Source organism: Zea mays, chromosome 8 (assembly GCF_902167145.1).
Source record: "Zea mays cultivar B73 chromosome 8, Zm-B73-REFERENCE-NAM-5.0, whole genome shotgun sequence".
Classification (NCBI taxonomy): domain Eukaryota; kingdom Viridiplantae; phylum Streptophyta; class Magnoliopsida; order Poales; family Poaceae; genus Zea; species Zea mays.
Genome location: NC_050103.1, coordinates 135,743,121 through 135,815,209, shown reverse-complemented (window position 1 = coordinate 135,815,209; position 72,089 = coordinate 135,743,121). Strand labels below are relative to the sequence as shown.

General features: G+C 45.7%; 2 protein-coding genes, 2 long non-coding RNA genes and 1 pseudogene across 5 annotated transcripts; all 5 read right to left on the bottom strand.

Annotated features, from left to right (window-relative positions):
- Positions 1–28,829: 28,829 nt before the first annotated feature.
- Positions 28,830–29,678, bottom strand: LOC100285698 (50S ribosomal protein L10, chloroplastic-like). The gene has a single exon (NM_001158589.2). It carries the CDS (start codon positions 29,633–29,635, stop codon positions 29,045–29,047), a length of 591 nt encoding a protein of 196 aa, NP_001152061.2. The 5' UTR covers positions 29,636–29,678; the 3' UTR covers positions 28,830–29,044.
- Positions 29,679–31,206: 1,528 nt separating this feature from the next.
- LOC103637302 (signal peptidase complex catalytic subunit SEC11C-like) lies at positions 31,207–32,076 on the bottom strand. Its single transcript, XM_020543124.2, has 6 exons — positions 32,028–32,076; positions 31,861–31,941; positions 31,742–31,782; positions 31,604–31,649; positions 31,434–31,521; positions 31,207–31,308 (listed from the first exon to the last, which is right to left on the bottom strand). The coding sequence occupies exons 1-6, from the start codon at positions 32,074–32,076 to the stop codon at positions 31,245–31,247; spliced, it is 369 nt and encodes a 122-aa protein (XP_020398713.2). The 3' UTR covers positions 31,207–31,244.
- Positions 32,077–33,649: 1,573 nt separating this feature from the next.
- Positions 33,650–34,833, bottom strand: LOC103635947 (uncharacterized). Its single transcript, XR_002264287.2, has 5 exons — positions 34,741–34,833; positions 34,591–34,666; positions 34,092–34,506; positions 33,811–34,009; positions 33,650–33,727 (listed from the first exon to the last, which is right to left on the bottom strand). It is a non-coding gene; the product is annotated as an uncharacterized lncRNA (long non-coding RNA).
- Positions 34,834–63,134: 28,301 nt separating this feature from the next.
- On the bottom strand, positions 63,135–63,554 carry LOC103635946 (uncharacterized). The gene is made up of 3 exons (XR_002264338.1): positions 63,469–63,554; positions 63,307–63,378; positions 63,135–63,207 (listed from the first exon to the last, which is right to left on the bottom strand). It is a non-coding gene; the product is annotated as an uncharacterized lncRNA (long non-coding RNA).
- Positions 63,555–63,726: 172 nt separating this feature from the next.
- On the bottom strand, positions 63,727–64,123 carry LOC109941640 (replication factor a superfamily protein pseudogene; annotated as a pseudogene). Its single transcript, NR_163457.1, has 2 exons — positions 63,848–64,123; positions 63,727–63,759 (listed from the first exon to the last, which is right to left on the bottom strand). The product of NR_163457.1 is annotated as a replication factor a superfamily protein pseudogene (transcript).
- Between the last annotated feature and the right edge of the window lie 7,966 nt (positions 64,124–72,089).

The following is a 72,089-nucleotide window of genomic DNA, read 5'->3' as shown; positions in this document are numbered from 1 at the left end:
GTCCCTAAGGCTATTGTTACTAACCTTGTAGGACCCAACAAGAGTTGGGTACCTAAGACCCAAGCCTAATTTGCCTTGCAGGTTTATGCATCCGGGGGATCAAGCTGGATTATCGACAGCGGATGCACAAACCACATGACGGGGGAGAAGAAGATGTTCACCTCCTACGTCAAGAACAAAGATTCCCAAGATTCAATCATATTCGGTGATGGGAACCAAGGCAAGGTTAAAGGACTAGGAAAAATAGCAATTTCATCCGAGCATTCCATTTCTAATGTGTTTTTAGTAGAATCGCTCGGATATAACTTGTTGTCTGTTAGTCAACTTTGTAATATGGGATATAATTGCTTATTCACAAATGTAGATGTATCGGTCTTTAGAAGAAGTGATGGTTCACTAGCTTTTAAGGGTGTACTAGACGGCAAACTTTATTTAGTTGATTTTGCAAAAGAGGAGGCCGGTCTAGATGCATGCTTAATTGCTAAGACTAGCATGGGCTGGCTGTGGCATCGCCGTTTAGCACATGTGGGGATGAAGAACCTTCACAAACTTCTAAAGGGTGAACATGTGTTAGGTCTAACAAATGTGACTTTCGAAAAAGATAGACCTTGTGCAGCTTGTCAAGCAGGTAAACAAGTGGGAAATGCTCATCACAGCAAGAACGTGATGACCACATCAAGACCCCTGGAGCTGCTACATATGGACCTCTTCGGACCCGTCGCCTACCTTAGCATCGGGGGAAGTAAGTATGATTTAGTAATTGTTGATGATTTTTCCCGCTTCACTTGGGTATTCTTTTTGCAGGATAAATCTGAAACCCAAGGGACCCTCAAGCGCTTCCTAAGGAGAGCTCAAAATGAGTTTGAGCTCAAAGTGAAGAAGATAAGGAGCGACAACAGGTCCGAGTTCAAGAACCTTCAAGTAGAGGAGTATCTTGAGGAGGAAGGAATCAAGCACGAGTTCTCCGCTCCCTATACACCACAGCAAAATGGTGTAGTAGAGAGGAAGAATAGAACTCTCATTGACATGGCGAGGACGATGCTTGGAGAGTTCAAGACCCCCGAGCGATTTTGGTCGGAAGCCGTGAACACGACTTGCCACGCCATAAACCGGGTCTACCTTCATCGCCTCCTCAAGAAGACTTCGTATGAGCTTCTAACCGGTAACAAACCCAATGTTTCATACTTTCATGTATTTGGGAGTAAATGCTACATTCTAGTAAAGAAAGGTAGGAATTCTAAATTTGCTCCCAAAGCTGTAGAAGAGTTTTTGTTAGGTTATGACTCAAATACAAAGGCGTATAGGGTCTTCAACAAATCATCGGGTTTGGTTGAAGTCTCTAGCGACGTTGTATTTGATGAGACTAATGGCTCTCCAAGAGAGCAAGTTGTTGATCTTGATGATGTAGATGAATAAGATGTTCCAATGGCCGCAATTCGCACCATGGCGATTGGAGATGTGCGACCACAGGAACACCAAGAGCAAGATCAACCTTCTTCCTCAACAATGGTGCAACCCCCAACTCAAGACGATGAACAGGTTCATCAAGAATAGGCGTGTGATCAAGGGGGAGCACAAGATGATCATGCTATGGAGGAAGAAGCACCTCAAGCCCCTACGACTCAAGTTCGAGCGACAATTCAAAGGAATCATCCCGTTGATCAGATATTGGGTGATATTAGCAAGGGAGTAACTACTCGCTCTAGACTAGTTAATTTTTGTGAGCATTACTCTTTTGTTTCCTCTATTGAGCCTTTCAGGGTAGAAGAGGTCTTGCTAGATCCGGACTGGGTGTTGGCCATGCAGGAGGAGCTCAACAAATTTCAAGAGAAATGAAGTTTGGACATTGGTGCCACGTCCCAAGCAAAACGTGGTGGGAACCAAGTGGGTGTTCCGCAACAAACAGGACGAGCACAGAGTGGTGACAAGGAACAAGGCTAGACTTGTGGCAAAAGGTTATGCCCAAGTCGCAGGTTTGGACTTTGAGGAGACTTTTGCTCCTGTGGCTAGGCTAGAGTCGATTCGCATATTGTTAGCCTATGCCGCTCACCATTCTTTCAGGTCGTTCCAAATGGACGTGAAGAGCACTTTCCTCAACGGGCCAATCAAGGAGGAGGTGTACGTAGAGCAACCCCCTGGTTTTGAGGATGAACGGTACCCCGACCACGTGTGTAAGCTCTCTAAGGCGCTCTATGGACTTAAGCAAGCCCCAAGAGCATGGTATGAATGCCTTAGAGACTTTCTAATTGCTAATTCTTTCAAGGTTGGGAAAGCCGATCCAACTTTATTCACTAAGACTTGTGACGGTGACTTATTCGTGTGCCAAATTTATGTCGATGACATAATATTTGGCTCTACTAACCAAAAGTCTTGTGAAGAGTTTAGCAGGGTGATGACTCAAAAATTTGAGATGTCGATGATGGGCGAGTTGAACTACTTCCTCGGGTTCCAAGTGAAGCAACTCAAGGACAGCACCTTCATCTCCCAAACGAAGTACACGCAAGACTTGCTAAAGCGGTTTGGGATGAAGGACGCCAAGCCTGCAAAGACTCCAATGGGAACCGACGGACATGTCGACCTCAACAAAGGAGGTAAGTCCGTTGATCAAAAAGCATACCGGTCTATGATAGGGTCTTTACTTTATTTATGTGCTAGTAGACCGAATATAATGCTAAGCGTATGCATGTGTGCTAGATTTCAATCCGATCCAAGGGAGTGCCACTTAGTGGCCGTTAAGCGAATTCTGAGATATTTAGTCGCTACGCCTTGCTTCGGGATCTGGTATCCAAAGGGGTCTACCTTTGACTTGATTGGATATTCAGACTCCGACTATGTTGGATGTAAGGTCGATAGGAAGAGTACATCGGGGACGTGCCAATTCTTAGGAAGGTCCCTGGTGTCGTGGAGTTCTAAGAAACAAACTTCCGTTGCCCTATCCACCACTGAGGCCGAGTATGTTGCCGCAGGACAGTGTTGCGCGCAACTACTTTGGATGAGGCAAACCCTCAGGGACTTTGGCTACAATCTGAGCAAAGTCACACTCCTATGTGATAATGAGAGTGTTATCCGCATGGCGGATAATCCTGTTGAACACAGTCGCACAAAGCACATAGACATCTGGCATCACTTTTTGAGAGATCACCAGCAAAAGGGAGATATCGAAGTGTTTTATGTTAGCACCGAGAACCAGCTAGCCGATATCTTTACCAAGCCTCTAGATGAGAAGACCTTTTGCAGGCTGCGTAGTGAGCTAAATATCTTAGATTCACGGAACTTGGATTGATTTATAGCATACATGTGTTTTATGCCTTTGATCATGTTCCTCTATGCATATTGTTGTTTATGGTGTTCAAGTTGTACAAACACTCCCCGGACCACAAAAGTCCATGTGTGAGTGATGCACATATTTAGGGGGAGATGTGCTACAACTTGACCCTTTGAGACTAACCATGTGCTTGAGTTTTCTTAATTTAGTCTCAAAGGAGGTTTGAAAGGGAAAAGGTGGACTTGGACCATGCAAGACTTCCACTGCACTCCGATGAGAGGGTAACTTATTCCAAGTTCATCTCCATGCTCTTATTGCCTTTTTACTCTTAAGATTTTGGTGAGGCAATGGGGTTCCAGGGCCAAAAATGATCTCGTTTTGGTGCTTGATGCCAAAGGGGGGAAATTGAGGCCAAAGCAATGAATGGATCAGCTACCACTTGAGAATTTTGAAAATAGTAGAATAGAGTTTTTGGTTTGACAAAACTCTCTTATTGTCTCTCTTATCAAAAGTTGGCCTCTTGTGGGGAGAATGGTTGATTATGGGAAAAAGGGAGAGTTTTTGAAATCTTTGATCAATTTCTCTTGGAACAACTCTCTTTATGTCTCAACAAGTGTGTTTGACTTAGAGATAGGAAATTGAGGTTGATTTGCAAAAACAAAACCAAGTGGTGGCAAAGAATGATCCAAATATGCCAAATTTGATTCAAAACAAATATGTGTTCTTATTTGCATTGATGTTGCACATCTTTGTATTGCTTTTGTTGTGTTGGCATAAATCACCAAAAAGGGGGAGATTGAAAGGGAAATGTGCCCTTGGGCCATTTCTAAGTGAAAGCTCTCTTGTGAGTTTTGGTGTTTGGATGACAACTCAATTAAAGGACTAACAAGTGTACTAAGTGTTGAACAGGTGCTTAAGGTAAAGCCTACAGGGTTCAACACAAGTGAACAAGCACTACAGGAAACGCCTAAATTTTCGTGGGCCAAAAACCCACGAAAATAAGCCTAAACCGACGAAAATAGAATATTTTCGTCGGCAGGCCGACGAAAATAGCCGCCGAAAATAAATTCGACGAAATTAGGCAACTATTTTCGTCGGTCCCGACGAAAAATAGCTATTTTCGTCGGCTTTCCCAAGGCCGACGAAAATAGTGAGTGGACCAACTATTTTCGTCGGCCCGATGGTGGCCGACGAAAATAAGTTCCCAGGTTATTTTCGTCGGCCAACACTGAGACCGACGAAAATAGCCTGGGAACTTATTTTCGTCGGCCAGACCGAGGCCGACGAAAATTGATGTTTCCCCCCCAAAAACAGATTTTTCTGCACCTATTAATAATTCACAGCAAAATAAACATTATCACAATTAACATATACACATTCACAAGCAAAATACATAATTAACAAAACACATTCACATAATTCACAAAACACATTCCATAGTCCATTCAAATAAGTCCAGTCCAGAGTCCATAAATAGTCCATAAGTCCATAAACAGTCCATAGTACACACTCACTACTCACTCCTCACTCCGGCGGGCTGTGGGAGTTTTGGCCACTCCCTCCTCCGCCACCAGAAAGGTGGCCACTCCCTCCAGCACCATGGACGAGGAAGTCTTGGACGTTGACACCACCCTCCGATCCATGAGCATGTGACGCTGAACCCTGCAATTCATCAATCATTCAAATAAGGCTGTATACATATACATTGTTGTGTTTGGTCAATATTTGCGTAAAACTAAACATGGAACATCACCTGTGATCCATGGTGAGGAGGAGGTTGTGCATGCATCCATGGGTACTGTTGTGGTGGCCACCCCAGAGGTGGTGGCACCCACCCCGTCGGTGGCGGTGCCATCCACGCTTGATATGGCTGAGAGCCCGCTGGTGGCTGGGAGACCGGTGGCACCCATCCCGGGACTGGCTGCGATCCTTGGGGTGGTGGAGGCGTCCAAGTGCCTGGAGGTGCCTGCGTCCACCCAACACCGGTCCACTGTGGCTGCGACGCTGGAGCTTGTCCTGGCCACTGTCCCCATCCTTGTGCCTGCGAGCCATTTTTGATAATAAAGAAAAAGTTGCTATGGAATTGAAGTGTTCAGAAAGTGTTACCTGGGGAGGGCGAAAAGCGGGCAAGTTCATATCAGGGCCGAGTCGAGTAGTCATTTCCTGCAAATGGATGCAACGTTAGAATCACAACATTATACTTTGAATTCAATGACGACACGTGATGAGATAGACAAATTACCTGAAAATAAGAAGCCATATATTGCGTCAGCTGTCCAACCTGCTCCTGCGCTGCTCGAGCCTGCTCCTGTGCTGCTCGAGCCTGCTCCTGTGCTGCCCGAGTCTCCTCCTCCAGCTGAGCCTCTCGAGCAGACCTGGAGGAGCGAGAACTCCCTCCCGAAGAGGATGCCTTCCCTTGACCTATTGTCCTGTTATATTCCACAACGCCGGTGCCAAAGGCAAACCTGCATGATACACATAGTTGAGCCATTAAGTGGACACATTCTTGTTAATGAAATCGTCGAATCAAACACAAACACCTCACCTGCCATGCTTTCTACCCCCACCACTATGGTACAACGCCGAGGCATCTAAGTCTGAATGCATCCAGTCGAAATCAGGCCCATGGCGTTGAGTCATTTCCTCCCCATATGCATTCTGCAAAGAAAGTTAAAGTTGGAGTTAGACACAAAACATGCAATTTAATTCGTAAATACAAACTTGTTTACCATTTTCTCCCTTGCCGCCTCGCTGCATAGCTCATCAGGGTTCGTCGGATCAGGGCCACGGTGACCACGGACGTAAACCTCCATAAAACTTGGAGCAACTCCACTTTCAGCTTCCTGCATGAAAAAGAAGAGTTAAACCATATAATTTTCATAGATGTAACATACAAGTTTGATTTATATACTGACCATGCGGCGTGCGGTACCAAGGTGTCCATCGGCGCCGTACCTATGCCCCGGTCCTTCAGTGCCACGGTTGACACGGTGCTTGTTGGACTCATTATCGACATGAAGTCGCACTGAAGGCGCAAACACATTGTTGGCTCGAGCGAAATACCTGGTTGAGAATTGAGATATCTCCTTAAGGGCAAAAGCCTCCGCAATACACCCTTCGACTCTAGCCTTGTTCCGAACAGACGCCCTGAGCTTTTTCAACGCCCTTTCTATAGGATACATCCACCTGAATTGCACTGGTCCGCCTACCAAAGCTTCCCAAGGCAAATGCACAATTAGATGTTGCATCACATTGAAGAATCCTGGCGGGAAAACCTTTTCAAATTTACAAATAAGAATTGGAATTTCTTTCTCAAATTTCTGCATCAACCTCTTCGATACCGTCTTTGCGCATACTTCCCTATAGAAGTAACTCAACTCTGCAAATATGCTCCAAAGCTCATCCTTAAAATAGCCTCGAAACATCACGGGCATCAGCCTCTCCATAATAATATGGTAGTCATGGCTTTTCAAACCGATCAATTTACCGGTCTTCAGATTGACTGCCCGTTTCAGATTTGCCGCATACCGATCTGGAAATTTCAGATTCTTCAACCACTTAAATATTTCTTTCCTTTCATCCGGCTTGAGGCAGTAATCAGCTCGCGGCCTACTTTCATGCCCTTTATCGCTTACTTTCAACTCGAGCATCGGCCTCTTACAAATTTCAGCCATGTCTTTTCTTGCCTTCATATTATCTTTCGTTTTATCAGTCACATCGAAACATGTGCTTATGATGCTTTCAGCAACGTTACGCTCTTGGTGCATCAAGTCTATGTTGTGCGGCATGATCAAGGCTTTTGCATACGGAAGCTCCCATATTGATGAAATATGGGTCCAGTTATGGTCCTCCCCGTAGCCTTGGAACCTATCATTTTCTCCTTGCTTCAGACAAGCATGCCATGCCATTATCTGCGGTGCAGTTTGCCTCTTTGGTGGCCCATTTCTGATTTTGGCTCCACCTCTGAATGCAGTAAGCGAATTCCTAAAATCATGCTTGAATGGAGTCCAACGTCGATGAGCATCAAAGAATGACACTTTCCCACCATGCTTCAATCTGAATGCATCCGTATCATTCATACATATGGGACAGCACAACCGACCATGGACGCACCATCCAGACCAATCTCCATACGCCAGCAGATCATGCACTGACCACAAATAAGCAGCGCGCATGGTAAACTCCTTTTCAGTATGGCTGTCATAAGCCTTCACACCTCTCCACAACTGTTTCAGCTCTTCGATTAAAGGGCGAACAAACATATTCAGCTTTGGCCCTGGATGCTCGGGGCCTGGGATGACTAGTGCAAGGAACATGAACTCTTCTTTATTGACCAACTCAGGAGGAAGATTATATGGCACAATGAAGACAGGCCAACACGAGTAAGGGCTTGCACTGGTATTGAAAGGTGTGAATCCGTCCGTCGATAGACCAAGCCATACACTCCTAGGGTCGTTTGCAAATTCGGGATCAAACTCGTCAAATGCCTTCCACGCATCACCGTCCGACGGATGGACCATTATGTCTGGATCAGTGACGAGACGTACACCATTCTTTGGCCACGTCATATGCAGAGCTATTTCCTTGTTGAGGAACAGCCTTGAAAGCCGAGGAATGATAGGCAACCGACGAAGTTGCTTAGCTGCGACCTTCGTAACTACCAATTCACCCTCATCATTTGTCACCTCGACATATCTAGAAGCTTCACAATGCTTACAACGGTCAAGCTTGTCATCATCCTCAAAGAATAGCATGCAACTATTGGGACACACGTCGATCTTCTCATATGTCATCCCAAGACCAGCCAACATCTTCTTTGCGAAGTACATATTCTTTGGCAACTTATGATTCTCCGGGAGAACCTCGCCCATAAGTTGGACGATGTCGTTGTAAGCACTGTTTGAAATGTTGTGCTTCGACTTTATCGCCATTAGTCTTGTGAGAGTCCCAAGAACTGACATCTAAGTGTGCTCGTGCAGTCTCTCTTCTCCCGCGGCGAGTAGCCGGAAGAATTCTTGAGCATCGCGTGGAAGCTGCCCCGGCTCCTCAGCGTTCATTTCAACCTCCCTACCAAGATCATGCAACATATCGTCCATCCTATCATGATCGTCATCAAGCTCCACCTCCGCGTCAACGTGTCTAATAGACTCTCCATGCCGGTACCATACAAGGTAGTTCGGCATAAACCCACTTTTGCAAAGGTGTTTCTCCATTTCTTCCTTCTTCTGAGGCCACTTGTTCTCGCAGCGATTGCAAGGACACTTCACTAGACGACCAGTTGCATCTTTGAAAGCGTGCTCAAGAAAAGCCTTTGTTACACCCATCCATTCATTTGAATGTGCCCCATCCTTTCTCCACCCGTCATACATCACCCTTCGATCACCGTCCATTTTAAAGGCTAAACAAAAGTCAAAGAACATCAACGATCGTCCGTGGCTTAATTAGGTGAACTCCCTATTAGGTAAAGGCCCTAAACCCACCCAAGAGTGTAGGCTGATGCTTGTGATTTATGACGTGTAGCCTACGATTGTCGCTAAATTTCGGCAGCATAACCCCGCTGCTCTCCAAGCACACGCCTGAACATGGTGTGTTGGAGAACAACTGAGTTACACAACCGAAATTCCGCGTAAATCGTAAGACACATATCACAAATCACAAGCATCGGCCTACACTCTCAGGCTGTCCAAAATACGTGGACAATTCCGGAGCGGCAAACCTCACAAGCCAATGTGACGTTCGCCGTTCCCGAACGGGTGACGCATACGGTTCGCTACGGTTAACGATTAAAACTAAACTCTAAACATTAAAACATAACTCGGAGACAAAATATGAATTTGAATTAAAGCAATAAACAGTTAAACTAATCACAACACGACAAGATGACTAATATAAATTAATGACCTCGGAGCCTCGGCAATTATACTTGCCTGATGGCGCAAATGCGGGCGAGTCGAGGCGGGCGACGACGCAGCTGGGAGACCTTCGCGACGGAGCGGGCGGGCGTGTGGGCGGCGGCACGGCGCAGGGAGGCCGTCGCGATGCGGTGCAGCGCGCCTCGGGCGGGACGACGGCGCGGCGAGGGACGGGCGGGGTGCCTCGGACGACGGGCGTGCGGGCAGCGGCGTGGGGCTCGGCGGGGCGGGCGTGGGGCTCGGCAGGCGTGCACGGGCGAGGGGCGCAGCGTGTAGGGGTAGGGGCACGGCGTGCAGGGGCGGGCGTGGGCCTCGGCGGCGTGCAGGGGCGCGGTGAGCGTGGGCTCGGTGGCGCGGGCTCCCTTAGCGCGCGGGGCGGCGGCGTGGCACCGGCGGCGCGGGGTCCGGCGGCGCGGGCACCGGCGGGCGGGCGCGGGCACCGGCGGGCGGGGTGGCACCGGCGGCGCGGGCACCGGCGGGCTCCCTTAGCGCGCGGGGCGGCGGCGTGGCGCGTCGGCGCGGGCACCGGCGGGCGGCGGGCGGTGGCGCGGCGAGGGGAGGGCGAGCGTGGGGCGGCGGCGTTGGGTGAAACGAGTGACGCGCGATTGAAACGAGCGGGGCCGAGGACGACGATGTTGGGCCTCTATTTTCGTCGGCCTCACTAGGCCGACGAAAATAGAGTACGGTTAATGATGTATTTTCGTCGGTTTGGCCATGGCCCACGAAAATAAGCGTTATTTTCGTCGGCCTAGTGACCGACGAAAATACGTTTTTGTATTTTCGTCGGCAGGTCGATGGGCCCACGAAAATACGCATTATTTTCGTCGGCCTAGGGACCGACGAAAATAACGTCAGTATTTTCGTGGGCCGGCCGACGAAAATATCTCGGCCCACGAAAATTTAGGCGTTTCCTGTAGTGAAGTGTGATGGTCCAAGGACTAGATGATGATAGATAATGGGCATCACAAAGATGAACATTGCATAAAGTGAGACTCGGGTGCGTAGCTCGGAGATAACTGATCAAGCCAAGGACGGAGGCAAGAAAAGCATCGAGGTACCAAGTGCACGGGAGAAGGTCAAGGAGGCTGAGGAACCCAAAGCCAAGGGTGAAGAAGAAGGCTTGCAAAGTCAAGGGTGATCGAGTTGAGAACAACTACGGCACATCAAGGATCACTACATAAGGACGTGACTTACAACCAATGAGGTAACAGCTACAGTTGTGTGGTGTAAGTCATAAGGCTCAAGACCAAGCTCTAAGAAGGAGATCAAGGTCACTAGAAGGAGAACAAGTGTCAAAACCAGAACTAGAAGCAGCCCAAAAGAGCTAAGTTCACCTTGATCTTTAGTTTGGGTTGTTCCTATGTTTGGAGATGTTCTATGTGACCTTTGCAGGATGTTGGAGCCAAGAAATGTCAATCTAGATCAAGTCAAGCTGACTTGATGATTTATGAGTCCAACATCAAAGCTCAAGCATGTGAAATGCTATAGATGTAATAATTAAGAGAAGGTATGTTTCTAGACTTAGTACATTGGTTTTTGTGTACTAATATACTTGTCTAAGTGTTAGAAACAGAAAGAAGAAGAAAAGGAAAGAGGTGCAAAAGGCTTGGCTGTGTACAGCCAAGGTTCTGCTCAGTCTGGGTGCACCGGACAGTGTCCGGTGCGCCAGGCTGGCTCGAGCGAGCTGGCTGCTCTCGGGAATTCACCGGCGACGTACGGCTATAATTCACCGGACTATCCGGTGTGCACCGGACTGTCCGGTGAGCCAACGGTCGGCCGGGCCAACGGTCGGCCGCGCGATCTGCGCGGGACACGTGGCCGAGCCAACGGCTAGATGGAGGCACCGGACTGTCCGGTGTGCACCGGACATGTCCGGTGCGCCAACGGCTCCAAGACTGCCAACGGTCGGCTTCGCCATAGAAGGAAAGAAATCGGGCACCGGACAGTGTCCGGTGTGCACCGGACTGTCCTGTGCGCCACCCAACAGAAGGCAAGATTTGCCTTCCTGGATTGCTTTCAACGGCTCCTAGGCCCCTTGTGCCTATAAAAAGGACCCCTAGGCGCCTCAAGCAATATAGAAGCGCAACCAACAAGTGTAGACTTCACTCGAATCAATTCTCACTCTCCCTCTTGTGTGTAACTCTATAGTTTGTGTAGAAGGCACAACTATAAGCCTTAGAGAGAGGAGTAGTGCTGCTAAGAGCTAGAGCAAGGTCTTGAGCGTTTCGTTACTCTACCGAAGTGCTGCTGAGAAGTTTGTAAGCAGCCACGGTGTTGTTGTAACCCATCTCAATAGTGAAAGGCTCTATCTGTCATACTGACAGATCTGAGCAAACGGAGGAAGGAGTTGAAATAGACTCCAAGCCCAGGTGTGGCTAACTCCAACGAGGACTAGGCAAGCATTTCAGGCTTGGCCGAACCTCGGGATAAATCCTTGCGTCTGTGTGCTCCTTTCTGTATTGTATCCTGGCTCTTTGTCTTACTCGTTTTTATATCTGCACTTCAATACTTATCTGTGGTATAAGCTTTATTTGAAGTGCAGGACATTTTGAGACAGGATCTTCTATTCTGCTGCAACCTACTCGAAGAGTCTTATCACTCCACTGCGTACTAAGTCTTCGAGTATAGTAAGAATTTAAGTTTTAAAGAAATAAGTTTTATTCGCCTATTCACCCCCCCCCCTCTAGGCGACATCCAGATCCTGTTCCCGGGTCAAAGGGAACTTTCAATTGGTATCAGAGCTAGGCCTCTCCAGTGTGGGCTTAGCCGTCCGGAGATAACGATGTCGTCACAAGAGGTAACTGTAGAACTTCTTTTAGGCGATGGTTCTAATTACAAATCCTGGTCTCTCTATTTACAAAGCTTTCATGAATGTTGATTCTGATTTGAGACAGATCTTTAGTAGAAGTATTTTTCCCTCTGATTTTAGTAAAAATCCTTCTAATGAAGAACTAAGATGTTTATCTCTCAATCACCATGCTTACAACATCTTAGTTGATTCTCTTTCTAGAGATGCCTATTTTGCCATCATGAGTAGTGATAATGATTTATTTGTTGATGCTCATGATTTATGGAATAAAATTAAGGTAAAATATTTTGTGGCAAATTGTACTGCTCCTACTCCCTATATTGCTTGTGATGCTAACCTTTCAAAGGGAGAAGAACAACAACAATGGCAACCAAACGATGAATCCACCTCGTCGACAGGTTTGTCCTTCACTAGTAATAAATGTTTTGTTGCTAACAATGATAGTGGAGACGAAAGCGATGAGGAGGAGGAATATGAGGATGATAGCGAGGATGAGTCTTCATCACCACAAGGTACATTTTCCTGTATTGCTCCCACTAATAATAATGACAAGGAAAATGAGACCGGTGATGTGGAAGAAGAGGAGATTCGCCGGTTCTACACCAATCTCAACAAAGAAGACAAAGTGCTCTTGGTTAAGTTGTTGAGGAGGAACAAGGAACAAGGCGAGACGCTTCTCAGATTAGAGGAGACTCTCATCAAAACCAACGACAGCCTGGAGAAGATGACCAAAGAACATGAGAAGCTAAAGTGCTCTCATGATAATTTGGTCCAACGGTATGAATCTATTTTATTTGAGCAAAGAAATAATCATGATGTATTATCTGATGTTGCTCAACTTAAAACTGAGAATTCTATGCTTAAGAGTCAAGTAGAAATGATAAATTTAGAAAAACTTGCTCTAAGTGAAAAATATGATATGCTATCTTATTCTCATAATGAATTAGTTGATGACCATATCATGCTTAATGTTGCTCATGAGGTTGTAATTTCAAACTTAAATTCATGTGAACCTCATTCTTGCACATGTGCACATTTAGATAATATATCACCATGTGCTAACCCCTGTTGCTCAAAAGAAAGCAAATTTTTGAATGAGCATCAAGCTGCAGGATCAAAAGGAAGGAACAAGAAAGCAAAGCACCTAAGGAGAAGACGCATTGCTCAACCTCCTCAAGATATCCACGGACGCGTGGTGAAGAAGCTTGAGACGGGAGAAACCGCAGCAAGTGTTAAACTCCATAAGAAGGATGTTCCTAAAGCAATAAATGAAGAAATCAACATGAACAAAGAAAAAGGTAAAAATTCAATTAGTCATGTTGTTTGCACTGATCATCTCTCTATGTCATCCAAGAGCAAAAAGGGAAGAGGAAAAAGGAGGTGCTTCAAGTGCAAGGAATTAGGTCACTTCATTGCGTCTTGTCCACACAAAGACAAGGATGAAGGAATGAGGAGATGCTTTGGATGCAACGATAAGGACCATATGATCACTTCATGTCCGCTCATGAAGAATCAAAGACGTGCACCCTCCAAGATGACCCTCACTAAGCAAAAAGACAAACAACAAGTGTCATGTCAGGTTGAGCGACGCTTCTGCTACAAGTGTGGTGAGCAGGGTCATCTATCCAAGGTATGTTATAAAGGTAAGAATCCTAAGCAAGTGAATTTGTGTCAATCTTATTCGCGTAGGAGACCCAAATCATACACTTGTGCTAGATCTATAACGAGATCACCTAGAACTAGCACAAAGGCAATTTGGGTACCAAAGGCAAATTTAGATGATCATTATGGACCCATCCCGAGATGGGTACCAAACTGTGCTAACTAGACCATGCAGGTGCCTTGAGATGGACTGGAGACCATGGGAGAGCTTAAGACGGTTATCTAAAACTCTATGCTGAAGCTGTTAATGGTTGTGATGTTTATTGACCCAAGGTTGAATTATTGTGAGACACTAATCCCATGTTCATCTCAAGTGAAATAAGGTGTATAGGTCCTTAATCATTATTGGTGAATCAAGTAAAGGACTTTGATGAGAATCTACAACTTGCTCTCCAAAGGACGGTACCCCATGTATTTTAAGTACATAATTGCAATTTAGTATTGCTCTTAAGTTGGCTTGCTGTGCTACCTGTCTTTGGAGTAGATATGACTTATGATTGCCTGTGTTAATTGAATCATAATGATGTTTGCTTAATCATGACTGGTGCTATATAGGGTATATCTTTTGAATCATTCATGGGTAGCTCTTTCATTTGTTATATCCACAACGATTAACTCTCTTGGTGTATATGGATAAACCTGTAACTTTCTGTAAGTCATGCTATGTGCTATTATGACATTTTGTTTAGTCCATGTTCACATGATTACCCTAGTTTGGTACTGTGTGAATTTCAAATCCATGTCGTGCCCTTTTGAGCTATGAGGTGCATGAGCAAAAGGAGCCCTGAATTGGTGATAACAAGTACTCTCATAAAGGCAAAGGTATGGAAAATGGAACTGTGCAATTTTATTGAATATCTTGAAGTTCCATTGATAGTGATCATAGCTGTGTTCTTGCATTTCATTGGTAGCATCGTGGCTTAGAAGACTTATGCCTTAAAATGTTGTTTCTTTTGGTGTACCTAAAGAACCTTCTTAACTATGATGTGCTTAGACATGATCGTGTTGTTTTTCAATTAGTATATGTGATGCAATGATAGCTAATTATGAAGCATGTCTAAGTTGCGTGTAAATGTTATACTTCCTGTGAGTATTCAATTGGCTTAGGTGCCACTGAGGCATGCATTGTTGTATTTAGTCAACCTTTCATTTAGCCTTCAATTGGTATTAAGTGGTTTTTCATTTGATATTCAAATTGGTATCTTTTGTGATGAAAATGATAGGGTATGCCTTAACCAAGGTATGTTGTGATTCCCTCTAGTTCTAAGGAAGCTAGAATGTGCAAAGTGCAAGTCATTCAAATACTTGATGCACAACTTGAGGGGGAGCACACATAACTCGTGTCTTTTGAGACTAACTGTTTCTTGAGCAATCTTGTATAGTCTCTAGGTGGAAAAGAGAAGATAAGCAAGAAATGGAGCAATCAGGACTTGGGTACCTCTATAAGTCAAGAAATTGGTATCTCAAGTCATGAGTAAGTACATATTTTTAGATTGCTCATGCTCTATAATATCTGGTGATAATAGATGCTTATTCTTAAATATCATGGAGCTATGATAATAAATGAACTTTTGCAATTGGTATCTTTCAATTGGTAGCCGTGATAGTCTGCTTCAATTGACATCTTTTGATAATCATTAGAATAGAAGTTTCTTCTTGTGCCCAATACTATAACTTGTTATAAGTTTGGTGTCTTAGCAACAAGAAAAAGTTAGGAGAAAGAATCAGGCACAAGTGTGGAGAAGCTCTCGAGAGATTAAATACTTTCAAGATGGGAAGTACACTATAACATGGTAAAGGTACAAAAGGAAGTATTAATCTTTTTGCATATATGTATCTTACCTAAATGTTGGTAGTGCATATGTTCAATAAATAAGGGGGAGTTTTTGATAGTCGTTTTTCCTCCTTAACACCCTGCTGTCCCTTGACATCATCCTATGTTCTTGCTTGAGTATGGTTTTTGGTGTTTGATGTCAAAGGGGGAGAATTTGTGTATTAAAGCTTATCTCAACCTGAGAGGAAAGCTTATCCTAAGGGGTGATGTGTTAGTTTTAAGCTTTGCTAGTGTGGTATTCATATGCTTCCTGCAGTATTATATGTGTTGCATCATATGGACTAGTGTTTCTGCTGCGATGAATTAACTGGCTTCTATAGTGTAATAGATAGTCATGTGGTTAATGGTGCTTTAAGATTGCTTTAAATTGGAAATTGGTATCTTAGTTTAAATTGGTATCTTAAAAGTGAATAGTGGTAGGTTGATATTCAATTGGTATCTTAGTTTAAATTGATATATCCACTAATTTGAATGGTGTTTAACTCTGATTATGTGCATTTGTGTGTTATAGCATCATGGTTTGATTCTTGACACAATACATCCTAAAAAGTGCTAAGGTGTAGAAATGCTTCGAATTGCCTAAGTATGTGCAAATTGGCGTCTGAGGTCAAAATTATGTTTTTGAAGTAAGCACATATTTAGGGGGAGCATTCTATAAACTTAGAATTCAAAATTTGTGCTTCAAATCTTATTCTTATGTAAGCTTTAATTGTGTTGCCATCAATCACCAAAAAGGGGGAGATTGAAAGCTCTCTTGTGAGTTTTGGTGTTTGGATGACAACTCAATTAAAGGACTAACAAGTGTACTAAGTGTTGAACAGGTGCTTAAGGTAAAGCCTACAGGGTTCAACACAAGTGAACAAGTGTGATGGTCCAAGGACTAGATGATGATAGATAATGGGCATCACAAGTAAGATGAACATTGCATAAAGTGAGACTCGGGTGCGTAGCTCAGAGATAACTGATCAAGCCAAGGACGGAGGCAAGAAAAGCGTCGAGGTACCAAGTGCACGGGAGAAGGTCAAGGAGGCTGAGGAACCCAAAGCCAAGTGTGAAGAAGAAGGCTTGCAAAGTCAAGGGTGATCGAGTTGAGAACAGCTACGGCACATCAAGGATCACTACATAAGGACGTGACTTACAACCAATGAGGTAACAGCTACAGTTGTGTGGTGTAAGTCATAAGGCTCAAGACCAAGCTCTAAGAAGGAGATAAAGGTCACTAGAAGGAGAACAAGTGTCAAAACCAGAACTGGAAGCAGCCCAAAAGAGCTAAGTTCACCTTGATCTTTAGTTTGGGTTGTTCCTATGTTTGGAGATGTTCTATGTGACCTTTGCAGGATGTTGGAGCCAAGAAATGTCAATCTAGATCAAGTCAAGCTGACTTGATGATTTATGAGTCCAACATCAAAGCTCAAGCATGTGAAATGCTATAGATGTAATAATTAAGAGAAGGTATGTTTCTAGACTTAGTACATTGGTTTTTGTGTACTAATATACTTGTCTAAGTGTTAGAAACAGAAAGAAGAAGAAAAGGAAAGAGGTGCAAAAGGCTTGGCTGTGTACAGCCAAGGTTCTGCTCAGTCTGGGTGCACCGGACTGTCCGGTGGCTCACCGGACAGTGTCCGGTGGTGCACCGGACAGTGTCCGGTGCGCCAGGCTGGCTCGAGCGAGCTGGCTGCTCTCGGGAATTCACCGGCGACGTACGGCTATAATTCACCGGACTGTCCGGTGTGCACCGGACTGTCCGGTGTGCACCGGACTGTCCGGTGAGCCAACGGTCGGCCGGGCCAACGGTCGGCCGCGCGATCTGCGCGGGACACGTGGCCGAGCCAACGGCTAGATGGAGGCACCGGACTGTCCGGTGTGCACCGGACTGTCCGGTGTGCACCGGACATGTCCGGTGCGCCAACGGCTCCAAGACTGCCAACGGTCGGCTTCGCCATAGAAGGAAAGAAATCGGGCACCGGACAGTGTCCGGTGTGCACCGGACTGTCCGGTGCGCCACCCGACAGAAGGCAAGATTTGCCTTCCTGGATTGCTTTCAACGGCTCCTAGGCCCCTTGTGCCTATAAAAAGGACCCCTAGGCGCCTCAAGCAATATAGAAGCGCAACAAACAAGTGTAGACTTCACTCGAATCAATTCTCACTCTCCCTCTTGTGTGTAACTCTATAGTTTGTGTAGAAGGCACAACTATAAGCCTTAGAGAGAGGAGTAGTGCTGCTAAGAGCTAGAGCAAGGTCTTGAGCGTTTCGTTACTCTACCGAAGTGCTGCTGAGAAGTTTGTAAGCAGCCACGGTGTTGTTGTAACCCATCTCAATAGTGAAAGGCTCTATCTGTCATACTGACAGATCTGAGCAAACGGAGGAAGGAGTTGAAATAGACTCCAAGCCCAGGTGTGGCTAACTCCAACGAGGACTAGGCAAGCATTTCAGGCTTGGCCGAACCTCGGGATAAATCCTTGCGTCTGTGTGCTCCTTTCTGTATTGTATCCTGGCTCTTTTTCTTACTCGTTTTTATATCTGCACTTCAATACTTATCTATGGTATAAGCTTTATTTGAAGTGCAGGACATTTTGAGACAGGATCTTCTATTCTGCTGCAACCTACTCGAAGAGTCTTATCACTCCACTGCGTACTAAGTCTTCGAGTATAGTAAGAATTTAAGTTTTAAAGAAATAAGTTTTATTCGCCTATTCACCCCCCCTCTAGGCGACATCCAGATCCTGTTCCCGGGTCAAAGGGAACTTTCACTAAGTATTTTGGTGATTGAGTGCCAACACAAGTGGTCATGTGTTAATCTATGCCAAATGATGGACAAAGTGAAAATCAACATAAAGATATGTTTCTAAGACTTAGTACTTTGTTTTAAGGACTAATGTATTGTGTCTAAGTACTGGAAACAGGAGAAATCAATTTGGAAAAAAGATGGCTTTGTTCAGCCAAAGACAGTTCAGTCCGGTGCGCCAGGCTGGCTCTGGCGAACTGGCTGCTCTCGGGTTTCGTCGGCGGCGTGTACGACTATAAATCACCGGACTGTCCGGTGGTGCACCGGACTGTCTGGTGAGCCAACGGTCGGCCGAGCCAACGGTCGACCGCGCAATCCGCGCGTGACGTGTGGCCGGCCCAACGGTCTGAAGGGGGCACCGAACTGTCCGGTGTGCACCGGACAGTGTCTGGTGCGCCAACAGCTCCAAATCGCCAACGGTCGGCCGCGCCAAAACAGGAAAGAAATCTGCACCGGACAGTGTCCGGTGGTGCACCGGACTGTCCGGTGCGCCAGTCGACAGAAGGCAAGAATTGCCTTCCTGGAATGCTCTCAACGGCTCCTAGCTGCCTTGGGGCTATAAAAGGGACCCCTAGGCGCATAGAGGAGAACACCAAGCATCCTTTGAGCATTGTTGATCATTCACACTCCATTCTTGCGCACTTGTTCGACATTCTTAGTGATTTGAGCTCCGTTCTAGTGAGAACCTCGTGATATTATTTTGAGCTCAAGTCTTGGCCTTGTGTGTGCGTATTTGCTGTGAATTTGAGTGTGTTGCTTCCCTCCCTTACTCTAGTGCTTCATTTTGATTCTTATTGTAAGGGCGAGAGACTCCGAGTTGTGGAGATTCCTCGCAAACGGGAAAGAGTAAAGTAAAGAAGAACACCGTGGTATTCAAGTTGATCATTGGATCACTTGAGAGGAGTTGAGTGCAACTCTCGTCCGTTGGGACGCCACAACGTGGAGTAGGCAAGTTTTGTACTTGGCCGAACCACGGGATAAATCCTCGTGTCTCTTGTGCTTGTTCTTACTGTGTCTATTGTGCTTCACAAGAGTTCTTCTCTCTAATCACTTGATCTCATTGTTCTAACTCCTAATCAAGTTTGTGGTGTTAAGATTTAAATTTTTATAGGATCACCTATTCACCCCCCCTCTAGGTGCTCTCACTATTTCAGTTGATTCTTTTGTGCCCTAGGCCCATGCATATCAGGGTTTCGAGAGGGATGTATACCTTATTTGAATGTAGACTCGACTAAACGGTAGATGGAACGACCATCTAGGATCATCTACTGGTGTAGATGGCCATAATTGGATGTACCCTATTGCTTTTGGCTTTTTTCCAAGCAGAGACTGTTGACAACTGGAATTGGTTCATGACACAGTTGAAAAAGGTCGTGGGAGATATGACTGTCCTCGCAATATGTTCAGATGCACAAAAAACATGATGCATGTAGTGAAAGATGTTTTCTTGTATGTTGAGAAAAGAGAGTGCATCAGACACTTCATGGGTAACTATGTCAAGCACAGTGTTGGTTCAGAGCACATGTATCCAGCAGCTCGGGCATATAGGAGGGAGGTTTATGAACACCACATCAGCCAAGTCAGAAGTGTTCCTAAGATACTTGAGTACTTAGACCAACATCACAAATTCCTTTGGTACAGGAGTGGTTTCAACATAGCTATCATTTGTGATTACATCACAAATAACATGACGGAGGTTTTTAAAAATTGGGTGAAAACCACAAAGACCTTCCTGTGTGTGATTTGGCTGAGAAGATTAGGGAGATGACGATAGAGTAATTTCATCATAGGCGAAGGATCGGTCAGAAGCTTCAAGGAAGGATCTTGCCATCTGTCTTAGCTCTGGATCTTCTGTGTTGTATGCATCAAGAAGTTCATCAACATCTAAAGGGTGGTCATCAACGTTAGAAGGGTTGTCATAAAGGTCCCAACTAGATTTCTTATTCTCCAAATCTTGTTCACAAACAATTGAAGTATTCTCAAGCATCTTGCACACATGGTCTAGGTGGCCAACAATCTTACCTATCTTGCCCCTATCTACTTCTAGGATAGTGGAACACAAATTGTCAATCAAATGTAGCAGTGTAGATTGTCTCCTCATTTCTTGAATAGTGTATCACAAAGAATTCTTGATGCTAACATGATACTTGAAATCAACATCATCCTGTACAAAAGATATTGTTATGGTTAACCACATTGAGGAGATCGAGGCAATAAGAAATGTTGGTTGTTCAATTTAGTTGTTATCACACATATGACTTTAAAAATTAAATTTTGACACTGAATAGGGTAGTGCATAAATGAACAACTATCCAACAGAACATGAGCCTGTTTTTCACAAGCAGCAGTATTGAAACTGTTTTACACTGATTGAATACCTATGCTTGTGACACATAAACTGAATACTAGTGGTTATTATTCTCCAAACAAAATACCCTAAACCCAATAGAACAACTATCCAACTCAATAAGTATCCAGAGGCCCGGTTATCCAATTCAACTTAGTTATATTGCTATTGTTCTCCAAACGGCAAAAATCTCCTCACACAATTGGGGATCTCCATGAAAATCAAAGAGTTTGAGAATATTTACCAAAGTGGTTGATATCTTCACAGCTTCGACCTTCTCGACAGCAATGGCGACGTACTGCATCGCTGCGCTGGCCTCCTTCTCCACGGTAATGGCCACGCAACACGTCTCCAAAGCAGCAACGACATCGACACGAGCCACGTCAACAGCCTCGCCCACGATAGCCTTGCTCAGGATAGTGAGGGCTACATTTTATATCCCGCAAACTATTCTGAGCATAAGATTAGGAAAATCCATGCTAGTAAACCTCATGCTATTTCTCACCATGCTTTTATGTATAAAAATGAGGCTTCTAGTTCTAGGCATTCCACTCATGTTAAAATGCCTAAAAAGAAAATTCCTAATGCATCAAATGAATATAATATTTTATTTAAGACTTTTGATGCGTCCTATGTGCTCACTAACAAATCAGGCAAAGTAGTTACCAAATATGTTGGGTGCAAACACAAGAGTTCAAAGACTTGTGTTTGGGTACCCAAGGTACTTGTCTCTAATGTGAAAGGACCCAAGACCGTTTGGGTACCTAAGAACAAGGCCTAAAATTGTTTTGTAGGTTTATGCACCCGGCGGTTCAAGTTGGATAATCGATAGCGGGTGCACAAACCACATGACATGGGAGAAAAGGATGTTCTCCTCATATGAGAAAAATGAAGATACCCAAAGAGCTATCACATTCGGGGATGGAAATTAAGGTTTGGTCAAATGTTTGGGTAAAATAGCTATATCTCCTGACCATTCTATTTTCAATGTTTTTCTTGTAGATTCTCTAGACTACAATTTGTTTTCAGTTTCTTAATTATGCAAAATGGGCTACAACTGTCTATTTACTGATATAGGTGTTACTGTCTTTAGAAGAAGTGATGATTTAATAGCATTTAAGGGAGTGTTAGATGACCAGCTATATTTAGTTGATTTTAATAATAACAAAGCTGAACTAGACACTTGCTTAATTACTAAGACTAACATGGGTTGGCTCTGGCATCGTCGACATGCCCATGTTGGGATGAAGAATCTTCATAGGCTTCTAAAGGGAGAGCACATTTTAGGACTAACAAATGTTCATTTTGATAAAGACAGGAATTGTAGTGCATGTCAAGCAGGAAAGCAAGTTGGAGTTCATCATCCACACAAGAACATCGTGACGACTGACAGGCCGCTCGAGCTACTCCACATGGATCTATTTGGCCCGATAGCTTACATAAGCATCGACGGGAGTAAGTATTGTCTAGTTATTGTGGATGATTATTCTCGCTTCACTTGGGTATTCTTTTTGACTTTAAAGAGATTCTTAAGACGGGCTCAAAATGACTAAATGAGTTCGGATTGAGGATCAAAAAGATAAGAAGCGATAATGGGACGGAGTTCAAGAACTCTCAAATTGAAGGATTTCTTGAGGAGGAGGGCATCAAGCATGAGTTCTCTTCTCCCTACACACCTCAACAAAATGGTGTAGTGGAGAGGAAGAATAGAACTCTACTGGACATGGCGAAAACCATGCTTGATGAATACAAGACACCGGACCAGTTCTGGGCTGAGGCAATTAACACCGCCTCCTACTCCATCAACCGGTTATATCTTCACTGAATCCTCAAGAAGACATCGTATGAACTCCTCACTGGTAAAAAGCCAAATGTTTCATATTTTAGAGTCTTTGGGAGCAAATGCTTTATTCTTATTAAAAGAGGTAGAAGTTCTAAATTTGCTCCTAAAGAAGTAGAAGGCTTTTTATTAGGTTATGACTCAAACACAAGGGCATATAGAGTTTTCAACAAATCCACTAGATTAGTTGAAGTTTCTTGTGACATTGTGTTTGATGAGACTAATGGCTCTCAAGTAGAGCAAGTTGATCTTGATGAATTAGATGATGAAGAGGCTCTGTGCGTCGTGCTAAGGAACATGTCCATTAGGGATGTGTGTCCTAAGGAATCCGAAGAGCCTACACAAACACAAGATCAACCGTCATCTTCCATGAAAGCATCTCCACCCACTCAAGATGAGGATCAAGCTCAAGACGATGAGCCACCTCAAGAGGGGAACATTTATCAAGGGGGAGATGAAGACAATGATGACAAGGAAGATGATCAAGAAATAAGGGATCAAAGACTGCCACACCAAAGAGTTCACCAAGCAATTCAAAGAGATCACCCCATCAACTCTATTCTTGGTGATATTCACAAGGGGTAACCACTAGATCTCGAGTTGCACATTTTTTTGAACATTACTCTTTTGTGTCCTCTATTGAGCCATACAGGGTGGAGGATGCACTAAGAGATCCGGATTAGGTGGTGGCAATGCAAGAGGAGGTCAACAACTTCATAAGGAATGAGGTATGACTAGGGCTGGACAAAATGCTCGCGGCTCGTCGGCTCGCTCGGTTCGTGGCCAGCTCGGCTCGGCTCGGATCGGCTCGTTTGATTTTTTTCGCGAGTTGAGCTGACATCCTAGCTCGGTTCGTTAACGAGCCAGCTCGGTTTGTTAACGAGCCAGCTCGTGAGCTAAACGAGCTATCACATTTCAGCAAAACAAAACTATATACATATCATTTACGTAACAATTGATGAATATGTTATATGTATGTGTGGTGTGTATAACCTATAAGTTAAACTAATGATTGATGAATTATGTCTATGTATGAAATTGGTCTATACGAATATAAGTGTGGGTTAAACTGCTGAATATGTGTGTGAATAGTGAATTGATGAGTGATGAGTTGTGTTAATTTGGTGTTATATTGATATGGTCTGTGAAACTATAAGTATAATTACTATTTTCTGTTTTAAATTAGTTTGAAATTAACTAGAAATTGATTATTATACACATATTATTTTTTTCTGCTCTGGCTCGCGAGCTAAACGAGCCAGCTCGAGCTCGTAAACGAGTCGAGCCGAGCTGACTCTGTGGCTCGCTACCTTAACGAGCCGAGTCGAGCCAGCTCATTAGCTTAACGAGCCAGCTCGAGCTCGAACGAGCCGAGCCGAGCTAGCTCGATATCCAGCCCTAGGTATGACATTTAATTCCACATCCTAACCAAAATGTTGTAGGTACCAAATGAGTGTTCCGCAACAAGCAAGATGAGCATGGTGTGGTGACAAGGAACAAAGTCCGACTTATTGCAAAAGGTTATTCACAAGTCGAAGGTTTGGACTTTGATGAAACCTATGCACCCGTAGCTAGGCTTGAGTAAATTCGCATATTACTTGCCTATGCTACTTACCATGGCTTTAAGCTTTATCAAATGGACGTAAAAAGTGCCTTCCTCAATGGCCCTATCAAGGAAGAGGTCTATGTTGAGCAACCTCCTGGCTTTGAAGATAGTGAGTACCCTAACCATGTGTATAAGCTCTCAAAGGCGCTTTATGGGCTCAAGCAAGCCCTAAGAGCATGGTATAAATGCCTAAGAGACTTCCTTATCACTAATGGCTTCAAAGTCGGAAAAACCGATCCTACTCTCTTCACTAAAACTGTTGCAAAAGACTTGTTTATATGCCAAATTTGTGTTGATGATATTATATTTGGGTCTACTAACAAGTATACCTGTGAAGAGTTTAGTAGGATTATGATACAGAAATTCGAGATGTCTATGATGGGGGAGTTGAAGTATTTTCTTGGATTTCAAATCAAGCAACTTCACGAGGGCACCTTCATTTGCCAAACTAAGTACATTTAAGACATATTTAAGAAGTTTGGAATGAAGAATGACAAACCCATCAAGACACCCATGGGAACCAATGGGCATCTCGACCTCGACACGGGAGGTAAGTCCGTGGATCAAAAGGTATACCAGTCGATGATAGGTTCTTTACTCTATTTATGTGCATCTCGACCGGATATTATGCTTTATGTATGCTTGTGTGCAAGGTTCTAGGCAAATCCTAAGGAAGTTCACCTTAGGGTCATGAAAAGAATCATGTGATATTTAGTCTATACTAGGGATCTACCTTTGATTTAATTGGGTATTCCGATGCCGATTATGCCAGATGTAAAATAGATAGAAAGAGCACGTCAGGGACTTGTCAGTTTCTGGGAAGGTCCCTAGTGTCATGGGCTTCAAAGAAACAAAACTCTGTAGCTCTTTCCACCGCCGAAGCCGAGTACATTGCTGCAGGCCATTGTTGTGCGTAATTACTTTGGATGAGGCAAACCCTTAGGGACTATGGCTACAAATTGAGCAAAGTCCCTCTCCTATGTGATAATAAGAGTGCAATCCGCATGGCGGATAATCCCGTTGAACACAGCCGCAGTAAGCACATAGACATCCGATATCACTTTCTAAGAGATCACCAACAAAAGGGGGATATCGAAATTGCTTATGTTAGCACCCACAACCAATTAGCTGATATCTTTACCAAGCCACTATATGAGAAAACTTTTAGTAAACTTAGGAATGAGATAAATATACTTGATTCTCGAAACTTTGATTGAAACATTGCACACATAGCTCAAGTATATACCTTTGATCATATCTCTTTCTTTTGGTGCAAATGTATATTTCTTATTCTTCTTGTGCCAAGGCTAAGACTAATGTGCTTTCAAGTATATCTCTATGATTAGTCTTAGATTGAAAGAGAAATGGAGTTTTCGGCAAAGACAAGGCTTCCACTCCAACTCTAACGGTGTCACTTACCCTTTGCCGTTACTCATGTCACTCTCAATGGTATGACCCTTCACTCATATTTATATTACCATTTGGGAGAAGCTTTTAGGCCCCAACGGGGAGAAAAATGAAAAAGGGCTCTCAAGTTCTCCGTTTTTGGCGCTTAATGCCAAAGGGGGAGAAAGTATTAAGCCCAAAGCAAAAGGACCGTACCGCCATTTCAAAATTTTCATAAAAGCTTATTTCAACTAGTATTTGAAGTTTATCTCAATTGGTATTTAAGTCAGCCTCAAAATGAATTTTCAAATGGTATCTAATTTTCAATTGATATGTGAAAGTGAAATTTCAATTGATATCTCATTTGGTATTTCAGAATTGTTTTTCAAATTTGGTATCTAATTTTAATTGGTATAAAAGAATTTTAATTGGTATAATTTCACTTGGTACCTATTTCAACATCCTCTTGAAAGCTAAGGGGAGTATTTATTTAGGGGCATTTTTTTAGTAAAAGGAAAAGCATTTGAAATAGGGGGAGGAATTTCAAAATCCTAAAAATGCTTCTTGCAAGTCTTATTCCTATACCTTTGACTATTTGCAAAAAAATTTGAAAATATTTTTACAAAAGATTTGCAAAAATAAACATGTGGTGCAAATGTGGTCCAAAATGTTAAATAAGGAAAAGCAATCCATTCATTCTTAGTCATATGTTTAAAATCTTTCAATTAGTATAAATTCTAAGTAACCTATGCACATCTATCTCAATTGCAAACTAGTTACATTTCTACACTTCATATTTTCTTTGGTTAAGTGTTGGCATCAATCACCAAAAAGGGGAGATTGAAAGAGAAATAGGGTTAACCATCTCCTATAAATAGATTTTGGTGGTCACAACCAACACAAACCATATGGACTAACTAGTTTGGCTAGATGTAATTTATCTCAGGTGCTTTAGGTTCAACATAAACCAAGAAAGAAATTCAGTTAGGGGACACAATTTATATGGAGCAAAGAACAAAAGTGTGCTGAAATTTGGTGCACCGGACAGTGTCCGGTGCGCCAGCCGAGGCAGCCAGCAAACCAGCCACTCTCGGGTTTCTGCCAGGCGTGCTCCACTATAATTCACCGGACTGTCCGGTGTGCCACGGACTGTCCGGTGAGCCAACGGAGCAACGTCTCCCTATGCGCCAACGGTCGACTGTGCAGAGCTACAGTGATGAACAGTGTCGCGACAGAAGTCAAAGGGCACTGGACTGTCCGGTGTGGCATTGGACTGTCCGGTGCAGGTAGAAGACAAATGTCTCCAACGGTCAATTGCTCCGAACCCTAACGGATGCACTGACATGGCGCGTACCGGACAGTGCACAGTGGTTGTCCGGTGGCGCACCGGACTGTCCGGTGCGCCCATCACCAGCAGCCTTTGTCAATGGCTAGAAAGTGGTTGGGGGCTATAAATACCCCAACCACCTCATTCATTGGTATCCAAGTTTTCTGAACATCTCATTCACTGCAAGAGCAAAAGACTTCACTCAAAGACACATTCAATAGATCAAATCCTCTCCAAGCCTCCAAATCAACTCAATTCCATTAGGGACTTGAGAGAGGGTGTTTTGTGTTCTTTTGTTGCTCTTGTTGCTTGGATTGGCCTTTCTCTTTTCACATCCTTATTCTTAAGTGCTTTGTAAGCAAAGCAAGAGACAACAAGTGTGTGGTAGTCCTTGCGGGGTCTAAGTGATCCGTGTGATTAAGGGAAGACTCACTTGGTCTAAGTGACCGTTTGAGAGAGAGGGAAAGGGTTGAAATAGACCCGGTCTTTGTGACCTACTCAACGAGGACTAGGTTCTTTGGAACCGAACATCGATAAAACAAATCACCGTGTCTACTCACTTTGATTCTCACTTGATTTGTTTGCCCTCTTTCCTCTCTCTAACGTTTTCTTGCTAGTATCAATTTTAGTTTGCTCCCATACGTCATCCGCATCCTTTGAACAACTCTTAGCAAGAGAAATATTCTTTCGGACTTGAATTTAATTCTAATGCTAACTCCGGCCCTAGTATGTGTTTAAGTTTATAAATTTTCAGGTTTCACCTATTCACCCCTCTAGACAACTTTCACGAACAGGTGTCTGATTGCGTGAGCTCAATGAGCTTTAATCGGTGTCCGCAGCGTCTAATGACTTCATCGTGTCATTGTATGGCCGTCGTCTGCGTCTCCAAAATGTTGAAGCCGTCCTCTGAGCCTCCATTTTGTCCAAACCCACTATGTCGTGCTTTATAATAACAATAATCTCGGCTGCAGAAAGCAGCCCACCCCATCCAAGAGCCCCAGCACCTGTTAACGACCCTAGCCCGACCTAAGCCAACCATCAGCACTGGTGGTTAGTTTCAGAGTTTCTTATATCTACCGGAGAGTGAATCGTTGGATCCCAAAGAACTGCAAAAATGCAGTAAGGCCTTGATACTGAGTTTAAATAGCACACTTTGAAAATCCAGTTTGTGTAGTGTATTGATGATATTTTATGCCTTCTGCCTTATTGCATGCTTTTCGTCTATCCTGCATACTAATATGTGCGCAAGTGCTTATTATCAACGTTGATGGTAGTTTCTCTGTCATGATAAACTTGTGGTGCAGTCATGCTGGAACTGGAATACACAGAAGTTATCTGCTGTGAACCAGGCTGCATTAAGTTCTTTTCAAACATGAATGCCTCAAGATGCATAATCAATCCTACCATCAACATGTCCAGTGTGACATATGTGGCATGAAACAGCTAGAGAAGAATTTGCAACGCCATCGTCGGATGCATGAAGGTTCCTGTGATCCTGTCTCACTGAGAGCACCAGCGGCTAACTGGACATGGCAAACTATTTTAGAGATCGAAGGGGATTGAGGTGGAAATAAAATAATATCCCGCTAAAGAACAATTTATTTGGCATATACAGGAAGGGCAGACCCGGTGCTGAAGAAGATATAAACCAAGGCAAAGCCTTTGAACCTGAGACAGCTCTTGTCGTTGTACCAAACCTGTCCCCTTCATGAAGAAGAATGTATGCAGTATTATGTTTATATACGATAACAAAGACAGGTCATTGGACATTAATTATAAAAAAGCAATATGCTGCATGATCATCAGATCTCTATCTTCAAATGTTCAAGCGTCAGCACGGCTTGGGAACATGTTCTGGTGCTGTTTCCAGCGCACTTCATTCCAATTTGCAGGTGCACAATGCCAAATTCCTTTCAAAAAAAACCAATACACCACAACATTGACCAGATTTAAATTTCAAATAACTACACATCGCAATACCAAACTTAATTTTCAACTGAAATGCACCCGCGGCTAAACCTTTTTTGGAGTCTGATTTCTGAACCAGAAATGACAATTAAAAATCAGTCCAACTTCCAGAATGGAGTTCATGGTAGTATTATATATCAGTTTTCCTACTACATGTATCCTGAACTGAACAAATTTGAGGCGCACAAGAGGGACTGACTGAAAAAAGGACCTTCCTTTAAGCCAAGCCGCAGCTGCAAAACCATACAACAAGGCAGAGGCAGAGGCAGAGTGAGACGAGCGGCAAGAGACCTTGTCGACGGGTCACTTCTCAGCCGGCGCGGCCGCCTCCCCCTCCCCCTCGGCGGGCGGCTTGTCGGCCTCCGCGGACAGTGCCTCCTGACGCGCCCGTAGGACGGCGAGGACGTTGACGGCGGGCATCTGCAGGCATCCGAGGAGGTACTGGTAGGACTGCGCCCTGGTGGGCATGTTCTCGAGCTGCGCGAAGTCGTCGGGCCCGTAGAGCCGTCCCTCGTAGACGGCGCCGGTGAAGTCGTTGAGCTGCAGCTTCCACTCCTTCTGGAAGTCGCGGTAGGGCTTGAGCGCCGGCGGGATCTCGTCGGAGCGCACGAACAGCCACGCGTTCATGCCCCGCGCGCACGGCCTCAGCGCCTCCCACCGGGTGCCCGCCACCGCCGCCGCCATGTCCGAGTTCTTCGCCACCACCAGCCGCGCCGCGTCGGGCAGCGACGCGCGGATGCTCCGCAGCTGCGCCACCGTGAACCCGTGGCACCAGATGCCCGCCAGCAGCTGGCACCCGTCCAGCTCGCGCCGCAGTGCCTCCTGCCGGACCAGCCCCGACATCCCGCGGATCGACGGGGTTAACGACGCGGCACAGCTGCGCACGGACGTCATCGGCGGCGGAGGCGGCGAGGGTTCTGCCTGGGATGCGAGTGTGCTGTGTGCGTGTGATCTCTTGCCTCCCACGATCAGAGATGGATCGCGGGCTTCCTTTCTAATGCGACGATGGCTTAACTAAAAGCCCAGTGGTTGCAGCAGTGGGCTCAAAGCCTAATACCTGCAGTGATGGGCTTCAGAGATTAAAGGGCTGTAGTGCCCCCCATGCATCATTTGGATTTTGGAGGAAATTCGTTTTTTTTCCTCTCACGAACTATAAAATCAGATACAATACAACTCATCTCTCGCCTCCAAATTGAACACGTGACCTTCATGGTGGTTTTCATGTGTGGTTTTTTCTTTCACGGGGCGTTTGGATCCCTTCATTTTAAAGGAATTAGAATTCACTCAATAAAATAATTAATTTAGTTTGGAATTTGGCATTCCACCACTTTCCAAAGTTCAGATATAAGTCTATCTCAAATTCATATGGTGGAGGATAGGAAATGATTTTATGCATGAGTAGAATTTGTTTATACTCTGTAACTTACATGACACTCTTCGTTCCACTCCTCTATAGTAAAAATGTAGCACATAAATATCTAGGACATCTTGCTAATAATAGTATACAAATATATTTTGTATAAAAGCGAATTAACTTAATTGATATATGCCTAAATTACTATTATTAGAATGGAATTCAATTCCAGTGATCCAAATGGGGCATTATATTATTTAGGCTGCTTTTTTCTAAAAAATTATAGTAGATCAAATATAAAAATAGAAAATTCAAATTTGTTGGGCATATATAAGTGTATCTGTATATATACACAGGATGAATATATGATATGCTGTGATTTAGTATATTTTTTATTATATCTTTAGATATCTGCTTTTATGTAATTAACCCATAGCTACAGTCATATATGATCCATCTAAAGCTACAACAAAAAAATATACTAAAGTATATCATATCATATGTTTGCTATATAGGTCTACTCATGTAGAGTTCAACAAAACTCTAGGCATGAAGTTTTTTAATTTTGTAGTGATTTAATATGTTTTTTTTCAAAAATTTAACCAAAATAAACATAAAAGAAAAGGAGATAAAAACACCAAGGAAATAGATAGAAACTAGGTGAATGCCCGTGCGTTGCAATGGAACCGTATAATGACATGATAATCTTGGTTTCCACAACACCAATAAATCTAGGTCGTGGATCCTGATCATATTCTGGTTGCAAGACAATCAATCATGTCATACATGCAGTATAGTTTAACACAGGATGAGATATTATATATACTTGTACTCCAACATTGTATCATGTATGCAATACAACTTTCTTCAACATAACAATTGTGTTTCTCTACAGCTTTTCTCCTCTCCGCATACTCTTCTCACTGTTCATCCATCCTACCTTTAACGTCACTCCTTGGATGCTACCACCAGCAGCCCCAGTGCACCAATTAGAAGATACTGCACCAACAAACGACAGCAGTCAACCAAAAACACACCAGTAACAGACCCTCCTATTACTTGTAACAAACTCAGCCCAACACTAAAGCACTGGCCATTTGTTTAACACTCCATTTGTTCAACCACTATGTGCCTAATAAACCAGAATGCTCATACCTTGAGGACTGGTTTCTCCGTCATGACGATTGTAAGCCACCCAGCATAAGGCAGATAGCTGCTCAAGTGTTAACATTAAATAACAGGGAACAAGAGTCAGATGGAGTAAACAATCGTTAATCATCAGTCATGACAGTGAATGTAATGTATTCCCTCAAGAGTCAAGTGGGAAGAAAAACTCACCCAACAGCCCGTCCAATGATGTGCTGTCGCTGCAGCCAAAGCTGCCCATGTGCGTACAGGACTCGGTCATCCCCGGGATTATTGTCACCTGATGAGACACAATTAGTTTATTTCTGTTCTTGAAAATGCTCATGAAGCAAAATAAAGCAGCTGTAAAAAAATATGGCTACCTTTCGTGAGAATGTCAGAGTCCACCGTATCATGGCGCTCATGAACCTATGAGGGGACAAAAGAAAACTCAAGCCGCAATCCAAGTATGGTATATAATCTACAATAGAATCAAACTATTAAATACAGTAGCTTGCTACCTTGATCACACGATGGACAATTGGAATATCACGGCCCTGCACTCAGGCTACATCGACGATATGGCGAGGAGACAAGCCTCAGGAGGAGAGGAACAGGGATGCCTACGTCGAATCGCTACAGGCAGGTTGTTGCCGCCGGCGACGAAACTTCAAGATGCTCAGAAAGGTGCAGAAGTGACTTCTGAGCGCTACTTTCCACACTGGAAAAAAGAAAGAAATTATAAGCCTTACCTAATTTCTCTTTGTCACTATAAATAAGGATTAGGCAGAAAAATAAGATTTGCACAGGTTGCCACAAAAAAAGGCTTCACAATCTTTGTGTTTTGCTGATTCATGTATTGAATAATGAATACTAAGGTCCCAAATGAAACTCAAACAAAAAACTGAGCTGATCTATCAAGTTATGAATGCTAAGGTTGAAAATGAAACTCAACCAAACTACTGACCTGATCTATCAAGTTATTAATACTAAGGTTCAAAATGAAACCCAAACAAACTACTGAGCTAGTCTATCAAGTTACATATATATATTTTGTTTCCATGTACAGATACAAATATGGTCCCATGTAAATGCACTGTAAGATTAGGCATAAAATTTAACAGATGAACTCGGAGTGAGTAAATAACAGTACCAACTTGCACATCAGAAGCCCCGCGAGCACAGAAGTGTATAGAACATATGAATCTGCTAGCAAGTATTCCTTAAGAAGTATTTCTGCTTTATACTTATAGGCCTTAGCTGCCATGATTGGGTCAACAGGAAAATCCATAATCTGATCCATCAAGTCAATAGTCAGATTGTTGAACAGAGTGGTTCCATTCCCCACAATCCATAAGCAATGCCTACAACAAATTGTTAAAAATTAAATAGTTTTATTATCATGCACCAGATAAAAGATTATGAAGTAATTGAAGTGAAATTTAAATGCTCGGCGCAGAACTTACTTGGCCCTTGTTAACAATATATAGTATAGATATGTGCCCGTGCGTTGCGATGGAAGTAAAAGATTTGTATGAAACATTGATACGGAACAACAAACATCACTATAATATGCAAAATATGTGTGGAAAACATTATCAATATCACACAAATTAATTCTAAAAAGTTAATTTAGAATTTTTAATTACAGACAAATATGTCGACAACTAATCAGCTAATCCTTTTTAGCGATATCGATGAGTCTCTGTTGTATGTTTGCAGGGATGGCATATCGGCACGAATTGTCCTCATAACTTAACAGATCAATCACAAAGTTCCTTCGAAGAGTCTTTGCATCCTACAGACAAAGACATAAGAGAACAAAACATATTATCTTGTAGAACGAGTTAGCTAGAATGTAAGTTTTGAACATAAAACGAACGTGCTACACTCACCCCAACAAATTTCAGTCGTCTGTCATTCCCCCATATGGCCATAGCTTGTAGAACGAGGTAGCTGGTATTAAACCTATAGAATAATATTTGGGCAACTATGTTTTACACAATGAATATCATAGAAAAAATTTAAACTGCTGAGAAGGTGGTACGAAGAAAATACCCTCTTAAGTCAATTGGAACACCAGTCTGAATTGTATGTTCCCACTTAAAAATATCCTCCGCCCATCCAGAACGTTTCTTGCTGTAAGCAATCTTATATTTTTTTGAGGCCATGATATTCGCTTCCGCGAACCTCTTGTATGGCATGTGTTTACACCAATCTTGAGTCGGTGTAAAATCGATAAAAGTCGCATGCTTTTTAACATGATCTATTACGAAAAGGGCGTGACATCCATTGAATTTCCATGGCATGAGAACCTGCAAAATATCAGTCATTAGGATCCTACAACAGAAGTGTCCTTTATAAATACATTCGAAATGAACACATACTTACATATCTACAACCCGTGATATAATAATTCATTGATGGCCAACAATCGAGTGTTTTGGCTAACTCTTCTGTGTAGGATCCTGATGGTACTTTGGAAGTTTACCAAAACCAACCATTCTCTGGACAGTATATATACATGTACACATGATGATTAGATGTAGATACTATATATTAATACATTAATGATTGGAAACAAACTTACCCAAAAACGCATGTCCATATAATGCTTTCTATTATTTATGATTTCTTCTTTCGGTCTACGTGACTCTTTATTGGCAAGCAGCCGAACAGCCATATCAAAACATCTTAGAATCATATCTTGAGTTGTCGTTAATATGTTTTGCAGGTCTTTGACAGATATTTCTATCTTAAAAGGATTGAAATTTCGCACCCATGTTCTCCTGTAATGTAGCATGACGAAAGTCTATATCAAGAATCTAAGTAGTCGATATACATAAAATAAATAAATCAATGAGCACTTACTCTAGTGTCGTATCGTCTTCTATTGCCATGATATAATCACATAAAACATCTATTGAATCGGCTTTGGTCACTGGCATGTCCTTTGTGGAAAGACCAACCATTAAAAAGTCATTGGTGCAACCATCGTTAGAGACTTTTACAGGAGCTCTTTTATCCCAATCATCAACAAACCACCTTTGCAAGTCTGCTTGAGTAATAGGGCCTTCCTCATCTTCATACACTACTTTGCTATCATCAAGCACGTGGAGTAGTTTCCTCTTATTAGAATCTGTTGGGTTTTCTAATATCTCAACATCAGATGGGCTTCCAGAGTCAACTTCTTTTTCATTTTTGTATAACAGACACCCCCTTCTCTTATTCAGGTCTGAAGATAGTAATATAGCAGCCATTTTTTCCTAAAGTGTGACATGTCATCCTACAAATAAGAAACAATTATTTAGCATTATATATGTAACGCTGACTGTAGATGTCCATATATGTCATAGTAGTAATAATATACCTGGGTAAAACTGTCAGACAGTTCATCCCCTGTCCAGTATTCGATATAGTTCAAAAGAAAGAGGCCACATGAAGAGCTACAATATACATTAATACCAACATAAAGATTAGTATGAATGAAGAAATTGGTAAAGAAGATCTTAGGACGTACCTATCTGTCTGCTTTGCATATCCCATGTCTATTTCTCTGAGCGGCCAAGAAGCAACTTGGAGGTCTGGCCACCTGTGGTCTTTTAACTCCTTATGTTGAGATATCATATCTATTTGTCTTTGCAGTCCTTTAATCTTTATATGTGGTAAAATAAAATTAGAGATTGGGATAAGTTAATATTGAATTCATAATTGTTTAGTTTGTGCATACTCACAGAGTCAGTGAGGTCTTTGCGGTCTTGTGAAGTACCAAGCGAATCGAGCACTTGTATCTCCATATTTCTTGCATGGATCACAGCAAGATACCAATGCGTCTCTCGGATGTTTATCAGAATAAACACCTACAAAACAATTATAAATACTTGCATAAGAATAAAATACATATAAACACTAACTGTTCAGATTGCAAACTCATATGTACCATGTCATGGTCTAGGTAAAGTAACACCCTTCGTTCAGCGCTACATATGTGATATAGCTCCTCTGTTTTAATTTCAAGATCACCATCTCGCTTCAGGAAATTGAACTGGAAAGCATTTTCTATGTGAACGCGACCTCCAGATCGACACTTTAGATGCTTTTGAGCTTTTATCAAATTTATATAACAGTCTATAACCTGCAAGTGTGTAAGTTGTGGTAAAAAATACCAGGATGAGTAAAAAAACTTATACATAACAACGTTGCCAAATATAAAAACTAAGCATGGATTACCTCGTCACCTAAATATGCGCTCGGCTGAAATAAACACTCCATCCACTTCCTTTCAACAAAGGCATCATCAATAAGAACGACTTCTACCCTTGGTTCACAAGGGATTTCCTTGATAAAATCGATGAGAGCAAGATCACCTTGCGTGCAAATATAGTCTAGGAGCAACCAGTCATGAGATAAAACTAAAATTAGTTATTACAAAAAATACAAATTGATCCATACAGAACTATGAAAATTTTAATACCTTCTCGAACTATTGCGGTTGCCACCGATTTTTTTGGCTTGTTATGAGACAAGCCTACAAATAGAGATTCCATTCTCGCGGGACAAAAACCTACATTCATAACAAATTGTTAGATGCATAAAAATTATTATTGCTAATTTCACAAATGATCCAAAACTCAACAATACTTTAAGATAGTATGCATGCTCTAATAATACACAAACATGTGCGGCTCTAATAAAAACAATTGTAGCATGCAAACATGACTTGATAATACACCAGACCAATCAAACATAAGACAAACATCATTCTATTAGTTTGTTAGCTGAACATGGAACTCTTACCATGGGTCTAATTTGTTAGGACCTCTTTGTAGACGATGTTCTTGGTATATGTCCCACAATCTACGGTGGGGGTTTTCTTTACACCCTTCCTTGACTTTTTCCTCCCATCGACAGCTGGGATGACAAGAATCTTTATGTTCGATCGGGCCGTCGCTCTAGATAGAGCAACATATAGTTGGCCATGAGAGAACACTGGTTCAGGCAAGTATACACCAACATTGGGAATAGTCTGACCCTGTGCTTTGTTAACCGTCATTGCAAAGCTAAGCCGTACAGGAAACTGCTTTCTTTTGAACTGGAAAGGGAACATCTCTTCATCGGAGGGACACAACGGTATACGCGGTAGGAAAATCCATTTTCCAACGTGTTGACCCAGTACAATCTCTGCGTCAATGCTATTTCTTTGGAAGCCACGAACGACCAGCCTGGTGCCATTGCAAAGTCCATTTGCAGGGTCTATATTCCGGAGCAATATAACAGGACATCCAATCTTGAGCTTCAAAACATGAGGTGGTAGCCCATTAGGCGTCAATGTGTTTAGGAACTCGGGTGGGTAGTAGTTGTGGGGATCATCCATAGCGCTATCGAAACTATGATACACAATATGCTCCCCTTGAAAACGATCAATCATCTTAACATTTATCATATCAACCCAGTCGTTCCGTGTTGACAGTATCGCCCTTGAAGTGATGTAGGTGGAATTGGACATATTTTCGTTGAGATTTGGGAAAGCAAAGTCTATTAGGTTGTCAAGATCGTTGTCACTCCCACTGTAAGGCACACACACATCATCAGGAAGACGAAGGTCGCCGTCACTATTTGTTTCCTCAGTTCCACCGCCTACGCGCAGCAAAAACTCCGCAAACCAAGGGTCGTTTTTTGCTCTCATGTTGCTAACAAGCTTTAAGTGGGACATGGACTCCCATAGGTAAGACATTCATAGAGAAGACGCGACCACTTGAGCCCTTGACCCTTTACGAACAACAGGCAAGACCTGTCTGAAATCTCCACCGAAGACAATGGTTTTACCACCAAATGGCAGTGCGGGGCGACCCATTATATCGCGCATGCTATTGTCCAGTGCCTCCACGGCTTGTCTCTTAGTCATAGAAGCCTCGTCCCAGATAATGAGAGATGCTTTCCGTAGCAACTCTGCTGTTCCACTCTGCTTCGTGAAGCTACATACAGCGCCATCATCAATAGTGAGTGGTATCTTGAAGCGTGAATGGGCGGTTCTTCCTCCAGGCATTATGGAAGCCGCAACGCCAGATGTAGCTGTTGCCACTGCAATCTTGCCCTGGTTGCGTAGCGTCACGAGCAGCCCTCTGTATAGATAAGTCTTCCCGGTGCCACCAGGTCCATCCACAAAGAATAATCCGCCCTGATCGGTGTCAACGGCAGAAATAATCTTATCATAGGCGGCCCTCTGTTCCTCGTTAAGAGAGTCTTTAAGAGCCACATCTTCCACTGTCGGTTGGATACTTTCCTCCTCGTAAACCTCCCGAGCAGTACCAATAGCATCGTCATACGTGTCGATCATAGGAGGTAGAGGGAATGTCTTTATGTCCTTTCCCATTGACTGTAGCATGTTCCTAATGTCAATCAATACCATCTGCTCAACATGAGTTTTGTTCTGACTCTTGTGTTGATAGTCCTCGAACATAGAATCTTTGTGTTTTTGCCAGAGTACAGCCACATCGCTTGGCTCATAGTACACCAGTATTGTGGAAAAAAGCCGTCGCAGCGACGATGGCATCTGGAAAAGAGCACGTTCAGTGAGACACTCATCCAGTGTGTTGTCCGACTCAAGCAGTCCTCTTCTCTCTGCTGCCTCAAGAAAAGTCGGTAGGGTAACACCATCAACTGTCCTTAGATCCACATAAAAGGCGGCACCAGTCACGTGGTTTAGGAGAACACGAAGATAGTAGCGCTCCCCCTCGGCCGGATGAGCAGAGACTATTCTACCGACTTGTCCACCTGTATCTCGTTTCCTCCGTTGCCATACTTTTCCCTTACCACTCTGCCAAGTGTACCACTCAGGGAAATCACGATATAGGATGCAACGAGCCTCATCGTGTAGCCTATTCGCCTCAAAATATGCTGTGAGCATCGACCTATCAACACCTGGATGGTTGACGACTCGCTCGACCATTTGCCTCTCGTGAAACGCCACCATGTGCATGTTTGGAAGATGGAGTTGCAGCTGCATCACAGGTGGAGATATCTGACTAAGCTCAAAGCCGTATATCCTCCACAAGGCTTCCGGAGGAGTCACCCACCTTGCATCTCTATACTGCTTGATCTCATCAACATCATCATCTGCCTTGCTCGCATCTGTCATAACAACAGACGCACGATCATGGCCTTTGTATATGTATTTGAACAGGTATTTAACAGCCTTGATGCTCCCACATGCCTCGACATTGATGTGGCAGTTGAAGAGACGAAGGAGGTATGGGTTATAAGGGACAACCCATCTATTGTCCAGTTCGCACCCTCGGACCTTTTCTTTACGGTCATCATCACGACGTCTGAAGCGTCCCAATCCTCTGGGACTCAAATGTGATACAATTACTAGTCCCAGGAGGCTAGTAAACACATTTATACATCAGATGATTCCAGATCTGCTTAAACGAGACAAACCTATAAAGGTGGCGAACAACTTTAAGAGTTGGTCCACAACTCGGGACATATCATCAGAGTGGGGCTGAATTAGCCCGATATACGCAGTGAAGCAATTCAGCGGTCCAACAGCCACAGGCAAGGTTGGGAACAGTCGTAACTCTTACCCGATCTCCTTTTTCTGAAAAACAACAAATAAGCAAGGGTGAGTACAAACGTACTCAGCAGCCCACCTTCACCCGCGGAATGGGGAAATCAGATATAATGCATGGAATATGTGGAGCTCAGAATATTTTGCAGAAACAGCAATATTTTATGCAGGGTTTTTTTAAAAAAACAATTTGTATTTTGCAAAGCGCATCCTCTCCAAAAGGAGCAGGAAGTTTTTCAATATTAGAACAAAATCCCCTGGACTAAACCATCCAGGTATCTCAGCAGTTTCCCACTGGTTTTCCTTTTCAAAAACAGCTACTGGACTTCCCGTCCACCATAGCTCACGGCTCAACCGCCGAACCATTTAAAAACCACTTTTCAAAAGCATCTCTTTTTTTTGGAAAACAAAACATTAATTGCCATACCATACCAGACTCGTCCATTCCTGTGGACACAGACTATTCGAATAGGTTTGAACTCTGCGCAGAGGTGTACACTTTACCCACTAGTCCGGCTCTGCGATCTCATAGCTAGTGAGACCCGAATCCGAATCTCTTTCTTTCCCCGCACGTCCTAACCTTAACGGTTATCCGGAAGGAGTCAGGCCACCACCATGTCCAAACCGGACAAAACTTTCCCCTCCTTATCCTCCCGGTGCTCCCCAGCCTTCATAACCCTGGGGTCGGACCGCACGAGTTCAGATTGAGTGACTGCCCACACAGTCTCGAGTGGTTGCACTATTAAAGAGTACAGGTAGTGAAGATGACAAACCGGTCCTTATATGAGGGGACAATCCTTCTGCTCACGCCTAAACCAGCTGAGCCATCACCTTAGACCCTCCCCTAAACCAGGGAGTCCCTGATTATCCCACTCACAAGGTGATAAGGGTGAAAACCCTTCATCATACACATTTTGAAAAGCATTTTCTTTTGAAAACTCACACCTTTTCTCAAATCATTTGGAACATATATATCAGGGATTGATTGCGGCAAGCGGCTGGGTGGCCATAATAACTTGTCTCAAAATCATATCATGCATAAAATAACAGGCTGAGGGTTGTGGTTGAAAAACATAGGTAATTTATGCATCAAAGGGATCCAGTGAGCTTGCCGTGCTTATTCGGCGAAGGGGGAAGGAGAGCTCGCGGAACTGGCTTCTGGCTCCACCGCCTGGCGTAGACTTGCAGATCTGGCCTCCACGAGATGGCACGAACGCTCCGATAACTATGCAACATGAACAAGCAAACATACAAACCAGCATGTATACCAACAAATATTTAGTATAGTGGCCATAACAACGATATATGGATGGGTAGAGTCTTGAGTAGAATTTGTGTCATGTGGTGTTGAGATACTACTAGTGGTGGAGCGGAGGTGCTTACCAGTAGGGTGGACTGGAGGCGAAGCGACACTATGCGGGTAGCCGGCAGAGCAGAGTAACTGAGTGGGTGGGGTGTTTGCCTTGGCTGAGGGTGTTGAGTGTGTGTGGAGAGGGAGAGGGTAGCTGGGTGTATTTATAGATGGGTGTATGTGGTGTAGCACAGTGAAATTCACTGTTGGTGATAATAGTGACGAATGAATCGTCTGACTTAGTATGAACAGGAGAGTTATAGGCAGAATATGGGACAAGAGTATTTTGGGAGTTTTCTGGAATATGGACCATGCTTAAGGGATGACATGGTTGGATAGGGAATAGTTTGATAAGAATTTAGAAACGAGAATTATTGGAATCTGAGTTTGGAAGCCTGGTTCGAAGGAATCTCAAGTTAAGCGTGCTCAACTTGGAGAAACCTAGGATGGGTGACCAGATGGGAAGTTCCCACTGGAAGGAAAATCACAGTCACCGGAGTTCGTATGACTGGAATATGGGTCTGGCTGGTCTTAGGTGGACTGGACAGCATGATGGATGAGTAGTTGAAATTTGGGATGACTAGATGACCGATGAATAGTAACGATGATTAGTAACGATGAATAGTGGCGATGAAAAAGTAATTATAGATATCATCGATGAATAGTAACAATGATGAATAGTAACAATAAATAGTAACGATGATGAATAGTGTATGTGAATAGTAACGATGAATAGTAATGGTGAATAGTGATAGTGAATAGTTCGTATGAACGAACGATGAACGATGAATAGGAACTATGAACGAACGGACGAACGATCGAATGATCGGACGAACGAACGATCGGAATTTCGGCAGCATAACGGCAGGAAAAGATTATTTGGACGAACGAACGGACGAACGATCGAATGATCGGACGAACGAACGATCGGAATTTCGGCAGCATAACGGCAGGACAAAGATTATCTGGAAGAACGATGAATAGGGACTATGAACGAACGATGAACGATGAATAGGGAACTATGAACGAACGGACGAACGATCGAATGATCGAACAAACGAACGATCGGAATTTCGGCAGCATAACGGCAGGACAAAGATTATCTGGAAGAACGATGAATAGGGACTATGAACGAACGATGAACGATGAATAGGAACTATGAACGAACGATGAACGAACGATGAACGATCGAATGATCGAATGAACGAACGATCAAAATTTCGGCAGCATAACGGTAGGAAAAAGATTATTTGGACGAACGAACGGACGAACGATCGAACGATCGGACGAACGGACGAACGAACCATGAACGATCGGACGAACGATCGAACGATCGGACGAACGAACGAACAAACTAAGAACAGGGGACGAACGATCGAAGAACGATCGAACGATCCTTGTGCTAGTGTGTGCTTGTGTGGAACATGGAGTGGGTGTGTGTGGGGGGGGGGGGGGAGAGAGTTGCCATGAAATGGCTTGGGGTGGGATGAGAGGAGGCCCTTGCCCCTCTATTTATAGCCATGGTGGGGGGATTAAGGGGAGGGATGAGAGGATTAGTGGGAGGATGAGAGGATTAGTGGGAGGTTTGAGAGCACCTAGAGGGGGGGTGAATAGGTGATCCTGTAAAAACTTAACTTATAGCCACAAAAACTTGTTAGAGGTTAGCACAATAATTGCCAAGTGGCTAAAGAGAAGATCTTGCACAATACGATAATCACAGAAAATTCAACACAGAGGAGACACGGTGATTTATCCCGTGGTTCGGCCAAGTACAAAACTTGCCTACTCCACGTTGTGGCGTCCCAACGGACGAGGGTTGCAATCAACCCCTCTCAAGCGGTCCAAAGACCCACTTGAATACCACAGTATTTTGCCTTGCTTATCTTTATCCCACTTGCGAGGAATCTCCACAAATTGGAGTCTCTCGCCCTTACACTTAAGATTCACAAAGAAGCACGGAGTAAGGGAGGGAAGCAACACACACAAATCCACAGCGAAACGCGCACACACACGGCCAAGATTCGAGCTCAAAGACTATCTCACAGTTTCTCACAAGAACAGAGCTCGAATCACTTAGAATCACAAACGGATGCGCAAAGACTGAGTGTGGATGATCAAGAATGCTTAAGAGTTGCTTAGTGTTCTCCTCCATGCGCCTAGGGGTCCCTTTTATAGCCCCAAGGCAGCTAGGAGCCGTTGAGAGCAATTCCAGAAGGCCAAACTTGCCTTCTGTCATCGGGTGCACCGGACAGTCCGGTGCACACCGGACACTGTCCGGTGCCCAATTTCCTTCCTTAAACAGCGCAGTCGACCGTTGCAGATGCGGGAGCCGTTGGCGCACCGGACATGTCCGGTGCACACCGGACAGTCCGGTGCCCCTTCCCGACCGTTGGCTCGGCCACGTGTCCCGCGCAGATCGCGCGGCCGACCGTTGGCCCGGCCGACCGTTGGCTCACCGGACAGTCCGGTGCACACCGGACAGTCCGGTGAATTTTAGCCGTACGCCGTCAGCAAATTCCCGAGAGCGGCCTCTTCGGCCGAGATAGCCTGGCGCACCGGACACTGTCCGGTGCACCACCGGACACTGTCCGGTGCACCACCGGACAGTCCGGTGCCCCTGACCGAAACAGCCAGTTGGCTGTACATAGCCAACTTTCTTCTCTTCTTCTTCTTCCTGTTTCTAATACTTAGACAAGTATATTAGTACACAAAACCAATGTACTAAGACTTAGAAACATACCTTTGCTCTAGATTTGCACTTTGTTCATCCATGGGTATTGATTCACATTTAAGCACTTGTGTTGACACTCAATCACCAAAATACTTAGAAATGGCCCAAGGGCACATTTCCCTTTCAATCTCCCCCTTTTTGGTGATTTATGCCAACACAACATAAAACAACTAGAACAAGTGCAAAATCACTTCAAATAAAAACTCAAATTGGTTTTGATTCAATTTTGGCATATATGGATCATCCTTTGCCACCACTTGGTTTGTTTTTGCAAATCAAACTCAAATCTCTATTTCTATGTCAAACACACATGTTGAGGCATAAAGAGAGTCATTCCAAACGAGATTGATCAAAAATTTCAAAAACTCCCCCTATTTCCCATAATCAACACCTCTCCCCACAAGAAGCCGACTTTTGACAATAGAGATAATACGAGATAATAAAAGCCTTTTGACACAACAAAAAACTCTATTCTACTATTTTCAAAAATCTCTCAAGTGGTAGCTGATCCATTTATCACTTTGGCCTTTATTTTCTCCCCCTTTGGCATGAAGCACCAAAACGGGATCAATCTTGGCCTTTTAACCCCATTGCCTCACCAAAGTCTTCAATTAAGAGCAAATGGCAATAAGATTTCATGAGATGAACTTGGAATTAGTTACCCTCTCATCGGAGTGCAGTGGAAGTCTGTCATGGTCCAAGTCCACCTTTTCCCTTTCAATCCTCCTTTGAGACTAAATTATCAAACTTAAGCACATGGTTAGTCTCAAAGGGTCAAGTTGTAACACATCTCCCCCTAAACATGTGCATCACTTTGCAACGGACTTGTGAGGTCCAGGGAGTGTTTGTACAACTTGAGCACCATAATAAGCAACAAAATGCAAAAAGGAACATGATCAAAAGCATAAGTACATGTATGCTACAATTCAATCCAGGTTCCGCGAATCTATGACATTTAGCTCACTACGCAACCTGCAAAAGGTCTTCTCATCTAGAGGCTTAGTGAAGATATCGGCTAGCTGGTTCTCGGTGCTAACATGAAACACTTCGATATCTCCCTTTTGCTGGTGGTCTCTCAAAAAGTGATGCCGGATGTCTATGTGCTTTGTGCGGCTGTGCTCAACAGGATTCTCCGCCATGCGGATAGCACTCTCATTGTCACATAGGAGTGGGACTTTGCTCAGATTGTAGCCAAAGTCCCGGAGGGTTTGCCTCATCCAAAGTAGTTGCGCGCAACACTGACCTGCGGCAACGTACTCGGCCTCGGCGGTGGATAGGGCAACGGATGTTTGTTTCTTAGAGTTCCATGACACAAGGGACCTTCCTAAGAATTGGCACGTCCCCGATGTACTCTTCCTATCGACCTTACATCCAACATAGTCGGAGTCTGAGTATCCAACTAAGTCAAAGGTAGACCCCTTTGGATACCAGAGCCCGAAGCAAGGCGTAGCAACCAAATATCTAAGAATTCGCTTCACCGCCACTAAGTGACACTCCTTAGGATCGGATTGAAATCTAGCACACATGCATACGCTAAGCATAATATCCGGTCTACTAGCACATAAGTAAAGCAAAGAACCTATCATTGACCGGTATGCTTTTTGATCAACGGACTTACCTCCTTTGTTGAGGTCGGTGTGTCCGTCGGTCCCCATCGGAGTCTTTGCGGGCTTGGCGTCCTTCATCCCAAACCGCTTTAGCAGATCTTGCGTGTACTTCGTTTGGGAGATGAAGGTGCCGTCCTTGAGTTGCTTCACTTGGAACCCAAGGAAGTAGTTCAACTCGCCCATCATCGACATCTCGAATTTCTGCGTCATCACCCTGCTAAACTCTTCACAAGACTTTTGGTTAGTAGAACCAAATATTATGTCATCGACATAAATTTGGCACACAAACAAATCACCATCACATGTCTTTGTAAAGAGAGTTGGATCGGCTTTCCCAACCTTGAAATCATTAGCAATTAGAAAGTCTCTAAGGCATTCATACCATGCTCTTGGGGCTTGCTTAAGTCCATAGAGCGCTTTAGAGAGCTTACACACGTGGTCGGGGTACCGTTCATCCTCGAAGCCAGGGGGTTGCTCCACGTACACCTCCTCCTTGATTGGCCCGTTGAGGAAAGCGCTCTTCACATCCATTTGGTACAACCTGAAAGAATGGTGAGCGGCATATGCTAGCAAGATACGAATGGACTCTAGCCTAGCCACAGGAGCGAAAGTCTCCTCAAAGTCCAAACCTGCGACTTGGGCATAACCTTTTGCCACAAGTCGAGCCTTGTTCCTCGTCACCACCCCATGCTCGTCCTGTTTGTTGCGGAATACCCACTTGGTTCCCACAACATTTTGCTTCGGACGAGGCACCAGTGTCCAAACTTCATTGCGCTTGAAGTTGTTAAGCTCCTCCTGCATGGCCAACACCCAGTCCGGATCTAGCAAGGCCTCCTCTACCCTGAAAGGCTCAATAGAAGAGACAAAGGAGTAATGCTCACAAAAATTAGCTAATCGAGATCGAGTAGTTACTCCCTTGCTAATGTCACCCAGAATTTGATCGACGGGATGATCCCTTTGAATCATCGCTCGAACTTGGGTTGGAGGTGCCGGTTGCGCTTCTTCCTCCATTACTTGATCATCTTGTGCTCCCCCTTGATCAAGCGCCTCCACTTGAGGTACCTGTTCGTCATCTTTGGTTGGGGGATGCACCATAGTTGAGGAAGAAGGTTGATCTCGTTCATCTTGTTCCTGTGGCTGTACTTCTCCAATCGTCATGGTCCGTATAGCGGCCGTCGGAACATCTTCTTCATCTACATCATCACAATCAACAACTTGCTCTCTTGGAGAGCCATTAGTCTCATCAAATACAACGTCGCTAGAGACTTCAACCAAACCCGATGATTTGTTGAAGACTCTATACGCCTTTGTATTTGAGTCATAACCTAACAAAAACCCTTCTACAGCTTTGGGAGCAAACTTAGAATTTCTACCTTTCTTCACTAGAATGTAGCACTTGCTCCCAAATACACGAAAGTAAGATACATTGGGTTTGTTACCGGTTAGAAGCTCATACGAAGTCTTCTTGAGGAGGCGATGAAGGTAGACCCTGTTGATGGCGTGGCAAGCCGTGTTCACGGCTTCCGACCAAAAACACTCGGGGGTCTTGAATTCTCCAAGCATTGTCCTCGCCATATCGATTAGCGTCCTGTTCTTCCTCTCTACCACACCATTTTGCTGTGGTGTGTAGGGAGCGGAGAACTCGTGCTTGATCCCTTCCTCCTCAAGAAATTCCTCCACTTGAAGGTTCTTGAATTCGGACCCGTTGTCGCTCCTTATCTTCTTCACCTTGAGCTCAAACTCATTTTGAGCTCTCCTGAGGAAGCGCTTGAGGGTCCCTTGGGTTTCAGACTTATCCTGCAAAAAGAATACCCAAGTGAAGCGGGAAAAGTCATCAACAATAACTAAACCATACTTACTCCCTCCTATGCTCAGATAGGCGACAGGTCCGAAGAGGTCCATATGTAGCAGCTCCAGGGGTCTTGAAGTGGTCATCACATTCTTGCTGTGATGCGCTCCTCCCACTTGTTTACCTGCTTGACAAGCTGCACAAGGTCTATCTTTTTCGAAATGCACGTTAGTCAAACCTATCACGTGTTCTCCCTTTAGAAGCTTGTGAAGGTTCTTCATCCCCACATGTGCTAAGCGGCGATGCCACAGCCAGCCCATGCTAGTCTTAGCTATTAAGCATGCATCTAGACCGGCCTCTTCTTTTGCAAAATCAACTAAATAAAGTTTGTCGTCCAATACACCCTTAAAAGCTAATGAACCATCGCTTCTTCTAAAGACAGACACATCTACATTTGTAAATAGACAGTTATACCCCATATGACATAATTGACTAACAGATAGTAAATTATATCCAAGACTCTCTACTAAAAATACATTAGAGATAGAATGCTCATTAGAAATTGCAATTTTACCTAATCCTTTTACCTTGCCTTGATTCCCATCACCGAAAATAATTGAATCCTGGGAATCCTTATTCTTGACGTAGGAAGTGAACATCTTCTTCTCCCCCGTCATATGGTTTGTGCATCCGCTGTCGATAATCCAGCTTGATCCCCCGGATGCATAAACCTGCAAGGCAAATTTAGGCTTGGGACTTAGGTACCCAACTCTTGTTGGGTCCTACAAGGTTAGTGCAAATTTCCTTAGGGACCCAAATGCAAGTTTTGTCACCCTTGCATTTTGCCCCTAATTTCCTAGCAATTACCTTCTTACCCTTTCTACAAATAGCAAAGGGAGCATTGCAAGCATAATAAATGGTAGAAGGTTTGTTCACAACTTTTCTAGGAGCATGAGCAAAATTTCTCCTAGGCATATGCACATCATGAGAACTAGAAGCAGTCATAGCATAAGAATCATAAGCATGTGAATCAAAATCATTATAAGCATTTCTAGCATGTCTCCTATCATAGTACAAGAAAGCATGGTTCCTTTTAGCACTACTAGCCATAGGGGCCTTCCCTTTCTCCTTGACGAAGATGGGAGCCTTATGGCTTGTTAAGTTCTTGGCTTCTCTCTTGAAGCCAAGACCATCCTTAATTGAGGGGTGTCTACCCACTGTGTAGGCATCCCTTGCAAATTTTATTTTATCAACTTCACTCTTGCTAGTCTTAAGTTGAGCATTAAGACTAGCCACTTCATCATTTAGTTTTGAAATTGAAACTAAGTGTTCACTACAAGCATTAACATCAAAATCCTTACACCTAGTGCAAATTGTAATATTTTCAACATACGAGTTACTTGCTACTTCTAGTTTAGCAGTTAAATCGTTAATTTCACTTTTTAAAGAAGAAATGGTTTCATTACAAGTAGAAAGTTCACAAGAAAGTATTCAATTTCTTTTAACTTCTAGAGCAAGTGAATTTTGTGCACTAACAAATTTATCATGTTCTTCATATAAAAGGTCTTCTTGTTTCTCTAAGATTCTATCCTTTTCATTTAAGGCATCGATCAACTCATTAATCTTAGCTATCTTAGTTCTATCCAATCCCTTGAATAAACTAGAGTAATCAATTTCATCCTCACTAGATTCATCATCACTAGAAGAATCATAAGTATTAGCATTACGAGTGATTACCTTCTTTTCCCTTGCCATGAGGCAAGTGTGATGCTCGTTGGGGAAGAGAGCCGATTTGTTGAAGGCAGTGGCGGCGAGTCCTTCGTCGTCGGAGTCGGACGAAGAGCAATCCGAATCCCACTCCTTTCCAAGGTGTGCTTCGCCTTTGGCCTTCTTGTAAACCTTCTTGTTCTCTCTCTTCCCATTTTTCCCTTGCTCCTGGTCACTATCATTTTCGGGACAGTTAGCAATAAAATGACCAAGCTTACCGCATTTGAAGCATGATCGCTTTCCCTTGGTCTTGGCCTTGCTTGGCTGTCCCTTTCGACCTTTTAGCGCCGTCTTGAATTTCTTGATGATGAGAGCCATCTCTTCATCATTGAGCCCGGCCGCCTCAACTTGCGCCACCTTGCTAGGTAGCGACTCCTTGCTCCTCGTTGCCTTTAGAGCAATGGGTTGAGGCTCGTGGAGTGGACCGTTCAATGCGTCGTCGACGTATCTTGCCTCCTTGATCATCATCCGCCCGCTCACGAATTTTCCAAGTACTTCCTCGGGCGTCATCATCGTGTACCTGGGATTCTCACGAATATTGTTCACGAGATGAGGATCAAGAACGGTAAAGGACCTGAGCATTAGGCGGACGACGTCGTGATCCGTCCAACGCGTGCTTCCGTAGCTCCTTATTTTGTTGATAAGGGTCTTGAGCCGGTTGTAAGTTTGAGTTGGCTCCTCTCCCCTTATCATGGCGAATCGTCCAAGCTCGCCCTCCACCAACTCCATCTTGGTGAGCATGGTGATGTCGTTCCCCTCGTGAGAGATCTTGAGGGTGTCCCATATCTGCTTGGCATTGTCCAAGCCGCTCACCTTATTGTACTCTTCCCTGCACAAAGACGCTAAGAGAACAGTAGTAGCTTGTGCATTTCTATGAATTTGTTCATTTATAAGCATAGGGCTATCCGAGCTATCAAATTTCATTCCATTCTCCACAATCTCCCATATGCTTGGATGGAGAGAGAATAAGTGACTACGCATTTTGTGACTCCAAAATCCGTAGTCCTCCCCATCGAAGTGTGGAGGTTTGCCAAGAGGAATGGAAAGCAAGTGCGAATTCGAACTATGTTGAATACGAGAATAATCAAATGAAAAGTTCGAATTGACCGTCTTTTTGTAGTCGTTGTCATCATCCTTTTGGGAAGAAGTAGACTCATCACTATCGTCGTAGTATATGATCTCCTTGATGCGCCTTGTCTTCTTCTTCTTTCCTTCCTTCCGTCTATGTCCCGAGCCGGAGTCGATAGGCTTGTCGTCCTTTGGCTCGTTGACGAAGGATTCCTTCTCTTTGTCGTTGATCACGATTCCCTTCCCCTTAGGATCCATCTCTTCGGGCGGTAAGTCCCTTTGTGAAGAGAACGGCTCCGATACCAATTGAGAGCACCTAGAGGGGGGGGTGAATAGGTGATCCTGTAAAAACTTAACTTATAGCCACAAAAACTTGTTAGAGGTTAGCACAATAATTGCCAAGTGGCTAAAGAGAAGATCTTGCACAATACGATAATCACAGAAAATTCAACACAGAGGAGACACGGTGATTTATCCCGTGGTTCGGCCAAGTACAAAACTTGCCTACTCCACGTTGTGGCGTCCCAACGGACGAGGGTTGCAATCAACCCCTCTCAAGCGGTCCAAAGACCCACTTGAATACCACAGTATTTTGCCTTGCTTATCTTTATCCCACTTGCGAGGAATCTCCACAAATTGGAGTCTCTCGCCCTTACACTTAAGATTCACAAAGAAGCACGGAGTAAGGGAGGGAAGCAACACACACAAATCCACAGCGAAACGCGCACACACACGGCCAAGATTCGAGCTCAAAGACTATCTCACAGTTTCTCACAAGAACAGAGCTCGAATCACTTAGAATCACAAACGGATGCGCAAAGACTGAGTGTGGATGATCAAGAATGCTTAAGAGTTGCTTAGTGTTCTCCTCCATGCGCCTAGGGGTCCCTTTTATAGCCCCAAGGCAGCTAGGAGCCGTTGAGAGCAATTCCAGAAGGCCAAACTTGCCTTCTGTCATCGGGTGCACCGGACAGTCCGGTGCACACCGGACACTGTCCGGTGCCCAATTTCCTTCCTTAAACAGCGCAGTCGACCGTTGCAGATGCGGGAGCCGTTGGCGCACCGGACATGTCCGGTGCACACCGGACAGTCCGGTGCCCCTTCCCGACCGTTGGCTCGGCCACGTGTCCCGCGCAGATCGCGCGGCCGACCGTTGGCCCGGCCGACCGTTGGCTCACCGGACAGTCCGGTGCACACCGGACAGTCCGGTGAATTTTAGCCGTACGCCGTCAGCAAATTCCCGAGAGCGGCCTCTTCGGCCGAGATAGCCTGGCGCACCGGACACTGTCCGGTGCACCACCGGACAGTCCGGTGCCCCTGACCGAAACAGCCAGTTGGCTGTACATAGCCAACTTTCTTCTCTTCTTCTTCTTCCTGTTTCTAATACTTAGACAAGTATATTAGTACACAAAACCAATGTACTAAGACTTAGAAACATACCTTTGCTCTAGATTTGCACTTTGTTCATCCATGGGTATTGATTCACATTTAAGCACTTGTGTTGACACTCAATCACCAAAATACTTAGAAATGGCCCAAGGGCACATTTCCCTTTCAAGCATGTATTTGTCTTGTATAAGTGTAATTATCTTGTAGAGCTCACCGTATGACACTGGAGGCATACGTATACGTATGGGCATGAGGAAAGTTATGAAGAAAATATTTGTAGGGACTTGAAAAATGATTCTGAAGGTATTTCTCAAGAGGAAAATACTTGGAGATATATCGGTGGAATATTTGGGCAATATTTCTGGAAAGAACTTGAAGGGGATCACTAGGGAAATATCTGGGCAGTATTTCTAGAAAGAATTTGAGGGGGATCACTCAGAAAATATTTGTAGGATATTTTGAGGAGGATTTTGGAGATAATATAAACCACTATATTTTATTTGTTGATATCAACTCGCAAACAAACATTTTGAAATGAAACTTGAAATTCATTTTGAATTTAGGGTGAGTTTGAGAAAATTTCAGGATTTGAATTTTTGGGATGCTACAAATCTACCCCACTTAAGGGAATCTCGTCCTCGAGATTCGGCTTAGAAGGGTTATGGGTATAGCTTTACTTCATCTACATATCTTCACTTTGCAACTCTTCGAGGAGATGGAACTTCAACAAAATCTGGCCCTTGCGGAGCATCCGGCTGCTGATTGCAAACGCTGATTTTGGCTACTCAAGGATCTTCTTCAGGCTTCTGGCTTTCGCTTGGCAGCTAGCTTATTGAGGAAGCATTGATGCCAACACGCAAACCTTTCTCTTGCGAACTCCCACATGGATTCCTTTCTTGATTGGTCTTCTGGTGCTTCATCAACAAAACTTGGGTGACCACTTCTCATCCAGAAACTGATATGCTTTGATGATCTGGTCCTCCACAAGCTTGCTACAAGTCTTCTCCTTTTTCTCCACAGCAGGAACCTTACTGGAATACTACCCCACTTAAAAAGAACGAGGGTAGAACTCTTGAATCTTGGGGATTTGAACTCCTTGAAGTACCACATAACAAGGGTGTTACAGGTCCTTCTGCTGTTGTTGCTGCTTGAGCTGGCTGCGGAGGGATGATTGGCACAGGGTTGATTCTGGGAGAACCTTCTTCTTATCTTCTCTTCACTATCTTCTTTTCTCTTCTCACTTTTCACTTTTCACTGCCTCTTTCTTTCTCTTTGCTCTTCCCACTGGAGGAGTCTATCGATGAGTATTACTATCATACACTGGAGGAAACCAAAGACTATGAACCATGTGCAACAGTCTTCAACCCAAGAATCACCAAGCATTGTGATCTTAGGGGCGAGGGAGTGGGAAAATGGAGTTGCTTGCAATTTGGCAGAGGGGATTTTATCAGGGCTGTTTTTGCTTTGTGCGAGATGGGAGTTGAGGGAGCTGGTGGGGGGGGGGGGGGTTTATAGGCGAGCGGGGGTGTTCGGTTGCGGAGTAGTGGTGATGGAGTAGGTGCTACGCGGCAGCGGGTGCGATAAGGGGAGGGGGGCCTGGTGTTGCCGGCGATGATGGTGGCGGTGGGTGCGCTGCAAAGGTGGCGTGGGCGGCGGTAGTGCGCATGGAGGCGGGCACGCGTGCGAGGGGCACGGGTGAGTGGTGGGGTCAATGACCCTGATGTTTGTGGTCTCTGGTTGCAAGAATCTTTGCCTCTCTGTATGGTAATAACTCCTTCTGTCCTCTTTTCCTGTTTACTTTGACTCAGGGGCAGTGCTTTGATTCTCGTGGTCGGTCCTTTTGACTAAGCAGCTGGACAGGTTCCTTCTGTAACTTATTCTAGGCTTCAAGGGTAAGCTTCCCGGTATCTTCTTGGGCAAGGCGTTTTTCTCTTGAGATGGGTTAAGGGGAGAATGGAAGCATAAGGTGAAAATTAGCTCTAATTTGTGATCTATGTCTTTAGAGAAAAACCTTTCTTAAAAAAAATAAAGAAAACACACAAGTTCAGCAATGATAAGCACAAGCAAATCAAATGTTTTGAATAACGGAAGGATAGAGTTTTTCCAAAGCACGGACTACTCAGATTCGGGGGCTAAGCATAACTACTATTGCTTGGTTCCTGAATTGAGAACTATGCTAAATGCGACTTATGAGCACTAACGTTAAAGCATCACATATGCACTCAAAAGAGGAGAAAACATCAAGCGAAATTCATTTTGAAATGCCCTAGGGGGCCACAATTAGAGTTTTGCAAAACACGAGTCTACACGATTACCTTTCATACATGCAGGGCTCTAGCCAAAGTGAAGAAAAACTTCACTACCCAATGCATGCAGAGGACTGGGCATAACTAACTCAGATCTGGCATCTCTCTTCTAGCAAGGCTTGCACACAACTTCAATCTGAGACATCTCCTGGATGGGTCAACAGGGAGCTGATGTTGATGACTTCTTCTGGCAGCGACTGAGATGGCAACACGGGGTCGAACTCTTCTTCAAGCGGGACTGGCTCTTGTAGCTCCTCTGAGGGTGGCGGTGCTGGCGGGGTGCTTGCAGCTTCTTCCTTGACCTCAAGGGACGGTGCTGGAATCTTCTTCATGGTGAGGGGCTCAAGCAACTCTGGCGGGGGATCTTGGGAGGATTCAGGGTGCTCTTGCTTATCCATAGCCTTAGGGGAGACTGGAATTCCTTCCAAGACTATGGCTCCTTCCGTGGGTTCCCAAGCCTTCTTCTCTCCTCTGATAGGTACCGGGTGACCTTCAAGAATCTGGGGGTCTTCAGCTCTGATGGGTTGAACAGGGTTGGATGGAGCGGGCTCTTGGATCCGCAGGGCTCTACGTTGGTTATGGGTTACCAAGTAGGCCTCCATCAACTTCTGGACATGCTCATCCTTGGCTTGCTTCAGGGCTTCAACAGCAATGACTTCGCGACTCTCCAAGGCAGTTGCACGGGCTTGAGCTGTGGTGAGATCCACATGGAGCTTACGGTTGAGCTTCTCTGCATCTTCTGCTCGGGCAATCATCTGACGGTGGTGCCGAGCCAAGAAATCATACTGCGCATCCAGGGTGAGCAGGTATGTAGTGAGGTACACGACTGTGGGGTCGTCCTCAAGCAGCTGCTGCTCTTCCAATGCACGCATCCTGGCCATCCAAACGGGACGGTCTCTCTGAAAGGGCGGAAAGAATCTGAGCGGTGTGTCGGCCACTTCTTCTTCATAGATCTGACACAGGGTCCTTAATGCCTTGCGGGCGACGACTTGGCAGGTGTCTCTGAATCTGTGCCCAGCAGCAGTGACACTCCATTCCACATGGTGTGGACTGGATCCAATGTATACAATCACGACACACTTCTCTGTGCCATGCTCGACGAATTCACGACCATCATACTCTGGCTGACTCCTGATTCCAAGGCGAACTGTGCATGCTCTCAGCAACTTGGGGAAACCATCTTCATTCTGGCAAAAGCTGGTTTGGCACTGAACCTCCATCTGACTTCTAAGAGAAGGAAAAGGGGAAGCATTTTTGAAATGAAGGGATGAGAGCAAGAATTTTTTTTAGAAAATAGTTTTGACTCAAAAACTTTTGGATCAGGCTAAGGGTTACGTCCTGCGGCCAACTTAACAACTTCGATACCACCTGAAGTGTCCCAATCCTCTGGGACTCAAATGTGATACAATTACTAGTCCCAGGAGGCTAGTAAACACATTTATACATCAGATGATTCCAGATCTGCTTAAACGAGACAAACCTATAAAGGTGGCGAACAACTTTAAGAGTTGGTCCACAACTCGGGACATATCATCAGAGTGGGGCTGAATCAGCCTGATATACGCAGTGAAGCAATTCAGCGGTCCAACAGCCACAGGCAAGGTTGGGAACAGTCGTAACTCTTACCCGATCTCCTTTTTCTGAAAAACAACAAATAAGCAAGGGTGAGTACAAACGTACTCAGCAGCCCACCTTCACCCGCGGAATGGGGAAATCAGATATAATGCATGGAATATGTGGAGCTCAGAATATTTTGCAGAAACAGCAATATTTTATGCAGGGTTGTTTTAAAAAAACAATTTGTATTTTGCAAAGCGCATCCTCTCCAAAAGGAGCAGGAAGTTTTTCAATATTAGTACAAAATCCCCTGGACTAAACCATCCAGGTATCTCAGCAGTTTCCCACTGGTTTTCCTTTTCAAAAACAGCTACTGGACTTCCCGTCCACCATAGCTCACGGCTCAACCGCCGAACCTTTTAAAAACCACTTTTCAAAAGCATCTCTTTTTTTTGGAAAACGAAACATTAATTGCCATACCATACCAGACTCGTCCATTCCTGTGGACACAGACTATTCGAATAGGTTTGAACTCTGCGCAGAGGTGTACACTTTACCCACTAGTCCGGCTCTGCGATCTCATAGCTAGTGAGACCCGAATCCGAATCTCTTTCTTTCCCCGCACGTCCTAACCTTAACGGTTATCCGGAAGGAGTCAGGCCACCACCATGTCCAAACCAGACAAAACTTTCCCCCTCCTTATCCTCCCGGTGCTCCCCAACCTTCATAACCCTGGGGTCGGACCGCACGAGTTCAGATTGAGTGACTGCCCACACAGTCTCGAGTGGTTGCACTATTAAAGAGTACAGGTAGTGAAGATGACAAACCGGTCCTTATATGAGGGGACAATCCTTCTGCTCACGCCTAAACCAGCTGAGCCATCACCTTAGACCCTCCCCTAAACCAGGGAGTCCCTGATTATCCCACTCACAAGGTGATAAGGGTGAAAACCCTTCATCATACACATTTTGAAAATCATTTTCTTTTGAAAACTCACACCTTTTCTCAAATCATTTGGAACATATATATCAGGGATTGATTGCGGCAAGCGGCTGGGTGGCCATAATAACTTGTCTCAAAATCATATCATGCATAAAATAACAGGCTGAGGGTTGTGGTTGAAAAACATAGGTAATTTATGCATCAAAGGGATCCAGTGAGCTTGCCGTGCTTATTCGGCGAAGGGGGAAGGAGAGCTCGCGGAACTGGCTTCTGGCTCCACCGCCTGGCGTAGACTTGCAGATCTGGCCTCCACGAGATGGCACGAACGCTCCGATAACTATGCAACATGAACAAGCAAACATACAAACCAGCATGTATACCAACAAATATTTAGTATAGTGGTCAGAACAACGATATATGGATGGGTAGAGTCTTGAGTAGAATTTGTGTCATGTGGTGTTGAGATACTACTAGTGGTGGAGCGGAGGTGCTTACCAGTAGGGTGGACTGGAGGCGAAGCGACACTATGCGGGTAGCCGGCAGAGCAGAGTAACTGAGTGGGTGGGGTGTTTGCCTTGGCTGATGGTGTTGAGTGTGTGTGGAGAGGGAGAGGGTAGCTGGGTGTATTTATAGATGGGTGTATGTGGTGTAGCACAGTGAAATTCACTGTTGGTGATAATAGTGACGAATGAATCGTCTGACTTAGTATGAACAGGAGAGTTATAGGTAGAATATGGGACAAGAGTATTTTGGGAGTTTTCTGGAATATGGACCATGCTTAAGGGATGACATGGTTGGATAGGGAATAGTTTGATAAGAATTTAGAAACGAGAATTATTGGAATCTGAGTTTGGAAGCCTGGTTCGAAGGAATCTCAAGTTAAGCGTGCTCAACTTGGAGAAACCTAGGATGGGTGACCAGATGGGAAGTTCCCACTGGAAGGAAAATCACAGTCACTGGAGTTCGTATGACTGGAATATGGGTCTGGCTGGTCTTAGGTGGACTGGACAGCATGATGGATGAGTAGTTGAAATTTGGGATGACTAGATGACCGATGAATAGTAACGATGATTAGTAACGATGAATAGTGGCGATGAAAAAGTAATTATAGATATCAGCGATGAATAGTAACGATGATGAATAGTAACGATAAATAGTAACGATGATGAATAGTGTATGTGAATAGTAACGATGAATAGTAATGGTGAATAGTAATGGTGAATAGTGATAGTGAATAGTTCGTATGAACGAACGATGAACGATGAATAGGAACTATGAACGAACGGACGAACGATCGAATGATTGGACGAACGAACGATCGGAATTTCGGCAGCATAACGGCAGGAAAAGATTATTTGGACGAACGAACGGACGAACGATCGAATGATCGGACGAACGAACGATCGGAATTTCGGCAGCATAACAGCAGGACAAAGATTATCTGGAAGAACGATGAATAGGGACTATGAACGAACGATGAACGATGAATAGGGAACTATGAACGAACGGACGAACGATCGAATGATCGAACAAACGAACGATCGGAATTTCGGCAGCATAACGGCAGGACAAAGATTATCTGGAAGAACGATGAATAGGGACTATGAACGAACGATGAACGATGAATAGGAACTATGAACGAACGATGAACGATCGAATGATCGAATGAACGAACGATCAAAATTTCGGCAGCATAACAGTAGGAAAAAGATTATTTGGACGAACGAACGGACGAACGATCGAACGATCGGACGAACGGACGAACGAACCATGAACGATCGGACGATCGGACGAACGAACGAACAAACTAAGAACAGGGGACGAACGATCGAAGAACGATCGAACGATCCTTGTGCTAGTGTGTGCTTGTGTGGAACATGGAGTGGGTGTGTGTGTGTGGGGGGGGGGAGAGAGTTGCCATGAAATGGCTTGGGGTGGGATGAGAGGAGGCCCTTGCCCCTCTATTTATAGCCATGGTGGGGGGATTAGGGGGAGGGATGAGAGGATTAGTGGGAGGATGAGAGGATTAGTGGGAGGTTAGCATGTATTTGTCTTGTATAAGTGTAATTATCTTGTAGAGCTCACCGTATGACACTGGAGGCATACGTATACGTATGGGCATGAGGAAAGTTATGAAGAAAATATTTGTAGGGACTTGAAAAATGATTCTGAAGGTATTTCTCAAGAGGAAAATACTTGGAGATATATCGGTGGAATATTTGGGCAATATTTCTGGAAAAAACTTGAAGGGGATCACTAGGGAAATATCTGGGCAGTATTTCTGGAAAGAATTTGAGGGGGATCACTCAGAAAATATTTGTAGGATATTTTGAGGAGGATTTTGGAGATAATATAGACCACTATATTTTATTTGTTGATATCAACTCGCAAACAAACATTTTGAAATGAAACTTGAAATTCATTTTGAATTTAGGGTGAGTTTGAGAAAATTTCAGGATTTGAATTTTTGGGATGCTACAACGTCTATAAATAGGGTACGAATCCTTCCCTTGCAAGGTTGTGTCACTGAAAGGCCGAGGGTAATGATTCTTGCACGATTTACGACCCTTAGTGCATGGGCAGTTAGGGTTTAGCGACCCACACGGGCCATGCATCATATGCTTGATAACCATCTTTCTTAGTTCAGGGTACTTGTTGCTTGGGATCTCGGCTGAGATCAAAAGGTCGTACTGCTCAGGACATGTGAGCTTGTACTTTCTCTGCATTATGAGTAGAAAATGGGCATGCGGCAAACCCCGCTTCTGAAACTCCATGACATAGACGTAGGCTCGGACCTTACCAAGAATATCCTGTTTAGTCAGCCGATGCTTTAACTCTTGTAGCTTCGCATGAAAGACACGCACTACAAGATCCGGACGATCTTGCGGTGTCTGCCTAGGGAGAAGCTCTCTCCTTATCTCATCCCAATTAGGGTTACATGTCATGGTAAGAAATATGTCTGGTTTACCAAACTTCCGCACCAGAGCCATAGCATCCATATATCGACGTCTCATGTCACGAGGACCGCCAATAAATGACGTCGACAACACAGTTCGCTTGCCAACCTTCTCTCCTCTAATATCTCCATCTAGCATGCTATCCACCAAGCCCTGGTACAGGTCTGCCCTTAACCGATCCTGATTCTTGCGTATGTAATCTAAACGAGAGTTCTCAATCTTTATGTACGTGTCGACCGCGGACTGCTTAAAAAGCCGCTTTCCATGAAGTATAGGATTGAATACCCCGGGGCGAATCTGGAATTTGTAGCAGTAGTAGTCACGTACAGACACACATAAATGGCTAGGAGATTCTACATACGCAAGGATTATAAAGTGAGTGATGATGAAAAGATAGTTAATAATGCGCAAATATTTCAAAATATAAACAAACAACTAACCCGCATCTTCATCATTTGCATTACTTGCCCTATGTGTCGCACGGTATGCATCCACTTCATCCATGGATACTCCAACCTTTGGGATATTTGTGTGCCAACCAAGTTCGCCTCTAGGGAAGAACAATGGATATGATAGTGCATCGTAGCATCCATGGTATGAGCGGATGCAGTGGCTTGAACTGTCCTTCCCATGGAGCATAACACTCTTGCTGAACTGGCCTCGCCCTTCGCTCCCTTCGATCGAGACAGCGGCCACCTCCGAAGTGAGAGGTGTGTTATATGTCTTCTGGTTCAACGTCTGGTCTAGGTTCAACGTGATACGATAGTCATAAAGGTTCTCAACGTGGCCCATGGTCCTAAGGTGCTCGGAGTACGGGTTTCCACGTAGTATGTCGACTATCTGTCGAATAACCTCTTTGTCTTTCTGTTGATGCTCTTCGCGATACTTACGGTACCGATGCTCGAGAGTGGGATCATCATCATAAATGTAAAGCTCAAGGTGTTTATGCTCTGCCCACCATCCCTACCAAATGACTTGATATTGTGGTACATCATGCCCTGTGCTCAGAACGTGTATATACCAGAATCCCTTACATTAGTTGTCATACTATCGAGGCAACAATATAGGGAAGTGAAAGAGAAATGGCCATTAAAAAACCTAATGTTATCACGAAAGTGCCTAGCATCAGAGTCTGCACTATCCCACAACCTCTTGAGTTGGGGAAGGGTCTCCAGTGGGGCTAGCTCAACCTTCCCACCACGACAACAAAAACCAGGTGTCTCATACTCAAACTTCTTCGTGGTGCAATAACCGCAATTGGGAACAGTCTTGGGCATATGTGTTTCTTCAGGAATGTTGTTGTACACCTTGTCGTACGGGTCAGAAACATCAGTGGCAGTCGATTCATCTTGACTAACATCGACCTCTATATCCTCATCGGTATCCTCATCTGATATTTTTTGGAAACAATGAGTAAGACATATGTATTTATATTAGCATTAGTATCATAAAAAGATTGAAATTAGTACATTGCCCAGCGAATAGGTATCCCTCATTCTCATCAGCATCGTCTTCAAATACGACACCGTCATCGTCATCAACTGGAACGTGAAAATACAAGCCACATAAAATACAAGGGCATTCAGGATAACAGGGTGGGGAAAATATGTAACCTGAATAAAGATTCTTAACAATTACCATTGGAAATGACCCTTGGCTTCGACTGGGTATGATCCACCCCACTTCCTTGTTCGGTCATACTTGCACTCTCATTTGTTGCCACGATAGCATCATGGCATTGATTCCTACATTGTACTGATGGAAACACACGTTTAGTCGGACTACACGCCAACAAGGGTAATGCTGCATCCATTTAAGATAGGATAGTAATCATTGTTTTCAAGTCATCTGATCAATCGATAGTGGTCACGATTAATCGTCCAAGTCGATCAGCCAAAATGACCGACAACTCGTCCGACTTGAAAACAATGATAGTAATTACCATTGTTGTTGATCTTTGCAGTCATATGGGGTTGTGTCCGATCATCCCCTTCCCCAGCGTCACCCATAGTATCCTCAGTCACAGTAGCCTTGTTCCTTGAAATGGATGCTTCAAATTGCCGGTTTCGACGGGCTAAGATAGCTTGTCTTTCACCATGTGGCACATGTTGTTTATGTCTTAGTGGTCTAGTAGACATATGAAGTGAATCGGCATCCTCAGTATGTGTTGAAGCTGGCAGGAACGGGTTACTAGCGATTTCAGGGATAACCGAGTCGCAGGGGGTAACTGTGGATCCATCAGGTTCAATTGCATTTGTTGCAGGGTGTACAACCTCAGGGGTATATGTTGGGGACTCCGTGGCGATGGACTCCTGACTCAATGTGTCAGCCAACAATGCTCTACGTTTTCTTATGTACTCTATCTTTGACCCTTTCCGCTTTGGTGTATTATTATACAACCTAACGCGTTCACGCCTAAACTCCCTCTCGGTGGGAGTTAAGTTTTTGTACCGCTCTCTAAAGTAGGCGGCCCTTTCCAAATTATGGTTAGGCGTGTTACCAACAGTTTCTTGCACACCACCTAGAATAAGGCATGTATACGTTAAATCGCCTGAAATCAGCTATTTTGCAAAATTAGTTGAGTGAACAGTCATGTACCTGGTGTCAGTAGGTCTCTAGTTGTGAAAACATCGTCTGCCTTGAATGTCTCGTTCCTATGCAACCAATCGCTATCATCATCTTGATTCGCATTTACATTTTCGTTTCCATCTAAAAAACAATGCACACATTACTTTCTAAGTCTAGGTTTATGCACAGAAACGTCAATTTAAATTTGACTTGTTTCATCACCTCCTAACACAGTGGACATCATATGTTGTCCCTTGTTTTGTTGTCACGCATCACGACGCTTCTTATTCAACTCGTTCCTTTGGTCTACTGACATTTTTGCACGTCTTTCTCTATGCCTTTGCCTTTCTCGTTCGTTAAAATTATCGGTCGGTGAAGTGTTATTATTTGGAACTGCCAAATCAACAGTGGCAAAATGATTTTCATGGCTACAAATCTCCCTAGCAGAAAACGATGGGTGAAAAAATTGTGATTGGTATACCCACAATACCTTGTGTTGCGAAGTTTGTGAAATCAATTGTGCTACATCCATCTGAAAGACTAACTATGAAACACAATGAAAACCAAAAATAAGATTAAAAGATATTCACTAATCTACAAGAGGATCTATTAAAATAATTCTTACAATGATCATATACCTGAACCAAGATGATCATATACCTCTGGCTGTATAGGAGGTCCTTTATTTCGTTGGCTTACTTCACGACGCTTTCTACTTTTCTTGTTTTTTTGTTCAACGGTCATCACAGCATATCTTTCCCTTTCCCTTTGCCTCTTACGTTCCTTAGCATCGACAATTGGACCAAGCGATTTTGATCCATTTTCATCAGCTACAATATAACCTTGTGTATTAGTGTTCCCCTACATACTACATTTCAAATGTTAATCGACACACGTGTAATAACCTTTACCTATAGTAATGGTGTTTGAGATGTTTGTCAATGGTGTGCGACCATCATTATGTTCCATCTGATCTGTTTCTATTGGTTCTCCGTTCTCCATAAAGAAACCCTATTATGGACAGTGGAACGTTTCTTTTAGTTCAAACTATCCTAAGTTTGATTAATATCTGTATCACATGAGAGAGATAAATTATGAAACTACATTTGATAATGTTATTTACTCAAGCACAGGGCAATCAAAAATTGTGATTCAACAATGTCCAAATATCCAACATGTGCAAAAAGTACTAAACATACGGTCCAACAAACACATGATAATATTAGAAAAGGATGCAGTTGGAGCTAGTATACCCGCTAATGAAGAAGCAAATTCCACAAAAGAGACAGTCGATGAGCAACTCATGAATTCACTCATACCCTCAAGAGACAGTCGATGAGCAACTCGAGTAGATCCTCCTTGAAAGAAGATGCAAATGCCTTTGATGAACAAAATCATCATGAAGGGAAAACATACAGTAGAAGAAGGTTCAGTGGAAAGAACCATGTAGAATATGACAAAGACGGCTACCCTGCAGATTGGACTCAACGAAGACACGGAGAAGGAACTGTCGTGCTGATCGGAAGGTGCACTCAGAGATAAAGTTTGATGATTCTGAGGGACTGTGTTCAGATTCCGAAGTTGAAAATGATGTGGAAATTCAGTCTGTGGAAAGGCCATTGCCTCCTAAGAGTGAGCTGTTTTCAGGAAACCGTCACTTTGAAGACGAAGAGCCTGATCAAGATTTCCCTGAATTGCCGAAGACAAACCTTCATTCTCGTGTTCATCCAAATATGCCTCTTGACTATGAAACTCTCACTGGACGCTAGGCTCTCAAATGATTATTTGAACTGTTCGCGTATATAAAGGTTGGTTGAAATGATAATTTGAACTGTTTCTACGATCTGCTCAAGTCTAGCAGTCTTGTTGCGTATGAAGCAACACCTCACGCTAGACATTTTTGTTACTTTAGATCTACGCTTTATAGAGCTTTAACTTGAACACTTCTCGTCCGATTTGAAGCTCGTGATGCTCCCAAGGGGTGTTATGAATTGGATCCAGGCTCAACTCCACAGGAGCTTCTTCATGTAGTTTCACCATCTGGCGATGCTAAGTAAGTTTGCACTAATTTTTACGGGAATTCAATTTTTCGCACAAAATATTTATTAATCATGGGAACAAAAAAATCCACAAAATATCTCTTATTAAACCCATGTCATAGGTATTACAAACAAAATTCATAGACATACAAGTTTGCCTCATGTTGCTTTTGGTTGATCAATAACAGTACGACACATATTCTATCATTATAGAATCACTGGAGGCCTAAACATAGACCCAATTATTGCTCTTTGTGAATTTGTAGAATCTATCTACGCCTTTGTTCTTCAAGAAATGTAACAACAAACTAACGGTTGTTCAGCGCCACCAAAGCTTTTTGAATTGCTGCAATGAATGCCACAATTAATCACATCTACACGTAGTTCATGATATAATGAGAACAATCACGATTTAAATGTAACTAATTTTTTAGAATATACTTACGTCCAAAATGATGGGTGTTGTGATGGAACGGATTGAAGTGTATTGCGGTATGATCCGAAGACTCGAGGCACTCTAGAATTACACATTTAAATCTCCGTTACGAATCATTATAAAGCAAAACTTAGTGACAGAAGTTTTTGAAAGGCGTAAGATATGTTGTACCTTGTCTTCTGAACCGTCTAAACATAGTCCCAATTATTATGCCATAATCCTCCTTAGCCAACGCCCAGCGGAGTGCATTTTTGTTTTGTAGGTCACCCCAAACTTTAATGATATGTAAATACCCTCTACGACATTGATTTTGGTAAGAATAGGTTAGTAATATTTAGAATTGAATATATATATAATATACAATTAACGGAATATACCTAGCATCCATTATAACAATCTTTCTGAAAGGTCCCCACATTGTGCGATGAATTGTATCCAAGTGGACTACAATAGCCATAATGTCTACAAAAATAACAATTTATAAATGGATTAATACTGAAGGTTGTGTAAACGATATTTTAATAATATTAAGAGATCGATATATTCTTACCGACTAAAGTCCTGTTTGGCAACTCGGCAATATCAGCAAGGTTCAAGAGTATTTGTTTTGGGAATGGCGCCATTTGAATTGGAACAGTGTATGGCTCCACGATAGTTTGTTGGTCAAGACACAATTCCATGGGACCATTTAGATGATGAAAATTAAATTCACCCGGATGAAGACTGAACTTTACATTATGCATCTTGTAAACATGCTTTTCATGGAGCAAATTGTCGAAATGTTTGACTGTCTCATACATATATGTTATGGCCTCGATCTTGGCTCCCTAATATTATTTCAGTAGGAGAAGAGGCGATGGTATGAAGATCGTGTAACTTTGAAAATGAAACTTAAAGAATTGTTGGCTTACATTGATGTCAGAAAAAAATGAAATGTTGTCTGTCACGGAAACATGGTTCCTTCGGGAATTTAACTTCTACCCGAGCGACAATACTGTATTTCCGCGGTAGCCCATAAAAATCTTCTTCACGGTAGTCGTTGAACAACCTGAAGCTATATTAAACATACGACTAAATAACGGTCATAACTTTGATAGACAAATTTTGTGTAAATATATTTATATATAATAACTTACATAGGCATCCGTTTTAGGCAGTCCATTGCGGCTCTATCGCGGTTCAATACGACCGGTTCCATCAAAACCTTGTTGCATTAAAATTTAAAAATGGAAGATAACTTGTGGCTCTCAAAATAAACATGTAAGGTTTATTTCCTTCTGTAATTGACAAGGAGGATGCAAGCAGATCATTTGCTAGAGTTAAACTCCACCAGCAGTCAACTAAGAGAAGTCAATGTTGTGAGGAGGAGCAGGTACGGAAGGAAGGACGTATGCTTCATTACTTGTGTTTTGTTCACTGCTACACATTTGTCGGGGACCATAATTAGGGGTACCCTCAAGACTCCTAATTCTCAGCTGGTAACCCCCATCAGCATAAAGCTGCAAAGGCCTGATGGGTGCGATTAAGTCAGGGATCAGTCCATTCGAGCGACTCGATCACGCCTCGCCCGAGCCTAGCCTCGGACAAGGATAGCCGACCCCGGAGGATTTTCGTCTCGCCCGAGGCCCCCCTCCAACGGCGGACACATCTTCGGCTCGCCCGAGGCCCTGCCTTCGCTAAGAAGCAACCCTGACTAAATCGCCGCACCGACCGACCAAAACGCAGGAGCATTTAACGCAAAGGTGGCCTGACACCTTTATCCTGACGCGCGCCCTCCGGCAGAGCCAAAGTGACCGCCATCACTTCGCCGCTCCAGTGACCGGTCTCACAGAAGGACAGCGCCGCCTGCGCCACTCCGACTGCAGCGCCACTTGACAGAGTGATGCTGACAGGAAGCCAGGCCCTGCCAAAGGCACCATAGGAAGCTCCGCCCGACCCAGGGCTCGGACTCGGGCTCAGCCCCGGAAGACGGCGAACTCCGCTCCGCCCGACCCAGGGCTCGGACTCGGGCTCAGCCCTGGAAGACGGCGAACTCCGCTCCGCCCGACCCAGGGCTCGAACTCGGGCTAAGACCCGGAAGACGACGAACTCCGCTTCGCCCGACCCCAGGGCTCAGGCTCGGGCTCAGCCCCAGAAGACGACGAACTCCGCTTCGCCCGACCCCAGGGCTCGGACACCGCCCTGGCCTCTGCCGACGACCTCCACCTCGCCCGACCCAGGGGCTCGGACTCAGCCTCGGCCATGGAAGACAGACTCGACCTCGGCTTCGGAGGAGCCTCCACGTCGCCCAACCTAGGGCGCAGGCCAGCCACGTCAACAGGAAGCGCCATCATCACCCTACCCCGAGCTGACTCGGGTCGCAGAGAACAAGACCGGTGTCCCATCTGGCTGTCTCCACCAGATAAGCAATAATGGCGCCCCGCATGCCCTGTGACGACGGCGGCTCTCAGCTCTCTTATGGAAGCAGGAGGGCGTCAGCAAGGACACAACCGCTCCGACAGCTGTCCCTTCGCCAGGCTCCGCCGCTCCTCCGACGGCCACGACATCACACTAGTTGGGTTCCAAGATCTCTCCGGCTGCCACATTGGCATGTACTCAGGGCACTAGCTCTCCCTTGCTAGACACGTAGCACTCTGCTACACCCCATTGTACACCTGGATCCTCTCCTTGCGTCTATAAAAGGAAGGATCCGGGCCCTCTTAGAGAAGGTTGGCCGCGCGGGACGAGGACGGGACAAGCGCTCTCTTGGGGCCGCTCGCTTCCCTCACCCGCGTGGACGCTTGTAACCCCCTACTGCAAGCGCACCCGACCTGGGCGCGGGACAAACACGAAGGCCGCGGGATTCCCACCTCTCTCGCGCCGGTCTCCGGCCGCCTCGCTCCTTTCCCCCCTTCGCGCTCGCCCACGCGCTCGACCCATCTGGGCTGGGGCATGCGACACTCACTCGTCGGCCTGAGGGACCCCCCGGTCTCGAAACGCCGACAGTTGGCACGCCAGGTAGGGGCCTGCTGCGTGTTGACGAACAGCTTCCCGTCAAGCTCTAGATGGGCAGTCTCCAACAACCTCTCCAACCCGGGACGGTGCTCCGTTTCGGGAGTCTTGAGTTCATGTCCCTCGACAGCAGCTACGACATGATACTCCTTCCACCGCCGCGCGACAACGACAATGGCGGCCGACAGCCCGCCCGCCAGCAGCGGAATCGACGACGTCTTCCCCGCGTGGCGGAAGAACAACATTCGAGCTCGCCCCGTCCTCTCCCCCGCCAACGGAGGAGGAGGCGGGGCAACCAAGGCCAAGCAGGAGGCCGCGCCTCATCGGCTGTCGAGCGAGTCGACGTCCCTAGCACCCCAACGGGGGGCGCATTGGGCGTCGACCTCGCGTTTGAGACGAAGGCGAGCGCCGTCTCCCCGCGACACGCCAATCCCGAGCAAGTGGACGACGCCAGCGCGCTTGCAAAAAGCTTGCAGGACGTCGCCCTCATACCGGAGGCGATGATGCAGTCAGTCCTCGACGTGACTTCATCGCCGCTCGACGACCAAAAGGTACCAACCGATTCCCATCCTATGTCATTTGTACTCAGCCTCAACCTGCCTAGCAATCTTGCTTTGGCGGGCGCCCTTGTAGAGGCGAGTACAAACCCTCTGGGGTTTCGCTTGCGGTCGCCTTGGGACCGGCTGACGGACGTCTCGACCTACGGGCCCTCTGGGTCCGAGGAAGATGACGACCCCAACATCTGTTGGGATTTCTCTGGATTTGGCAACCCTAGTGCCATGCGGAACTTCATGACCGCATGTGACAACTGCCTCTCCGACTGTTCCGACGGTAGCCGCAGCCTCGACGACGAGGACTGCGGCCCAAGCCGCGAATGTTTCCACGTCGATCTAGGGGGTCCCTTCGAAGGCAACCATCTCGGCATGCCGGAGGACGGTGCTCCCCCTGGGCCGGTGCCTCGCGCTGACATCCCGCGGGAGCTAGCTGTGGTCCTCGTTCCGGCGGGGGGTTACGACCCACAGCTTGAGCAAGTCCGCGGGGCGCAGGCCAGGATCGACGAGGGAGCAGGAGCGCTTGAGCCGATCCGCCGGGACGTCGGGCAGGCATGGGCGGGCCAACCCCCGGCCGGAGAAATACGTCACCTGCCCCAGGGTCTCCAGCACCGCGTCGCCGATGTCGTCAGGGTCAGGCCACCACCTGCATCCAGTGGGGTCGGTCAGAACCTGGCCACAGCAGCGATGCTCCTCCGCGCGATGCCGGAGCCATCCACCACCGAGGGTCGGCGAATCCAGGGAGAACTCAAAAATCTCCTGGAAGGCGCCGCGGTCCGACGGGCCGAGAGCACTGCCTTCCGAAGGCAAGGATACCCCTCGGAACCTCATGCCGCGACCTCTCGATTCATGCGGGAAGCCTCGGTCTACACCGGGCGCACACGCGACACCGCGCCTGCGGCCCCGGGCCACCTCGGCAACGAGCGCCATCACCGCGACCGTCGAGCCCACCTCGACGAGAGGGTGCGCCGAGGCTATCACCCCAGGCGTGGGGGACGCTATGACAGCGGGGAGGATCGGAGTCCCTCGCCCGAACCACCCGGTCCGCAGGCCTTCAGCCGGGCCATCCGGCGGGCACCGTTCCCGACCCGGTTCCGACCCCCGACTACTATCACAAAGTACTCGGGGGAAACGAGGCCGGAATTGTGGCTCGCGGACTACCGCCTGGCCTGCCAACTGGGTGGAACAGACGACGACAACCTCATCACCCGCAACCTCCCCCTGTTCCTCTCCGACACCGCTCGCGCCTGGTTGGAGCACCTGCCTCCGGGGCAGATCTCCAACTGGGATGACCTGGTCCAAGCCTTCGCCAGAAATTTCCAGGGCACGTATGTGCGCCCTGGGAATTCCTGGGACCTCCGAAGCTGCCGACAGCAGCCGGGAGAGTCTCTTCGGGACTACATCCGGCGATTCTCGAAGCAGCGCACCGAGCTGCCCAACATCACCGACTCAGATGTCATCGGCGCGTTCCTTGCCGGCACCACCTGCCGCGACCTGGTGAGCAAGTTGGGTCGCAAGACCCCCACCAGGGCGAGCGAGCTGATGGACATCGCCACCAAGTTCGCCTCTGGCCAGGAGGCGGTCGAGGCTATCTTCCGAAAGGACAAGCAGCCCCAGGGCCACCCATCGGAAGATGCTCCCGAGGCGTCTACTCCGTGCGACGCCAAGAAGAAAGGCAAGAAGAAGTCGCAAGCGAAACGCGACGCCGCCAACGCGGACCTTGTCGCCGCCGCCGAGTACAAGAACCCTCGGAAGCCCCCCGGAGGTGCCAACCTCTTTGACAAGATGCTCAAGGAGCTGTGCCCCTATCATCAGGGGCCCGTCAAGCACACCCTTGAGGAGTGCGTCATGCTTCAGCGCCACTTCCACAGGGCCGGGCCACCCGCGGAGGGTGGTAGGGCCCGCGACGACGACAAGAAGGAAGATCACCAAGCAGGAGAGTTCCCCGAGGTCCGCGACTGCTTCATGATCTACGGCGGGCACGCGGCGAATGCCTCGGCTTGGCATCGCAAGCAAGAGCGCCGGGAGGTCTGCTCGGTGAAGGTGGCGGCGCCAGCCTACCTAGACTGGTCCGACAAGCCCATCACCTTCGACCAAGCTGATCACCCCGACCACGTGTCGAGCCCGGGGAAATACCCGCTCGTCGTCGACCCTGTCATCGGTGACGTCAGGCTCACCAAGGTCCTTATGGACGGGGGCAGCAGCCTCAACATCATCTACACCGAGACCCTCGGGCTCCTGCGCGTCGATCTGTCCTCCGTCCGAGCAGGCGCTGCGCCCTTCCACGGGATCATTCCCGGGAAGCGCGTCCAGCCTCTCGGACGACTCGACCTCCCTGTCTGTTTCGGAACACCCTCCAACTTCCGAAGGGAGACTCTGACGTTCGAGGTGGTCGGGTTCCGAGGAACCTACCACGCGGTGCTGGGGAGGCCATGCTACGCGAAGTTCATGGCCGTCCCCAACTACACCTACCTGAAGCTCAAGATGCCGGGCCCCGACGGGGTCATCACCGTCGGCCCCACGTACAAACACGCGTTCGAATGCGACGTGGAGTGCGTGGAGTACGCCGAGGCCCTCGCCGAGTCCGAGGCCCTCATCGCCGACCTGGAGAGCCTCTCCAAAGAGGTGCCAGACGTGAAGCGTCATGCCGGCAACTTCGAGCCAGTGGAGACGGCTAAGACCGCCCCCCTCGACCCCAGTGGCGACGCCTCCAAGCAGATCCGGATCGGTTCCGGGCTCGAGCCCAAATAGGAAGCAGTGCTTGTCGACTTTCTCCGCGCGAACACCGACGTCTTCGCGTGGAGTCCCTCGGAGATGCCCAGCATACCGAGGGATGTCGCCGAGCACTCGCTGGATATTCGGGCCGGAGCCCGACCGGTCAAGCAGCCTCTGCGCCGATTCGACGAGGAGAAGCGCAGAGCGATAGGCGAGGAGATCCACAAGCTAATGGCAGCCGGGTTCATCAAAGAGGTATTCCATCCTGAATGGCTCGCCAACCCTGTGCTTGTGAGAAAGAAAGGGGGGAAATGGCGGATGTGTGTAGACTACACTGGTCTCAACAAAGCATGTCCGAAGGTTCCCTACCCTCTGCCTCGCATCGATCAAATCGTGGATTCCACTGCTGGGTGCGAAACCCTGTCTTTCCTCGATGCCTACTCAGGGTATCATCAAATCAGGATGAAAGAGTCCGACCAGCTCGCGACTTCTTTCATCACGCCCTTCGACATGTACTGCTATGTCACCATGCCGTTTGGTTTGAGGAATGCGGGTGCGACGTACCAGCGGTGCATGAACCATGTGTTCGGCGAACACATCGGTCGCACGGTCGAGGCCTACGTCGATGACATCGTAGTCAAGACAAGGAAAGCTTCCGACCTCCTTTCCGACCTTGAAGTGACATTCCGGTGTCTCAAGGCAAAAGGCGTCAAGCTCAATCCCGAGAAGTGTGTCTTCGGGGTGCCCCGGGGCATGCTCTTGGGGTTCATCGTCTCCGAGCGGGGCATCGAAGCCAACCCGGAGAAGATCGCAGCCATCACCAGCATGGGGCCCATCAAGGACTTAAAAGGTGTACAGAGGGTCATGGGATGTCTCGCGGCCCTGAGCCGCTTCATCTCGCGCCTCGGCGAAAGAGGCCTGCCTCTGTACCGCCTCTTAAGGAAGGCCGAGTGCCTCACTTGGACCCTTGAGGCCGAGGAAGCTCTCAGGGACCTGAAGGCGCTCCTCACCAAGGCGCCTATCTTGGTGCCCCCAGCCGATGGAGAAGCCCTCTTGGTCTACGTCGCCGCGACCACTCAGGTGGTTAGCGCCGCGATTGTGGTCGAGAGGCAAGAAGAGGGGCATGCATTGCCCGTTCAGAGGTCGGTTTACTTCGTCAGCGAGGTACTGTCCGAAACCAAGATCTGCTACCCACAAGTTCAGAAGCTGCTGTATGCAGTGATCCTGACAAGGCGGAAGTTGCGACACTACTTCGAGTCTCACCCGGTAACTGTGGTGTCATCCTTCCCCCTGGGGGAGATCATCCAGTGCCGAGAGGCCTCGAGCAGGATTGCGAAGTGGGCGGTGGAAATCATGGGCGAGACCATCTCGTTCGTGCCTCGGAAGGCCATCAAGTCCCAGGTCTTGGCGGACTTCGTAGCCGAATGGGTCGACACCCAGCTACCGACGGCTCCGATCCAACCGGAGCTCTGGACCATGTTTTTCGACGGGTCGTTGATGAAGACGGGAGCCGGCGCGGGCCTACTCTTCGTCTCACCCCTCGGGAAACACCTACGCTATGTGCTACGCCTCCATTTCCCGGCGTCCAACAATGTGGCTGAGTACGAAGCTCTGATCAACGGATTGCGAATCGCCATCGAGCTAGGGGTCCGACGCCTCGACGCTCGCAGCGACTCGCAGCTCGTCATCGACCAAGTCATGAAGAACTCCCACTGCCGCGACTCGAAGATGGAGGCCTACTGCGATGAGGTTCGGCGCCTGGAAGACAAGTTCTACGGGCTCGAGTTTAACCACATCGCTCGGCGCTACAACGAGACTGCGGACGAGCTGGCAAAAATAGCCTCGGGGCGAACAACGGTTCCCCCGGACGTCTTCTCCCGGGATCTGCATTAGCCCTCCGTCCAGATCGACGACCCTCCAGGGCCCGAGGCGCCCTCGGTCCAGCCCGAGGTACCCTCGGCACGGCCCGAGGTACCCTTAGCTCAACCCGAGGTACCCTCGGTCCCCGAGGGCGAGGCATTGCGCATCGAGGAGGAGCGAAGCGGGGCCACGCCTGATCGAAATTGGCAGACCCCGTACCTGCAATATCTCCGCCAAGGAGAGCTACCCCTTGAAAGGGAAATGTGCCCTTGGGCCATTTCTAAGTATTTTGGTGATTGAGTGTCAACACAAGTGCTTAAATGTGAATCAATACCCATGGATGAACAAAGTGCAAATCTAGAGCAAAGGTATGTTTCTAAGTCTTAGTACATTGGTTTTGTGTACTAATATACTTGTCTAAGTATTAGAAGCAGGAAGAAGAAGAAGAGAAGAAAGTTGGCTGTGTACAGCCAACAGGCTGTTTCGGTCTGGGGCACCGGACTGTCCGGTGGTGCACCGGACAGTGTCCGGTGCGCCAGGCTATCTCGGCCGAAGAGGCCGCTCTCGGGAATTTGCTGACGGCGTACGGCTAAAATTCACCGGACTGTCCAGTGTACACCGGACTGTCCGGTGAGCCAACGGTCGGCCAGGGCCAACGGTCGGCCGCGCGATCAG

Coding starts and splice junctions, on each gene's coding strand:
- LOC100285698 (NM_001158589.2), bottom strand. CDS start 29,635: ATGACGTCCGTGCGCAGCTGTGCCGCGTCGTTAACCCCGTCGATCCGC.
- LOC103637302 (XM_020543124.2), bottom strand. CDS start 32,076: ATGAATCAGCAAAACACAAAGATTGTGAAGCCTTTTTTTGTGGCAACC. Junction 31,650..31,741: donor TTGTCCATCGTGTGATCAAG/GTAGCAAGCTAC, acceptor GTCCCCTCATAG/GTTCATGAGCGCCATGATAC. Junction 31,522..31,603: donor CTCTGACATTCTCACGAAAG/GTAGCCATATTT, acceptor GTGTCTCATCAG/GTGACAATAATCCCGGGGAT.